A 72,089-nucleotide genomic window follows, 5' to 3' on the forward strand; every position below is an offset into this window, starting at 1 on the left:
TTCAACATGGAAGCCTCAGAAATAGTAGATTGTCACCCCACGACTGCTATAGAGACATTTAAACTTGCGATGATTCAGGGAACGAAGTTCCACACTTCCTTGGTCAAATATTCTCCTCCCGACATGCAGACTCTCAATGCCAGGGCCCAGATCTACATTTGGCTCGAGGAAAATATAACCCACCGAGCGCAGCACACCACCCTCGTGACAGTGGAGAACAAGCCTCGAGAAAGGATTCCAAATTCAAAGATTCAGAAAAGTCAACGTACCTCAACGCCGATCACACAGGCACCTGATAAAAGGCAAAGGGTAAAGGAAAGATTACACCTCTCCGAACTACCTTGGCTCGGCTCTTCCAAGAGAATAAGATAAAGTTCACAACCCCGCAGCCAATAAAGCAACCTCTGGAGCAAAAGGACAAAAGCAAGCATTGTGCATATCATCGCGATTATGGGCATTCAACCAATGATTGCAGATCCTTTAGGCGACAGGTGGAAAATATGATCGCCAGAGGTAAGTTAGCGGACTACCTCATGACAAAGGAGTATGCAAAACCCCGCGAGGTCTATCCTCGCAAGGTGGAAGGTACGCAAGTAAAAGTCATTCATGCAATACATGGCAGGTCTGAAGATGATCAAGAGTCCGAGGTGGTATACAGATCCACATTGAGGGCAGCCCACAAGCTCAGGAAGATATCCTCAATCAATGCTTTCGCTTCGGGTAGCATCAGTATTGGATTCGGAGATGGCGACCTATCTAGAGTTCAACTCCCCCACGAGGATCCATTGGTCATAAGTCTTTTAGTGGCCAATTGTATGATCAAGAAAGCTTTGATAGATCCAGGAAGTAGGGCCAATATCATTACAAAGACGGTCTTTAAACAGCTAGAGATCCCGTCGTCATCTATTCGACCTACCTCCAACCCATTGATGGGATTCTATGGTACAAGAGTAGATCCCCTTGGAGTAATAGACTTGTCCGTAACTACAGCGAAGAGGACTCTAAAGGAGAACTTTGTTTTAACGGAGATCCATCCTTCTTATAATCTCATCATGGAAAGAGGTTGGATACACCGGATGAGAGGAGTTTCGTCCACCCTTCACCACATGATGCGGTGCTTATCTCCGAACGGAAAAGAAATGATTAATCTATGGGGCGATCAAGTTGCTGTGAAGGAATGCTATATGTTGACACTGGCTGAAGCAAAGAAGATGTCTACTCAGCAGCAACCAGGTGTGACTTCCAAAAATATACCCAAATAACAATTACAGAGCCATCTGCCCAAGTTTCTTAAGGTAGAGGAGGAAGATGCAATTGCGAAGCCTGCCGAGGAGACCCTTGAAGCCGTGGAAGTTATCCTCGGTGACCCTCAAAAGGTCACTTATTTAGGCTCTTCCTCCACGTCCGAAGAAAATGAGGCGTTAATTGATGTTATTCGGAGCAATGCAGATGCTTTTGCATTGGATCACTTGGACATGGTAGGAATCGATCCTTTAGTTTCCTGTCATAGCCTGAGGGTGGATCCGGGGTTCAAACCGGTTAAGCAGAAACACCGAAGGTTTGCCCCCGAACGCAATCGCATTATAATTGAAGAAGTAAACAAGTTGTTGCAAGTAGGTTTCATTCGAGAAGTACAATATCTACAATGGCTGTCAAATGTGGTGGTCGTACAAAAGAAGAATAAAAAGTGGAGGGTTTGTGTATATTATACCAACCTTAACAAAGCATACCCTAAAGATAGCTTCCCTCTGCCCAAGATAGATCAGATGGTTGATGCTACCACCGGCTACGAGTGGCTAACATTCCTTGATGCATACTCGGGATACAATCAAATTCCTATGAACCCTAAAGATGAAGAAAAAATGGCTTTCATTACAGAAAAAGGGACTTATTGTTACAGGGTCATGCCCTTCGGACTAAAGAACGCTGGGGCTACTTATCAACGTCTTGTCAATAAGATCTTTAACAATTTGTTGGGAAAGACAGTTAAAGCATATATAGATGACATGGTGGTCAAAAGTGTGAAGAAAGAAGACCATCCGAAGCACCTCCAGGAAGTTTTCAATACCTTGAAGAAGTACAACATGAAGCTAAATCCATCCAAGTGCTCATTTGCGGTATCATCAGGTCAATTCCTCGGCCACATAATGAATAAAAGAGGGATAGAGGTAAGTCCGGCTCAAGCTAAAGCCCTCATCCAGAATCAGGAACCAAAAAATCGTAGGAAGGTACAAGTTCTTACCGGTCGGATCGCAGCTCTCAGCCGGTTTATATCCCGATTGTCAGATAAGTGCAAACCATTCTTCGAACCTATAAAATCTAAGAATAAAGATATATGGGGACCTCAGCAGCAGGAGGCCCTCAATCAATTGAAAGGTTACATAGCCGAACCACCAATTCTATTCGCTCCAAAACCCGGGGAGGTTCTTATTATGTATTTGGCAATTTTTAGTATAGCGACAAGTGCAGCATTGATTAGAACGGAAGAAAATAGGCAATATCCTGTCTTCTACACTAGTAAGACAATGACAGATGCGGAGACATGGTATAGCAAAGCAGAGAAAATCATCTTAGCCATGGTCTATGCCAAGAGGAAGCTTCGGCATTATTTTGAATCTCACAGCACTCACCAACTATCTTATACGGGGTATACTCTCTAAGCCCAATCTATCTGGGAGAATTACCAAATGGCTATCGAGCTCAGTTCCTTCGACATAACTTATGAGCCGAAGGTATCGCACAAGGGACAAACCGTAGCAGACTTTCTTCTAGAATATGAAGACACTTCCGAAGAGCCGGAACCCCCTGAACCACAGTGGAAGCTTCGGATCGATGGCTCCTCGAATCAAGCAAGTGCAGGGGTAAAGGTTGTTATGTCAACACCCGAAGGCACCAAATTGCAGTAGTCTATTTGCTTGAAATTCCCTGCTACGAACAATGAGGCCGAATCAGGTACGTTGTTTAAAGGTTTTTAGTGACTCACAGCTTGTTATAAATTAAGTGATAGGTCAGTACCATCCCAAAGAGGAAAGAATAAAGCCATATAAAGAAGCTGTGGAAAATGTTACACGGGGATTCAATCAAATCGAATTCTGTCAGGTACCTCGTGTTGAGAACGCTGAAGCAGATCAATTGGCCACAGCAGCGTCATCCTCAAAAGAAGATCTGACTCGGATTGTACCGATTGACGTTTTGGACGAACCCAGCATTAACCCTCGGTAAGAAGTAATGGTGATTCCAGTTATTCCTCGAGAACCATACTGGATTGATCCATTGGAAGCCTACCTCAAGCATGGAATTCTTCCAAACCAGAAGCCTGAAGTACGGAAGCTCCGACTCACCGCAGCTAAATGTTCCATCATTAACAACCAATTGTACTGGAAATCATTTTCAGGTCCTTACCTGAAATGTTTAAGCCCTACTGAGGCTCTTGTGGTGTTGAAACAAATCCATGATGGAGATTGCGGCAACCATTCTGGGGGTAGATCCCTTGCACATAAAGTTCTAACTTAAGGCTACTTCTGGCCGTACTTGGCCCGGAATGCAGAAGAGTATACTCGGAGATGTGACAAATGTCAATGCCATGGTCCAATGAAGCATTAACCTGCCGAAGATTTGCATGCAATGGCAAATCCATGGCCATTCGCACAATGAGGGATTGATATGGTAGGCCCTTTACCCAAGACCATGGAGCAAAAGGAGTACGTGCTACTAGCTACAAATTACTTTACTAAATGGGTAGAAGCCGAGGCTTACTCAAGTGTGACCCATGAGCACGTAAAAAGTTTCTTTTGGAACAACATCATTTGCCGGTTTGGGGTTCCAAAAGTCATCATGATGGACAATGGTAAGAACCTCGACAATAAAAGTACAAGAAAATTCTTCGCTGAGCATGGAATTGTACAAAAGCTAGCTGCAGTCAGTCATCCACAAGGGAATGGACAGGCTAAAATAACTAACCGAACCATTTTCAGTTGTTTAAAGAAAAAGCTGGAGAAACTCAAAACAAAATGGTACGAGAATCTCCCTCAGGTGCGTTGGGCGTACCGAACCACTCCACGTCGGCCCAAGGGGGAAAGTCCCTTTGCCATGGCTTATGGATCCGAAGCTGTGATCCCAACCGAAGCGGCAGTTCCAACCCTTCGGACATTCTTATTGCTTGAGGGAAACAATAGTCAGCAGCTCGAACATAGTCTCGATCTCCTGGATGAAAAAAAGGGATGCTGCAGCAATTAGGCTTGCTTCATATCAGCAACATCTGCGCAACAGTTATAACAAACGCGTCCGATTCAGGAGCTTTGTGGTAGGCGATTGGGTTCTGAAGCAACAAACAGCTTATGTAAAGAAACTGGAACCTAATTGGACCGGACCTTACAGGGTTACTGAAGTAGTGGGGAAAGGAGCATATCGTTTAGCCGAAGCTGACAGACGTCCCATTGCTCATCCTTGGAATGCAATACACCTTAAAAGGTATTTCCATTAGATAAGTTTGTCAATTTTGTTAAAAATTCTTCACAAATAAGGCTGCGTAGGCTCACAGTCAGCCAAGCTTTTCTTTATTTTGCTTCTATCATATTCAGTACAATTTTACTCCATTTGTTTCTTCCATAAAAATGGGGGCCATACCACTCTATGATTATGCAACTTTGCGTCGCATTATGCAATTTTTATGCAATTTTTAGGCATGCCAAGTCGCACACTATGCAATTTTTATGCAAAGAAATTTTTATAAAAAAAAAAAAACATGAGTTATGGCCTATGGTTAAAACTCTCTGTCCCACATCGACAAAAAAGAATGAGTTACATTTTGTTATTTATGGGAATATTCAAATAGTTGATTGCGGTGTAAGGAGGGCCTACTGGTATTAAAGACTGTCAAGCTCAATACCAGATGCATTCCTTACACCGACATTTTTGACAAAATTTAGTTTATGTCCCACATCGGATAAAAATAGAAAAGAAATATGGTTAATATATGCATAGTCCATTACATTTAGTTGCCAAGAAGGGAGTATCAATTAGGGTTGCAACTCGGGCGGGTTGGACACTTAACTCGGGCTCAGCCCAACGTATAAACCTTCAGCCCAAGCCCAGCCCAAGCCCATGTATAATTTCGCCTAGTGAGCCAAAGCCCAGCCCATACTTAATTTTTAAAATGCGGGCTAAACTCGGGTTCTTTATTCGGGCTATATTTTTGGGTTTTCTTGGGCTTTTAAATCAGGCTCTCAATTTTATTAGTGTTTGAAGTTGGATCACAGCCCTATTATTGCTCCCTGTGTAATGATAGACACAAGCCACAATTACCAACATCAGTCACAACATTTTAGTTCACAGATTCAGTAACATATAAACCTTTTCTTTTAGACCATACAAAAATTATCAAATATTTATTCATAAAGCAGCAAGTGTGGACCATCTATAAGAGAATAACATCTTCGATAATCATCAGTCTTAGAAGATCTAATTCATCTCCATGCACCTTCTTCTTCTGCCAACATTTAAGTCCACTTTTACAAGGAATTACATATGAGATTAACTTCCCCTGGCTTCTAAAACACCTAATTTTCTAGGCAAAAGTCAGTATAATTTTAAATACAAGGTTTATAAAATAACAAGCCACATTCCATGCGTTCATGATGCATCCATTACAAAATAATAAAACATACAAGTCCAACATTAATAATAAATAAGTACAAAGTTAACAAAATAACAAGCCACATTCCAACAAAATATAAAATTCATAACCAACATTAATAATAACATTCATCCTCCAAAACAACAGAAAAAATTGTTGGTCATTCATCCTCCAATCTCCATGCTCCTAATTCCTACAAAAGGAATATGACAATTTCAAATTATAAATAACTTGTAATAAAAAAACATGAAATATATAAATCATTTGTCAAAACTATCTCATATACACATAATTGATAATATTACCTCTTGAATTTTGCTAGATGATGCTGAAGTGGTGCAAGCCCCAGGTTCTCCAACTTTGATCTCCAAACCTATATGCAAATGAGAATATTAATTATTTGTCAACTATAGAGATCACAAAAACAATTTTATATACATATAAAATTAATAAAGAAAGTGAAGAAAAGTAATACATTTTTCTAAAGCTTCTAGTTCCTCTATTTTTTCTTCCATATCAATAGATATTGATGAACTCCTCAGCCAATCTTGGGCACAAATCAAGCACTCAACAATATAAGGAGTTAAGGAACTTCGAAATGAGTCAAGTACTCGTCGCCCCGCGCTGAAAGCTAACTCAGAAGCCACAGTTAAAACTGGAATGGCCAAAATGTCTCTAGCCATTTCTGAAAGGGCAGGATATGTAGGGGCTTTTACTTTCCACCACGCCAAAATATCAAATTCTGGTGATTCCCCTTCAACAGCATCATACAAGTAACGTTCTAAGTCTGACTTAAGCACCTCCCTTTGCTCATTTTTCAAGTGATTACGCCAATTCCTCCTATGTTCATCAAGTACATTATCCACCCCCTCAACATCATTCATTTCAACATCAGCATTTGTTTTAGTTGACTCAACATTTTTTGCCAACTCAATTGATGAATAATATTTATATAGTGCAGCTATGGTATCTCTTATCTTCCCCATCAACTCTTCAACCTTGGTATTCGAACAAAATTTTGCAACACAAAATTTTACAAATCCTAACTTGTAACGAGGATCTAAAACCACTGCTATGATCAACAAAATATTAATTTTGTCAATATTGCAATACTTTTCAAACTTTAGGATCATTTTTTTTCCCCATATTACTAAAGAAAACATTTTCATTTCTTGACTACTTTTGTAGCAAAGTTTGAATTCCAGTCACTTCTTGAAAATAGGTGTTAGAGGTGACATACTTGGACCCCGATACATGATTTGTGATAATGTAAAAGTGCTCCAAGAACTTGTGTAAGTTCTTTCCCTTCAACCAATCCTCTTCAAATGGAGCACCCTTTGAAAAAGTTAAATCTTGCTCCTCTAACCGCTCAAAAGCTTTTTGATACTCAAGTGCTGCACCAAGCATTAAATATGTTGAATTCCATCGTGTTGGAACATCCAAACACACTGTTCTTTTAGACGTGATCTTCTCCACCTCAGCACACTTCTTGAAATATTGATAACGAGAAGGAGAACTCCTAACATACTTCACTGCTTCACGAATCTTAATGATGCAACTACTCACCTCATCAATTCCATCCTTCACTATCAAATTCAAGATGTGTGTAAAACACCTTACATGAAACATCTTACCCTCCAATAACAGCCCATTGCGCTTATTGAACTTTCTCTTCAAAGTTGAAACTGCCGTATCATTACAACTTGCATTATCAACAGTTAACGTGCAAAGTTGATCAATTCCCTACTCCAACAAACAACCTTCAACAGCTTGTGCAATGATGTCACCATTATGTGGAGTTGGAACCACACGACAATTAATAATTTTTTTTTGTAACCTCTAATCTTTATCAATATAATGTGTCGTAAGACACATATAGCCAAGATTTTGGATAGAAGTCCACAAATCAGTGGTAAAACAAATTCTTGAAGCCGATGACTCAAAAATCCATCTAAGTTTGCATTTCTCAGCTTCATATAAATTAATGCAATCTTTTGTCATAGTAGTTTGAGAAAACAACTTACATTTTGGCTGTAACACACTTAAAAACCTTTTAAAATAAGTTTTCTCCACAAAAATAAAAAGGAAGTTCTTCAGCAATAATCATTCTTGCAAGCTCTTTGCGACAGTCTTCTTGGTCAAACTTCCAATTACTAACACCAGAACCATCACCTCCAAAACTTAAGATTTTTTTAGTAGGGTCTTTATTACCATCATACTTAGAACAGACTCCTAAGTGTCGAATTAGAGTGCTAGTTCCATTCTTAGTAGGACAGCTATATAAGCCCCCACAATAATTGCAATTAGCCTTATCAGAAGCCCCCCCCCCCCCCCCTTCTTTCTTCTGTTTTGTGAAATGATTCCACGCCTCAGATTTTGGTAGATAACTCTTTTTCTGCAAAGTTGGCATGGTTTTTATTGTGGCTTCATTTGTTGCCTTCGTCTCTCTCTTTTTCACCATCCCAAATTTTTAATACTTCTAAAACGTATGTGTAAAGAAAAAAAAAATAAAAAATGCTCAGTAAATCAATAATAGCAAATTGTGTGTGTATATATAAATTTCTACTTCAATATGCAAGACAAACAACAATAACAAGAATAGGGGTTGGATTTTTGAACAATCTGAAATTAAAAAAAAAAATAAAAATTCCAAAATAAGAATTACAGTCTTATATGGGTTTTCATTTTTTGAACAATCTGAAATTAAAAAATAAAAAATAAAAATTACAAAACAAGAATTACAGTCTTACAGCCTTGATTAGTTGATTTAGAAAAAGAAAAAAAAAATTAAAAAATTAAAACAAAACCTATACTTACAAGTTAGCGTTGCAGAGAGAGAGGGGGGCAAGCTTGAGAGTTGAGAGTAAATCAATAATAGCACATTGTGTTTTTTATATAAATTTATACTTCAATATGCAAGACAAACAACAATAACAAGAAATTGTAATGGATTCAACTCATTAAAACAATAAATAAATAAATAATCTGTAGTACCTACAGATATGACAGCAGACGATGACGAAGGACAGAGGACGGTGGCGAATAGGGGTCTGAGATCTGGATCTTGAAAGTGAAAGATATGGGTTTTAATTTTAAAAATAATAATAATAATAATAATTGCAAACAAGAATTACAGTCTTACAGCCTTGATTAGTTGATTTAGGAAAGAAAAAAAAAATCTAAACAAAACCCATACCTACAAGTTAGCAGTTGCAGAGAGAGAGGGGGAGGCGAACGGTGAATCTGATCTAGAACAACAAGCGATGGCAACTGAGAAAAGGGGATCCGATCTAGAACAACAAGCATGGAAAATGGAAACTGAGAAGAGGGGAGGCAGAGTGTTTTTTTTTTTTTTTGGAAAGGACTTAGGTGAGGCGGCCTTTGAAGTAAGGTAAGGTCTATAAGGATATAAGGAACGTATGGTTTCTAACTTTCTACATACGAAAAACAGTCTTTTTTTTTTTTAGTGTTCGACTAATTCTTTCCTTAATAATACAATAATAAATTTTTATTTTTATTGTGTATATATATATAATTATATATATAGCCAATGTTTCAGTTTTGATTATTTTTTGTTGATATATGTTTTCATTGTGACATGCCATGCTTATTAGGAGATACCATATATATATATATATATATATATATGATTATATGAGTCTTACTATTTATTCTGGTAAATAAAAATTTACTACTTTACATAAATATAATAATAATAGGACTTATTTAAAAATATAATAGAACCTATTTAAAAATAGAAGGTAATTAACTATTTAGAAAGTTGTAAATAGAAGGTAAAAATTTACTACTTCACGTAAATATAATAATAATATGACCTATTTAAAAATATAATAGGACCTATTTAAAAATAGAAGGTAATTAACTATTTAAAAAGTTGTAAATAGAAGGTAATTAACTATTTAGAAAGTTGTAATCTCCTTTCCAGATTGCATACTTGTAAGGACTTTTTATATATAATGAGATTGTGTATTCCTTTCATTTATACTTTATATGTAAAAGATTGTGTCTTTGATCATTAATATATATTAGGACTCTTTATATATAATTAGATTGTGTATCCCTTTCGTTTATACTTTATATATAAAAGATTGTTTCTTTAATTATTATTCATTAATATACATCTATTACTTTGACAGGCATTAGTGATTAAAGCTAATGATCTATCTGACTATTTAAACAAAAAAACAAAAAGAGAAATACAAAAAAAAATGCAAAGTATTGAAAAATTATAAAATATTGCAGTTTTTGTAGAGGAATTTCTCTAATAATGAGTCAGATATTAAAATCGTCAATAATATCACTTTCAGTAAAGGAATTCTTCTAATAATAATTATGAGTCAATAATTCCTATTTTGAAAAAAAAAATTTGAAATAATTTATTCAATAAAAATAACCTTTTTATTTTTTGGATCTTATCAAAAGAGATAATTTATTCAATACAGATTTTTTTTTTTTTGAATCATCTTTTTTCATATATATGTGTTTTTTGAATCTTGACAAAAGATATAAATATTAGATATAAGGAGAGGAAATTTGAAAGGGTTATTGTGTCATTTAAAAAGTAATAATCATTTAGTTGTAAAGTTAAGGTTATAATTGACATTTCATTTAAGATTGTAGTGTAAGTGTAGAAAAACGGATGCAAATATGGCCTTCCTTATAATTTTATATTAGGTATATATTATTAGTATTTATATATTTTACTAAGCGAAATATTTCACAAGGACTGTTGGAGCAGAAATGGTAATGCCTAGTTCTTTCCTCTAATAGGTCCAGTGTTCAAATCTCTTACGTCCTCATATTTTTATGTCTACTACCATTACTAGAAATAGTCTGAATGTGACAGGTTGGGCGGGCTTCATTTTCGGGTTGGGCGGGCTTATGAGATCGGGCTTGATGTTCGGGTTCTTTCAGCGGGTTGGGCGGGCTTTAGCATTTCGGGCGGGTTCGGGTTGGGGTTCGGGCTTCATAACATATCTATCCGAGCCTGGCCCGAATTTAATTCGGGCTCAAAAAACTCAGCCCAAGCCCAAGCCCAGAACAAAAAATCATTGTCCAAGCCCATAAAAATGCGGGCTGGGCTCGGGTAAATTCGAGTTGGTCCCGCCCGAGTTGCAGCCCTAGTATCAATGGAGGAAAGTCTTCAAAGTAAACAAATAGGAAACTTCCCAGTCACTGTTACTCGCTTTCTTAGCCTACTATCACTCTTGAGTCCTCGGTCTCATGATAAGTTGTTTGAAAAAGAAAAAAGAATATGTAGGTATATGCAAACTTCTCCTCAGGCTCAACGCCGAGGAGGAACCTACTCGCCTCGGACCCTAAGTGTCCGGCTCAGCAAACCTCCCCTCAGGCTCAGCGCCGGGGAGTAATTCATTCACCTCGGACCATGTGTGTCCGGCTCGGCAAACCTCCCTTCAGGCTCAGGGCCGGGGAGTAATTTATTAGCCTCGGACCCTGAGTGTCCGGCTCGGCAAACCTCCCCTCAGGCTCAGCGCCGGGAAGTAATTCATTCGCCTCGAACCCTGAGTGTCCGGCTCGGCAAACCTCCCCTCAGGCTCAGCGCCAGGGAGTAATTCATTCGCCTAGGACCCTAAGTGTCTGGCTCAGCAAACCTCCCCTCAGGCTCAACGCAGGGGAGTAATTCATTAGCCTCGGACCCTGAGTGTCCAGCTAGGCAAACCTCCCCTCAGGCTCAGCGCCGGGGAGTAATTCATTCACCTCGGACCCTAAGTGTCCGGCTCAGCAAACCTCCCCTCAGACTCAGCGCCGGGGAGTAATTCATTCGCCTCGGACCCTAAGTGTCCGGCTCAACAAACCTTACTCTCACACTCATATTCGCTGATTCTAAGTTCGGTAATATAAGCCATGAGATTGTCCCACATCGAAAAATTACAAGAAGAAATAAGTATAAATATACTTGCGTCACACGAATCCATTTCAAGAAAGGTTCCCTTGACGGTTAAATCACCAAAGGAAAAAAACAACCCTCTATTATCAGATAAACCGTTAGAAGAGATCTCTTCTTCACATTTTATTTATTTTGCTTCGGACTAGAACAAATAAGGAACCCTCAGGCAGGGTACTTTCCTTAAAATAAAAATAAAAAAAGTCTCATCCAACAAAGTGTGTACAATATCAAAAGCATACATGCATACTCAGTCGAAGCAGAATAAAAGTGACACAGCTTAAGAAACAGGGTTTTATCATTCATGCTTATTATTCCCAATGTTGTTCCATTACAAAAGAAAAAAGAAAAAAAGTTACTCGATCCTACTTCCTCTTCGGATCAAACGGGGCAGATTCAAAAGCATTTACCACAGCTGGACTTGCAGGTGGAGGATTTAATGGGCCAGTTGCAGGAGTGGAGACACTTGGAGCTGGAGGGACCTCAGGATGAGCTTTCACCATCTCGGCAAAAAGAACTTCAGATTCCTGAGCCTTCGGACCCTCATCATAAGGGAAAGACACTCCCATATGAGCATCAAAAGCCTCGGGATCTGTTGTTTTTTCCCTGAGCCTTGGTTGAAGCCGGACCTGAAGGCCTTGGCGCTAGATAAGCGCACCAAACTGAAGTAACGACCTTGCATCTGCCTCCCTGCAATGATGTAGGTGCTAAGAGCATCATTCAAACGCTAGACTTCAGCCTCCATCGATTCCACTTTTGCATTAGAAGCAGCCAGACGGTTCTTATAAACATCCCTAGCCTTATATACAATTTGTGCATTTGCAATGGCATGGGATGCCTTCTTCTCAGAATTGCTGAGGTCTTTCTCTAGCCTCTGAATGAAGAGAGATTGAGCCTCGGCAGTGGCACAAAGAGCCATAGTGTGATACACGCCCTGCGTTATCGAGATAGAGACAGTAACAATGTAAGAAAATTTGTGAGATAATTATAACAATGGAAAAGAAGGAAGGAGCAAACCTCTATGGCTCGAACAGGGGCGGATGAGAGTAGTTGTTCCAATCCCATTCTGCTGATAATTTATTCATCCTTGGGGAGCCACATTCCCCGAGCAACAACCAGCACTGCAGATGGGTCAGTGATCATAGAATCACCAACATGAAGGATGGACTTGTCAGCCCTCGAGAAAGAAGGAGTCCAAGGTACCCCAGCCTCAGCGAGGACGTAAGCGCTGACCTCATCTTCAAGGTTAATCTCTTCGGCTTTTTTTGCTTTGCTTTTTAGGTAGGAAGCACTCTTGGGTTTCGTGGTTGAAGAAGAGTTCAGCCTCGCCTTTCTGTTCAAGGGGACTTCGTCAATCTCCTTCTCCTGTTCGTTTGAGCGCAATAGAGTTAGTGGGGCACTCTCTGCAGCCTTCCTCTTCAAGGCTTCAGCCCTTTGTTTTTCTTCCTCAGTCATGGGGAAGCTGTCAAATGATGGAAGTGAGAGGTCCATGAGATCAGCGACTATAGCTCTGGAAGCAACTGCCTTGAGATTTGCAGAGGTAAGCAAGTTCTCAACAGAATGAGGGTCTTTCCAAACCTGCCCTTCAAGGAAGGAAAACCTCTTCTTGGCAGCCGAAGAAGGAAATGTCACTGAAAAAACACCAAGAAACTCATAAATATATCGAAAGAATAAGACTCGACATAGGAAACAGGTAGAACAATCTTCATGAAGAAAGGGGGGATGTTCTATACCTAACTTCCCTAACTTGTGGGGGATTGGGAGTATACTCGATTGGGGTACGGCCCATCTCCCTTTAACAATTATCATCCTTTCTTTCCACTTATTCTCAGAAGTAGGGAGGTCTGTACATATCCTTTGGTACAAGGGGGGGTGAAAAAGAAACAACCAGGTTCGATCCCGTGCTTAGAAATGGAATAAGTAATCAGCAAGTCAGCCAGAGTCAGGTCAAGACTTTCCAGCCATCGGCGAATGAGGAGTGCCGAGATTACTCGAAGGAAGTTAGGGTTTACTTGCAGGGGTGCAATCCCCAATTTGTTGAAGACTAAGTGATATAAAGGATGAAGGGGGAACCTAAGAGCGTTGAGATGCCCAACAGAGAGGAGCAACTCGCCTTCTCCGACGCCCTCGCCGGCGCAAAAATCAGCGCCTTTGGGGTATTCTGCAATTTCTACCCCCTCGAGAATCTTGAATTCTTCCATTACGGATTCAATGGAGAACGGGATACGACAAATAGATAACATTGCATTCCTTTCTTCCTTAGTGAAGATATTGTCTGACCCAGAGGTGGATGTTTCAGCCTGGATTGGGGAAGTATCCGGCTGATTAACCGAGTCATTTGCAGGCTTAGGAAAGTTCGAAACCCTAGGAGGGGGAACCCTAATGAGATTAGGGGAAGACGAGGGCGTGGACTCAGAATCTACGATCTCTATACGCTTAGGAGTGGTCGAAGTACTCATAATGTAAGATTGGAAGAAGGGAAAGAAGAACTAACCTGGAGATATGAGAGAATGAAGAATGCAGTAGACAGAACAAGCACACTGAGAACAAAAGCGAATCTTGAAGAAGCCCTTGAGTCAGAATAACAATAGACGCAAGTGGAAACGCCTTGTGCGAAAATGGCAACTACACGACTTCAATTCCCCTTTAATTAGGAGCCGTAACCCAATTAAAGTGGAATTGGGGGCAAAATGTGGAGGGAAAAATTTCCCTCCAATAAGAATGAAACACGTCACCATTATACATATCTGCATTTAAGAAATCTCAGAAGCCCATCCGGATTAAGCCCAAGTTACGTTGTGCTTTAACCCATTATCATTTATGTTGGGCCTCCAAAGCCAGGCAAGAGTATCGATCGGCCCAACATCACCGCTATTGAAGTTTTGGTCCATTAGTCAAGTCACTTACACCAAACCACATCCGGCCCAAGTATAATTAAATATAGCTCAGTCCTATTAAGCAAATGAGTCAACCCAGAAGGAAAGTCTTTATACAAAGCAAGTCCTACATAGGAAATATCATACAATGGAAAGAATTCTGTTTGTAAAGAAACTCATGTAAGGGAAGAATTGGAGGACAAGCAACGTGAGTCCTACCATAATTTTACCAACTTTTGTGTATAAATAGAGGCCTAGACTTCCAATAAAGGGGCAAGTAATTCAATTCTTCTATAGACACTGTTCTTGTTTATTTTTATTATTAGTTGAGTGTGTTGTATTATTTTTTCTCAATCGTAATTGGTTGAGCAGAATTTTGCACCTATAAATATGAATTGAGATATTCAGTCTAAGAATTTATTAGTGATCCGAATTTAATAATCTGTTTATTTAATAAATAAAATGATCCGATCCAAATTTAATACGTAACATTCGAAAGGACGGATGGCCCGCAACATTGTAACACTCGTGACAGGGATTGTTTAAGATTTTTATTTTAATGAATTAGAAAGTCCATATCCTGTGATATGGATCATAGAGAAAAATCTAATGAGGATTTCACAAGAAACCACGGACAAGTCATATTGAGAACCAATTGTTGAATTTTTTGACTTTTTCGTATTGACTGGAATCATTATGATGGTGATGGATCTTTGTTAAAAGTAAAGTGAGCAACTCACTCACATTACTTTTAAATGTGAGCATTTTGCCCTCACTTTCCGGTCCTGATTGTGTAATTACGTAAATACTCTGTATGTATAACATTTTAAATAAAATTTAAAAAAAAAAAAAAATGATATTACAAATTTCCCTAAATACCCTGAAGAGTTAAACTAATGGTTTCAAATTTTGGCCAGAGTTAAACTATTGTCTCTCTCGGTCAATATCCAGTGGTTGAGATTGAATTGATAAATAAAACCCATAATAATGCAATCTCAACCACTAGATACTGTGTTGGACCTCTGGACAAGGATGCTCTCCAACACAAGAAAGGTCCAGCACAATATCCAGTGGTTGAAATTGAATTGATAAATAAGACCCACTAGTGATGATGCAATCTCAATCACTTAATACTGTGCTGAACCTGTCCCAGCACAGTATCCAATAGTTAAGATTGAATTGATAAATGAGACCCATTAGTGATGATAGGTAAGAGTGACAAAGTTTGACAAGACCCACTAACACGACTCGAACATGACGAGAGTTAAACGGGTTCGAATTGACCTTAAACGGTTCAAATTTTAAACAAATCGACACGATTAATACGTTTAGTTAACCATCTCTTATTTGGATTAAATGATTCAATCTGTCTATCATATATGATATTATTGGTAACTTTTATTATTATTAATTTATTAGTAGTAATAGTTAACTCGTAGAATATCATTGAACTGGACTTATTTTTGGTCAAAATAAAATAAAATAAGTTATAGCAATAGCTAATAAGTAGCCTCATTTGTTGAATTTTTCCTAACGGCTAGAATCAGCACGATGGTGATGGAACTTTTGAATTTCTTTCTAGTGCTTTTATAATATATGTATAAATTGTATTTTACTCTACTCGGACATTGTAAGGACAAATTCTTGCTTTTCAAAACCATTATTTATTCTGGGTTTTGAGTCATGCAATCATTTAAATTTTAATTTTTGAAAATTGATGCACAAAATTTGAATTGTTTTTTCAGTAAATAAGTGAGAATAGTATTTTGAATTGTAATGTTAATAACACAATGTCTAAAAGTTAGAAAATAGAACACATAATTCCTTGCTAAAAAAAGAGATCCAACATGTTATTCCATGAAGAACTTGATTGAATCTTACAACAAATATAACTCTTTATATGTTATTTGAAATTGTATTTGGTAGGCATTTAAGAAGGATGACTCTGAAGTGGAATATTAATTTGAAATCTACACTAATTAATTTTTAATTGTAACATGTTAATATGTATTTTATATATTCAAATACAATTATAAAATATATACACATTTGTATATATGTTTTCAGAAGATAAGAGGTAATAATCTTTAGCATCGTCAAAAAGTTAAAATATAGAGTGATTTCCGATTAAAGCGGAGCGTAGAGAGGTTTAAAGAATAGGAGTGTTACAAAATAAAATTAAAAAATTAAAACTTAATAAGGAAATAAGTGCTTTGTTACTCAATAAGTGCTTTGTTACTCAAGAAGGCCGAACTTTTTACCATTCCCTCAAAAGAGAGGTATAGCTGGAATATGACGTTTATATGATGTATGTAATTCTTATTAGTCAAAATACTTCTTCATACCTCCACGTGTGACCACCAAGAAATGATTTCTTACTATTTAGAATTAAAACTTGGTAATTTATGAGTGGGAGTACTTAATTTGACGGTGATGGCTCAGACTGAAAGAGAGAGGGTTGATCACAACAACTAATATGCATTGCATATATATATATTGCAGTTAAAATTGGAGTTTTGAGTTGTTGATGCACCAAATCAAGCACGTTTCAAACTAAGTTGGAGTTGAGAATTTTGTTTATTCTTTTTGCCTAAACCCAATCTAATTGTAGCTTGAATTTGTTCTTCTAAGTTACCCTTGTATACACAACACTGATGATAGGGATTGTTTAAGAAATTTATTTTAACATATGAGAAAGTCCATATCCCGTGATATGGATTGTAGAGAAAAAGTATAATGAGGGATTTCACAACACAACGTCATATTGAGAACCAAATTGTTGAATTTTTCCTACCGACTGGAATCAATATGATGGCGATGGCGATGGATGGATATTTTGCATGTCTTGTGCTTTTATAATTTGGGCTCAGCCTCTAAGTGATTTAGGTCCAAGTTTCCATTAAACAAATGCAGAAGAATAATTTGGGCCTAGCTGAGCCCATGATGAATTCATGGTATTAAGTTTTCTGGGTGTGAAATTGGCCCTAAAAAGTGATCCTGGGCAAAGTCTCTTTGCATAATGCAGTGCCCATGTAGAAGAATCCAATGGTATAATCTCTCTAATCGGGAGGAGTTCAAAACTTTGATAGTCCTTTCCCAGAAGTGCTGCTTCAATGTAGATATATATTATCTCAAAAAGACATATATTTCTCAGAAGTGTTCGTACCATGGTTTAGTTTATGAAGAAGATCTCCTCTTTTTGCCTTGGGAATTTCTTCAAAAATTGGCGTACAATGTGTGTGAGAGTACTCACCTTAAAACCAAATAAAAAATAAAAAATCATTTTAATTAATTATTTTATCATGTCAAAATATCGGCCCCAACATAGAAAATCTGTGTTTGGGGAGCAGGAGATGAATGGTTGATATTTACCCAAAAAAAAAAACATTGACAACCCACCCGTCACCTTCATGAATCATGACCATAACTTTATAGAAAAGTCGTGGTCATGAAGCTGGGCGCAAATTTAAGTGTACTCGTGGAACCTTGTGGACCAAATTTCACAATGAGTTATGCATGGCCTGGCAATACTTACTCACTCCTCCATCCGGAATCAATCCAACGGCTAGGATTCACATAAAAACTCTAGTTATATGAACTTCTTTGGGCATCTTATTTACTTTCCAAATTGTAGAATGATGGAAGATACAAAGTCGCTACTCACGCGCATCTCTGATTCCCAAAAACCCTTATTAGCTCAACATCCTAAATTAGAAAATTATTGGGATTACTTGGATCTCTTCCAATGGGAAGGTTTCTGGTTTGCACCAACTCACTTAGTAGCTGCAAAAGCCTTTCATGAACACTTCCAAGGACGCGATGACGACGTTATATTAGCTTCTCCAATGAAGACGGGCACAACATGGCTCAAAGCTCTTTGTTTCTGCATTACGTCGCGATGTGACGAAGAAGAAGAAGACCCTCTTGTGAAAAACCATCCTGCATTCTATGTGCAAACCATAGAATCCCAAACTTACACCACAAATCCACTACCCGATCTCTCATGTTTGCCATCTCCTAGACTGTTTCACACCCACTTGCCTACAGTGTCTTACCAGATTCAATCAAGTAGTCGAAGTGTAAGATTGTTTTCATTGCAAGGAATCCAATGGACACTTTGGTGTCGATGTGGCACTTTTTCAACACTCTCAAAAAAGAGCCATATCCATTTGATAAGGCGTTTGAGGACTTCTGTAATGGCCTTCATCCCGCTGGCCCATTCTTTGATCTCGTGTTGCAGTATTGGAAACAGAGCTTGAAAATGCCTGATAAGGTTTTGTTCTTGAGGTATGAAGATCTTAAAAGAGAGCCAAAAGTGCAGCTCAGGAAACTTGCCGCTTTTATTGGAAGGCCATTTGTGAAGGAGGAAGAGATTGATTAGGTGTTGTGGAGGTGCAGCTTGGAGAGGCTTAAGAACTTGGAGGTGAACAAGACTGGAGTGGACCCTTGGGTTGGCATGCCAAACAAAGCCTTTTTCAGGCTTGGTGCTGTTGGGGATTGGAAGAACTACTTCACACCAGAGATGAAACAGAGACTGGATCAAATTGCTGCTGTCAAATTACAAGGCTCTGGCCTTCAACTTGACATTTAAATCTTATGTGGTGTTTGGAGCATCAAATCGGTCTTGGATTTGGCTTTATTTTCCATCCAAGGATATTTAGGTAAATAAAGTTTATTGTAGCCCTTAATTTCGAGTGTAGGTGTGTTTGAATAAAAGCAATGGCCGGGTCAATGTCCTTGCAGTGTCTGGCAATGGAGTTACCCACGCCCTGTTCGTGTTTTTCTGCTTTGTTGTTTCTTCCTGTTCTTGTTGCTTTGTTTAAAATAAATAAATAAATAAAAAGTACTTGCTTTGTAATTTGAGAGAGAGTATTCCTCTGTTCCAAAATAGATGTCTTCTTGTGTCTTTGATGCCACTCATACAGGCCCTTCTTTGTGTGTGGTTAAAAGCCGTACTTAAATATGAAGGTCTTGAGGTAGTAATTATTTGTGCTTATTTCATTGAGGTTGTGTAATTCTGATTACCAATTTAAGTACAAATTTCATTTTCAAAAAAAAATATTTATTTTGGGACAGAGAAAGTAATTATTTGTACTTATTTCATTAAGGCTGTGTAATTCTGATTACCAATTCAAGTGCAAATTTAGATTTCTTTCCCATAAACCTGTTTTTCTGCCTTCTTTATTTCGCATGAATTAGCTTGAATTGCACTTGCAGGACCTGGTGATAGTCCTTTTAGTCAAATTAATACTTTTAATTAGTTTCATGCATTAATTTGTCACAAGAGGATAAAAGGAAGTACGACATTATAAGGGGCAAAATCACAATATTCAGATGGTACAACATTTTCATATATATAGTTGCAAAACCCACAGATTATTGTTTCTGTAATGATTCCACAAGTCCATATTTTCTTGTTCTTGGCTTTCGAGAGAAAAATCCAATCAACCTTTTCAAAATAATGATCAAAGGGCAGTCGTATGCACAAAGCTAATTTACGAAAATATTAAATTACATTTGTCCTCCTCTAAAATTCAAATAAATTACACATTGATAAATCATTCAGCATTTATTATTCTGAATGGCTTATTATGCAGACTTACCTCCCATGTCCATAACCATAATGGTACATGGTTTGTTGTATTTTTTATTTTTCCTTTCTTCCTTCCAGACTAGTGGACTAGTGTGGTACGAAGGAATGAAATAAGGTAGGAATTAAATGAACCAGAGAATAAATGACCATTCTCATTCTCTCGTTTAGTTATGCATGACTTGAAAAGGAAAATTAATCTATATATTTGGAAACCAAATAAATAAATATATGTATATATATGCGTAAATATATATTTTTGATGTATATTTAAAAATTGAGGAGGGAATATTAAAAAAAAATTGACTTTTTTTTAATCTAGTTGTTTGAGAAAAGTGTATTAGCAATTACATCCTTCAAGTAAAATGATTTTTAATTTTATTTTTACTCCGTATTTTTTTAAGTGGAAAATGGAATGCCCATTCCTCTATTTGGAAAGTGAAATTATTTTGATAGAATGGCTATTTTCCGTGAAAGGTTAAGAATGGACATTTCATCTTTAAAATTACTTTTCAAAAAAAAGAATGGGATTAAAAGTATTTTATTTTACTTTATTTTATTCCATCCCCACCTACCAAACTAGCCTTTAATGTTTTAAAGATCAAGTTAGATGTATCCACAAGTAGGGATGGCAAATTCTCCATCCCCGCCAGAGCCCCGCCCAGCCCCGCTCCTTTTATAGCGGGGATGGGGATCCTTTTAGCTAAACGAGAATGGGGATGGGGGTAATTTATCAATCCCCACCGGGGGCGGGGGTAAACCCTCCCCGCCACGCCCCAATTAGATGTGAAGTTACTAATATACCCTTATATATAATAATTTATTACTAAATTAGATTTATTATATATATGAAAATAAGAAAAAAAAAATATGTTTTTTTCAATTAAAAAAAATTATGAGGCCGGGGGCGGGGCGGGGACAGGGATAAGGTGTCGGGGGCGGGGGCGGGTATGGGGATTGTGGCAAAATTTTAAGCGGGGATGGGGAATGAAAAATGTATCGGGATGGAAATGGGGAATGGAATCCCGCCCCACCCCCTCCGGTTGCCATCCCTATCCACAAGGATACATGGTGCTGTAGCATAACATGTTATCACTAAGAATGGCCCAGCGTTTCTGAAGCCATTAAACAACAACGAAACATAAATTGGGCTTTAATAAGCTGACCCCAAACTTTATTTTTTGCGCAGGGTTGTTGTGAGGAAGGCGATATAGGCCTGGGCCAAATTTAACCCAAAATCAACTAGGCCCTAACCATCAAATGGGTAATTTAAGAAACGCATGTGCAAGGCAAAATTGGCCGGGCTAAATGGGCCGTACAAACTGAGGGCTAGGTTATGAGTTCCACCAACAGAACCAGGCTGGGATTTGTAACTTTATTTTGTCAATCAACCAAGATTTAAGACTCCCTTTGTTTGGATGTAAAATATTTTTTTTTATGGTATTTAGTTGTAGTAAAATATTTACGAAGAAAAAAAATATTAAAATTTAACAAAAATAACTTATTCATCAATTTTCGACAAGTTATTTTACATGCTCCGTCCCACGGACTCGACTTTAATCTCAACGTAGATTTTTGCCAACCCGACAAAGTAAAAATAAAATAATATTTTACCTAAAAAAAATATATATTTTCTAAAAAGAATATCAAAACAAACGGAGGAGAGAAAAGTTGTACCGATAAATTATTAAAATAAGTAAAATACATACATATATATATATATATATATATATATATATATATATATATATATATATATATACTATCACAAGGACAGTATCCAACTGAAATAGAGAAAGCCAAATCGTCCAAGAGAGAGTAGGAGATTTTGTTTGGTTCATTTCCTTGCAATAGTTTTAGTAAAGGCCAAAAACATTCCTAAATTTTTATTATGAAATTCAATCTTTGTTCTATCTCTATTTTCATAATCACTAAAATTGGCATGTCCTCCACCTCTTCAAATTAGAGCATGAGGGTTGTGTGTGATTTAAATTTACCCAAAAGCAAAGTTAAAAAATAGTTATAAACTTATATAATAGTTTTTTAAAAAAATAATAATAATAACAAATAGAAAGCCCTTGTTCAAACAAATGCACCGACCATGTGTTTTGCCTAAACCCAAAATCTCTTCTTCTTATATGTGCTCTTTGTTTGCCAGCATACTGATGATACAGGGGCAACCCATGCTCTATTGTCCCCCATCATAAGAAATTGAACTTATTGTGTTATAACATATAACTTATAATAGTTGGTTCTGCTTTTTAGAAATAAAAAAATTCGTTTTTGGGTTCTCTTGAAGTAAGAATTAATTGTTATTGCGAATGACAATAAATAAATAAATAAAAAGAATAAGAATTAATTGTTGTGTGAATGTTTTTAATAAGAGAAGGGGAAAAATAAAAAAAAAATAAAAAAAAAGAACAAAACAAAACAAAAATGTTGTATGGGCTTATTGTCCTAGTATGCAGCTGTATAAAATATTAGTTGATGGGTCGTATCATGTAGGGTTGGCACCAAATATAGTAAACCGGACCCACTTGTCTACAATACACATGTGACATGTGGTCCAGGTTTTTGATTAATGAGGTTTATTAACTGATTTAATGGAAGACAGCTTTTGATTAACGAGGTTTATTAACGGATTAAACTGGCAATATATGGAAGACAGCCTCAAGTCTCAACCCCAAAATTGAGGTCATATATATATATATATGGTGATGAAAAGGTGTATCTCTGCATGGATTTGTAATGGGAGACAGATGGTCAAAAAATTTCCATAGAAACTGCTTAAACTCTTTTGCACGCAATAAGACCGACCCACTTACTGCGTCTTATTTTTAGGTGGACAACAACATCAACCCACATAACCTCCTCCGCTAATCAAGCCAACATGTCCCCTACTTATTCTCTCACTTTCCATTCCTCTATCTACTTTGTTCCATTACAATACCTTTTAAAACCCTAGTTTTGACTCTTGTCTCATAATTATCACTAATCATATGCTTAATTTTGCTCAACTTGAGAATGCAAATTAAATTCAAAAAATGGAAATTGATAAACGGATTTCATGTGAATCTACTTGATGTCATTTATTAACGAAAAATTCAAGAATTTGTAATTCTTAACTAATCGGCGGCTCACATAAATAACGAGACTCCACATATTATATAAGATATTTTTCAAATTTTTAGATACCTCAAGTGTGTCTTATAGATAGTGGAAGCTCCACTGTTATGTGAGATACGATTCAATATTTGTGATAATTAATTATTCGGTGTCGCATATGGATAGTTGGGACTCCACCTGCTATGTGAAATATCGCAATATGTTGATTTTTTATATTTTGAATTGATTGAGAAACCAATACGATTAATGTTATTGCGAATATCCTTGTCAAGTGTCAACCCAACAATTAAGGTTGAATTTGTGCAAATATCTCATTACTTACCCCCAATGTAGGGGCATTAAAGGGAAAGGGCAGTGGGTGGGATTTGAGAAGATGAAAATGATAATGAGACAATCTCTACCCCCACATTGTTTCAGGTACTAAATTAAGGATAAGAAATAGATGGAAGATGTAGATCTATCTACCACGTACATGAGTGGATGGACCAATTGACCCCCATGTGCCTATCATCCCGCTATGTTCATTATTACACGCCACAAATCAAGACACACATACACACACTCACCATTACGTGCGATAAATATTATACACAAAATGTGGCAGTTGCAACACCTACTCTGATGGGATCCTAAATTATACATACGTGGGATCGACTATACATGTCAACCATATTATTCATAGTCTTATATATATATATATATATTTCTTTTTTGGGATGAGTGTTCGTTAATAGGTTGACACGTGAAGGAGGTCCCTACAAGTGTTGTTTTTGATTCATATTCTGATCAAATCAAACAGTTGGGTCGAACCCATTAGCTGGTTGCTGGTGGCTGCACCGATTATGTGGGACATGGTCACATAAGCAAAATTATGTGACCTGGTAAGTAGAGAGTATATATAAAATATCTGTATAGACAGGTCCTACAAAAGAACCCTAAGAAACTTAGAACATCTTTGTAGGGCATGGAAGCTACCCAACTTTTTCAAGGCCAGCATTGAAAAGTAAAGAAAAAGGATAAATAAATTAGAGAAAAGGAGGGAAGATGATGGGGTATAATGCCAGTAAGCTTAATGGTCACTCAAAAACCCTAAAATAATTAGGGCAACATGCCACTTTGGGATTCTCTCCTTTTTCTGTTATCATTTAAAAACCTTGGACCCACTTCCACCTGGACTTCACTTACGTGTACTATCCACCACTGACCACCCGGATCCAGGCTTCGATTATTAAGCATAAATATGTTTGCCAAATTATTACCGTGGTCACGTTAGGAACGCTGATCTCTTATTTTTGTGTTCTTTTTTTTTTTTTTACACAAACAAACATAATGCCACCACCAAACACCACTTTAAGATTAAGTGAACACCCTTTTTTGCCACATGACATGATTTTTATAATCACATTGGACTTGGGACCAATTCTCAGTTCTCATATTGTATGAGAATGCTTCATCTTATCATAACCTCAACGGCACACATTGTGACCATCGTCGATCCGATGAGATCGGTCCTTATAATTGATAGTGTTCTTTTGAACCATAGACCAAATCAAAATTTGGAATCTCTGAGCCACGTAAGATGTGAGTTAACATGTATTTTATGATTAAAGTGTCTCCGTCATAGGAAATTTCACAAGAATTGGATAGTGCGACTTCATAATTTTAACAATAAATAAGATTGCAATTTATTGAAGTATTTGGCTTTGAAACTCAAGCTGGTAATTCATCTAGTCAACCTCATACTTGGGTTCAAACTTCTCCTAATCAATCTTAATATTATTTTTTAAAAAATATTTTTGAAAGGTATTCTTTATATCATTTGTAACTAAAAAATCTCAAAAAAAAAAAAAAAAAAACAGATCTACAAACCCTAATGTGCAGGGAAAAATCTCCCCTCCAATAAGAATCTCATTAAAGTAAGTCAGAATCTCAATTGACCTCCAAAACCCCATCAAAGCCCGATCTTGGTAAAGTCCAAATAAAATTACCATCGACCTAAGGTTATTAACATTAACCTCTTGCCCTGTAATAAATTCGTAAGCATGCCCATTTACATCCTAATCCAAGTCCAGTTCAAATTAATCAAAGTCCTTGGATTCTTTATATAAGGAAGTTTTGCATGGGAAAAGTCTTGCATGGAAGGAATTACAAAGGAAAGAACTTTGTAGGTAAAGAATTATATATGGAATGAATTAAATGACAAACAGGGCGAATCCTACCATAATTCTACCATCTTTTTATATATAAATAGAGGTATAGAACTCTAATAAAGATCATTGAACATTACAAGCTTTTCTCTAAATTAATCTTATTAATTGTTCTTTTAGTTTAAGTGATTTATATTTATTTTTTTAATTTTTTTTAAGTTAAACGAATTATTTACACCTACGCCTAGGTATTCCAACAAGCCAAGGGCTAGAGATGAACCTGTCCAATCACTTGACAGAAGAAGTGAATTCTCTTATCAATAAGGAAAATGTCAACTGTAATTTATAGAATTAAGGCAATTAAATTCATAATGATATCCTTGTGACACTAGGCTCTTTTAATTAAAATCAGATAGCGACTCATGAGCAGCTTGCTCTTAATATAGTACGTAGTATATTATTACACAAAACTGAAAACTCTGCTTCATCACTCTCTTTTAAGTCTCATAAACAAAGATGATTCTAGTTGATACACTGATTAACTTAATGAAGTCCTATATATATAAATATATAGGAACTCATATATAAATAGAATTCAGTGCAATCAAGTAGCTCATTTGATGAGCAAGTGTCTATTCCTTATCCTGGAGGTACGTCTTTGGCCTGACTTATTGAGCCTGCTCATAAGGACCGTGGTCCTTTTGTGCTTAATTAGTTTTTCTTTCTTTTTTTCTCTCTTTTTTTTTGGGTAGGAATAGATATCAATATATATATATATGTATGTGTGTGTATCTATTTTGTAAAAATTTGGCATATATAAAACAAAATTTGTTTGACAAACATGAAAAGAGAAGTTAAATTAATATAAACAATCAACAATATCATGAATCCAATCTGTATTCAATTTTTCTCTTCAAATGTCTTTCTTCTGTATTTGTTGTGATGTATCAATTGACATCCATTAGCTATTTGATTTTATAATTACTCCATTAATTACTCCTAATTATAAAAAATAAATAAATAAGCATTACTTCCATTTGTTCTTCACTGCAAATTACTCCAGTAAAGACAGAGCAGTGGCCGGATCTGCAAATGGGTCCCATTGGCAAGTGGGGGGACGACCTGAGAAACTCTGACCGTTAAGTTCAAATCAGATTTGGAAAAAAGAGAGAAGTGGACAAGCAAAGAGCGAAGAGCCTAAAGAATGAAAATGACCCTTGTGTTTGTGTACGTGTCTTTCGGCAAAAAATTTGAACATATCTTTACGGAAACAAGAAGGAAGCATGCATGGGTTTGATACTTTTGCAGATGGGAACAGAAAATACTTTCTCTCACTTTCTTTTTTGTTTTCTCAGTGGAATGGGAACATGGAAAAAGTTCATGCCCAGCTTGCCTAGCCACTTTTAGAATTCAGAAGATACATCAGACTCACCAGCCACTTTACTCACTGCGTAATACAATTTATTATTGTTAACATAAACCATCTTTTAACCTAGCTTTACAGCAAAGCTTTCACATGTATTATGTACTATATTGCATTATACTCCCTCTCAATTTCAAAATAGATGTCTAATTTGAGAATCTCTATTTTGGGATGGATGAAGTATTCACAATTTTGCTGTTCTTGTTGGTTACAAAAATACTTTATCTATTATTAGAGATTTTACTACCATTTTTTTTTCTTTTTTTTTCTTGTTTGGGTGTGTGGAGGGAAAAAAACTCCCTCCAATAAAAAACGCACACGTCATCACTACACATATCTACATTCCAAGGACATATAAGGCCCATCATGCTCAAGCCCAAATTGAGGGTATTTATAACCCAAGACCATTGTTATTTGTCCTCCAACCTCCATCAAGGCCGAATCAAGAGGTCATCAGCCCAACTTGTTAATATTTAACATCCGGTCTGTTACTCAAGCTCAGCCGGATCAAAGTATGTTCAGCCCAGTTATTCAAGAATGCACACGTCCTACCAGTTGAAGGATTTACCGTAGAAGGAAAATTCAGAGATAGGAAGTTCTGTACAAGGCAAGTTCTATGTATGGAAAATTAGACAATGGAAAGAACTCTATTAGTAAAGAATGTTTATATAGAAAGAATTGGAGGGCAAGCAACACGAGTCTACCATAATTTTACAATCTTTTATATATAAATAGAGGCTTAGACCTCCAATAAAGGGATCAAGCAATTATACGTTTCTCTATACATTGTTCTTATTTATTCTTATTGTTTTTTGAGTGAGTTGTTTTATTTTTCTCAATTATTATTGGTTGAGCGAAATTTTGCACCTACACTTTGGCGCCGTCTGTGGGAATCGTATAAAAATATACTCCCACTTGTTCTTCAAATCAAATCCTTAGTCGTATCTGGAATGTCAAACGGAGAGTCAGCAATGAACCAACAGATAGAATTGATGCAAAAGATGCGAGAGGAGTTCTTGCACCAATTTGAGACACTCCGGCAAGCAAACGATACGAGTGTCGCCCAGATAGCTGCGCTTCAGCAGCAGACTCATACGCTGCACACCGCAATGGCCAGGCTAACGCCACAACCACCACCAGGCGATGCTGCAGCACCACCCCCCACCCAGAATTTACCTCCAGTTCACGAGCCTTCGGCCAACGAGACTCCACCCAACGGGGCTCGACCTAATGAGGTTCAGCAAAAGCAAGGGACGAGGTCCGAGGCGGTTGCTTCGGATAATCTCCCGTGCCGCACACAAGACGAACAGGCCGAGTCCAGCCATAGGCTTATGGTATGGTCCAATGGCGTTCCAGATGGCGCACGCGTACAAGATGCCTTCGACGAAAAGAAGCTATTAAGAGTTCAGACACCAGCCGAGATGGCTAGAGAGCACAAGAACTCCTTGGTCAAAACCCCCTTTACTGACGATGTGTACCTTGTGGAGAGACCAAAGAAGTTCACAATGCCATCCTTCACCCAGTTCGATGGAGCAGGAGACCCCTCTCGGCATCTCGATCATTATGCGCAAAAGATGGCACTGGACGATCATAACGATCCGTGGATGTGTAAGGTTTTTCCTACCAGTTTAACCGGAGCAGTGTTAGAATGGTTCAGGAATAGGCCACACAAGTCTATCCCTGATTATGAGACCTTGTGCACTATGTTCTTAGCCCAGTATTGCGGAAATAAGAAGCAGAAGAAAAGTATCACCAGCCTTTTCACCATAAGGCAAAGGAAATGAAAAACTCTGCAAGATTTCTTATCCAGGTTTAACATGGAAACCTCGGAGATAGCAGATTGCCACCCTACCACGGCAATCGAAACATTTAAGTTGGCAATGATCCAGGGAAACAAGTTTCACACATCCTTGATCAAATATTCCCCCCCGGATATGCAGACTTTGAACGCTAGGGCACAAATCTACATTCGGTTGGAGGAAAACGTAGCCCACCGTGCATAGCACGCTACCCTCGTCACAGTGGAAAACAAGTCTCGAGAAAAAGCTGCAAGCACAAGGATGCAGAAGGTTCCTTATACCGCCACACAAGTCACCCAAGCGCCTGAGAAAAGGCGAAGGACAAAGGACAAGCTTACCCCTCTACGTACTACCTTAGCGCGCCTATTCCAAGAGAATAAGACGAGGTTCGCAACTCCTCAGCCCATGAAACAACCCTTGGAGCAGAGGGACAAAAGCAAACATTGTGCCTACCATAGAGACTATGGGCATACCACCAATGACTGCAGGTCCCTTCAGCGATAGGTAGAAAGCATGATAGCGAGAGGAGAGTTGGGGGAGTATCTCGCCACGAAGGAGTACGTAAAACCTCGGGAGGTTAACCCTCGACGGGTGGAGGGCGGTCAGGTAAAGGTTATCCATGCCATACACGGAAGGTCAGAGGATGACGAAGAGTCTAAAGAATTGTACAGATCCAGGCTGAGAGAGGCTCATAAGATACGAAGATTGTCTTCAGTAAACACGGTTGCACCAGGCAGCATCAACATTGGATTCGGTAACAATGATCTGTCTAGAGTCCAGCGCCCGCATGAGGACCCCTTGGTCATTAGCCTCCTAGTAGCGAATTATATGATCAGGAGGGTGCTGATAGATCCGGGAAGTAGCGCCAACATCATTACAAAAGCAGCTTTTGATCAGTTGGGGGTTTCACCATCGTCCATCAGGCCAACTTCCAGCCCCTTAATGGGATTTGATGGTACTAAGGTGAATCCGCTTGGGGTGATCGATCTATCCGTTACTGCAGCAAAGAGGACTCTGAAGGAGAACTTTGTCGTGACGGAGATTCATCCATCTTATAACCTCATTATGGGGAGAGGTTGGATCTATCGTATGAACGGAGTCCCCTCTACCATTCATCAAGTAATGAGGTGTTTATCCCCAGATGGCAGGGAGGTCATCGACCTCTGGGGAGACTAGGTTGCTGCAAAAGAATGTTACATGCTAACGCTACTTGAAGCAAAGAAGGCGTCGAAATCACCTCAGTTAGAGGCGAATCCCAAAGACGCAATCAAATAGCAGTTACAGTATTCTCTGCCCAAGTATCTCAAGGCAGAGGAAGAAGCCGAGGCTGAAGCACCTACCAAGGAGTCCCTCGAAGCTATAGAGGTAGTCCTCGGAGACCCTCAGAAGGTCACCTACATTGGCTCATCTTGCACAGCCGAAGAGAAGGAAGCATTGATCAGGGTCATTCGGTGCAATTCGGATGTCTTTGCCTGGGATCACTCAGACATGGTGGGGATCGATCCTACGATCTCATGCCATAGTTTGAGGGTTAACCCAGAATTCAGGCCAGTCAAGCAGAGGCACCGACGGTTCGCACCTGAACGGAATCGCATAATAGCCGAGGAAGTAAATAAACTATTACAAGCAGGATTCATTCGAGAGGTACAATACCCACAATGGCTCTCAAATGTAGTAGTCGTTCAAAAGAAGAATGGGAAATGGAGGGTATGCATAGATTATACCAACCTTAACAAAGCTTGCCCAAAAGATAGCTTCCCTCTGCCCAAGATTGATTAAATGGTGGATGCTACGACAGGTTATGAGAGGCTCACATTCCTCGATGCATACTCCGGCTATAATCAGATTCCCATAAATCCTGAAGATGAGGAGAAAACCGTTTTCATCACAGAGACGGGCACTTACTGCTACAGAGTGATGCCCTTCGGTCTAAAGAATGCCGGAGCCACCTACTAGCAACTTGTCAATAAAATTTTCAATAATCTACTGGGGAAAGAGGACCACCCGAAGCACCTCCGGGAGGTCTTTGATACTCTCAAGAGGTACAATATAAAGCTGAACCCCACCAAGTGCTCCTTCGCCGTCTCGTTAGGACAGTTCCTTGGGCACGTCGTAAATAAAAGAGGAATAGAAGTAAGCCCAGCTCAGGCAAAGGCACTCATACAGAACCAGGAGCCGAAAACCGGCAGGGAAGTGCAAGTTCTAACCGGCCGAATTGCGGCTCTCAGCCGGTTCATATCCCGCTTATCTGATAAGTATAAACCTTTCTTTGATGCTATTCGATCCAAAAACAAAGATATGTAGGGACCTCAGCAGCAGGAAGCTCTCAATCAATTGAAAAGCTACATGACAAAACCCCCAATCCTTTCTGCTCCAACGCCCGGAGACACTCTCATCCTGTACTTGGCGGTATCAGCTGTAGCAACAAGCGCAGTGTTGATTAAAGAAGGAGGCAAGGTTCAGCACCCAATCTTTTACACAAGCAAAATGATGACGGATGCCGAGACACGGTACAGCAAGACGGAAAAGGTAATCCTGGCGTTAATTTATGCTAAGAGGAAACTTCGACATTACTTCGAATCTCACAGCATAGTGGTACTTACAAATCACCCTATACAGGCTATCCTAGCTAAACCAGACTTGTCTGGTCGAATTACAAAATGGGCTATTGAACTTAGCTCTTTTGATATCACCTATGCACCGAAGGTATCTCACAAGGGGCAGTCAGTAGCGGAATTCCTACTAGAGTATGAAGATCAATCTAAGGAACCGACACTTCAAGAGCCGTACTGGGAATTACGGGTTGATGGCTCTTCCAACCAGAAAAGGGCAGGGGCCGGGATTGACATCACAACACCCGAGGGTACCAAGCTGCAGCAGTCAATTTTGCTAAATTTCCCAGCTACTAATAACGAGGCCGAGTATGAGGCGTTGCTTGCCGGACTTCGGCTAGCTAAACAGCTACAGGTACGGTGTTTAAAAGTTTTTAGTGACTCACAGCTTGTGATCAATCAAGTGACAGGGCACTATTATCCCAATGAGGAACGTATGAAGTCATACAAAGATGTTGTAGAGAGTGCTATCCGGGAGTTCAATCAAATCGAATTCCATCAGGTACCACGAGATGAAAATGCCGAAGCAGATCGATTGGCCGCAGCCGCATCATTTTCAGATGAAGAGTTGATTCGGCTTGTTCTAATCAATGTTCTCGAAGAACCCAGCATTAATCCCCGGCAAGAGGTGATGGTTATCCCGAAAGTTCCACGCGAGCTGTGATACCCCCTAATTTTGGAACACTTTCCATAAATCGCGGGGTATCACAGTTGGTATCAGAGCACTCCAGGTTCAAGTGTCCCTAGGGTGTCTTTCGTTATGTGAATTCCGCTTTGTGTACTCGTTTCTTTAGAGCTTAAGTTTAGGATACATTGTATTCCTTTACGGTCCGTTAAAAATCGTACTGATGTCTGTCGTTCTATGTTAACAGCATGGTTAACACTGGAAGAGGACAGAATCTGAACCGTCGACAGAGGAGAGCTGCACGTAGGCAGCAAGAACACCTGCAACGTCAGCAAATGGAGGAAGAGCAGCAACGACTTGGGTTTCAGGATGAGGGTCAGCTTCAGGAGGAGCAAGAGGAAGTTCAGGCTCCGGCTCAGGGCAGGGATCCAGAGTATCCTCCTCACATCAATGACCTCATTGCTCGGGCTATAGAAGCTGGGGTAGCAGCTGTACTTCGGAATCAGCCTCAGGTACAGCCGGCACCGTTACCAGCACCGGTTGTTCAGACTGATACTTGGGAGAAGGCCAGGAGTTCTTTCACAAAAGGGAGTCCACCTGAGTTCACGGGCTCCACGGATGCGAGAGCAGCTCACCAGTGGAAACAGGACATTGAGCGACATCTTCGCTTGGTTCAGTGCACGGAGGTTCAGAAGCAGATGCTTGCTACCTTCAAGCTAGTTGGGGATTCACTGCAGTGGTGGGAGTCAGTTACCACCATAAAGGAGAGGATGGCATTGACTTATGATGAGTTCAGTGCACGCTTTGAAGAAAAGTATTTCCCTTATGCAGTTAGGGCAGCCATGAAGACTGAATTTCTTAATCTGCAGTAAGGGAACATGACAATGGCGAAGTATGAACAGCAGTTCACACGCTTATCTCTCTTTGCACCGGAGGAGGTGGATACAGAGGAGAAGAAGCGCAACAGTTTTGTCAAGGGACTGATGTGGTCTATCAAGAGAGCTATTACTGGTAGTCCAGCCTACACTACTTATGCTCAAGTGGTGGACGCAGCATTGCAGCTTTATCAGCTGAATGAGGATTTCAGACAGACTAGGGCTGAGAAGCGGGGTGGCAAAGATTTTGCTAACCAGCCAGCTGCGAAAGTGAATGATAATGGGAACCGACAGAATGACAAGGGCAGATTCCAGGGCCAGCAGCCTTGGAAGAAGCACAAGGGTAATTCAGAAGTTCAGAGAGAGGGAGTTTCCACTCAGCAGACTGGAGCACCTCAGACTGGACTGGGACAGCTACAGGGTAATCACCAGGAGGGGCAGTCAAGTATATTTAGGGGTCATTGCTATAAGTGTGGAGATTATGGGCATTCAGCCAAACGGTGTCCTGGGTTGGCTCAGAAACAGCATGGGCAACAGGGACAGTGGCAACCATTACCTACTCCACAGATTCCACGTGTGCAGGCTCAGACATTTTCGGCCTTACCAGCACCACCGCCACCACAGGGACAGCCTATACAGCAGTTGCATCAGGGTATGGTGTACAATGCCACACCTTGCAATGCATGGGTACCTCAGAAGAATTGAGGTATGTTTTTTTTTTTATTTCAAGGTAGATGTAGAAATGACTTAGTAGATATAAGTGCATCATGTTCATTAGTATCTGGATGGTTTTGGCTTATGATGGTGATATATATTTATACATATATATACAAATCATTGACTGTTAGTATATTACACCACTAAGTGTTTAAGTAATTTACACAATTGTGAGCATTTTATTATAGATATTTACATATTAAATATCTTACATGGCAAACAGTGGAATAAGAGAAAATGAAAGTCTGGGACAAATAATCAAAATTTCATTTCATGGATTCGTGAATTCCGAGGACGAAATTCCTTTTATTAGGGGGGAAGAATGTAATACCCCGATATTGTAAAAAGGATTTCTTAATTAAACTAATTTATATTATATTATTATTATTATTTTTAAGTGATTGGTTTTATTTAATTAGGTGCTTGATAGTTGTGATTTGTTTTATTTAATTAAGTGCGTAGGTAAATTGTATTATTTTAATTAAATTATATATTTTGTAATTTTATTTGTTAAATTTATACGGTGTTTGATTTGTGGAATGCTAGTTAGTGAAGTGTTTATTTGATTTGCGTGATTTTATGTTGGTGTACCTTTATTGTTAATTATTGGTAGCTATTAAATGTAATTTCATTATTTTAGGTATTTAAGTTATTTGTATTGGGATTAAAGGAAGTTGGACCAACGGATGTGGTATTGGGCTTGAAGGAAGCCTTGTTGGGTTAATTGGTAAAGGCCCGTGGTTGTGAGGATATTTAATAATTATCTTTGCATAATTATACCTATATAATTACATGTGTATATTAATTCATTATTAAATCATGTGGAGGGGTATATATGTCAATATAATTATATATTGATATATATAGGTATATATAATTTATTTAACTAATGGTTATATATGGAAGGTAATATATATATGTTTATAGTAAAATATATGTATGTATATATATTATTTAAAAGATAAATATTATTTATTTTATATGATAATCCTAATGGGAAAAGGATTTAGTTTTTGTATGTATATAAATAGACACATAAGACTCTAGGGTTAGGAGTTTTTCCACGTTAGAAAAATAAGAGAATTAGAGAGAGAAGAAGAAGGGCTAACGAAGAGGAGGCCGGATCAAAGAACGTAAGAGGAGACCGGATTTGGAAAAGAAAAGGCGAGTTCCTCTCTACTTCTCCTCTTAGAACTCATAAACTTATCACCTTGATTATCGAAATTATAATTTTATTTTATTAAATTAAATTATTATTCAGATTGGAGGAGCATATTTATTCTTTACAAAATTATAGAATTAAACATGTGAATATATGTATGCATTGTTCTGATAATTTAGATCTTGTAGGTGAGGTTAGGTTAATTAAATTTTATTTTTCTAAAATTTTTATATTTTGCGTTAACCTTGTGTAGCACGATTAATTAAATTAAATGGATTTTAATTTAATTGTATATGTTCATTTATGCCCAAAATAATAAATAGAGCTTTTGGGATTTTTCTGAGATTTTCTGAACAATTTCTGAAATTAATTTATATTTTTAATGTTAATTTAGAAATTGTTATATATATATATATATATATATATATATATATATATATGTTAAATTGTTTAACAAACACACTGGAGGCGGCTAGTATTTGCGCATCAATAGGATTTTTATCCAGTGTGGTCTCGTACGTAGGAAAAGGGTGCACTCGTTGATCTAGGCCATAGGATTAATTTTATTTAGTTGGATTGATCTGGTGTGATGCGGTCCATTGTAAGTTGATACACATGCGGCATCAATGGTTAGATGTAGTTGATTAAGGGAGAGGATCCAGTGCATCGCGGCTTACCAAGAGCACCAAACAACAACCAATTAGGAGCTGCCAACACGCGCCGAGAGTGGCTCAGGCGCGTGAGGGCGCGTGCAGGCGCGTGGACGCGCCTGCCGGTAAGGGGAAGCGCGTGGAGGCGCGTGGGAGTAGTCTAGGGCTATGTGGCGGCACGTGAAGGCGCGTGGGGATGCGTGTGAGGTCCTGGAAAGTTGCTTGAGACTCCGGTGAAGTTCCAGTATTTATCTTAAGCTTGTTAGGGTTAAAATTAATCATTAGAGGGTGTGTTCTTGATATTTTGAGAGCCTCAGAGTGTTACTAAGATACCTAGTAGCATTTAGTGGTATAAATATAATTAATTAAATATTTTTGCAATGAAAGGAGGTGTATATATGTGTATATATATGTAGATATGATTTTAAATAGTCAACGATTGGTATGGAATGTATGATACACACATATATATATATTACAAAATATATGTGTATATATATATTATTTAAGATTATTAAATATTATAAATCTTGTTTGGTATGACTTGATTCGTGTATGGTATGGTTGATTTAAAATCGTAATAGATACACGGTTATTAAATTAAGGACATGCTTATTATATGCATGTGAAGTCTATGTATAATTATACCTAGAGTTAAGTTTAAAATTAATACATGGTTGAATTGTAGGCATGGATGAGTTGCCAAAGGCTTTGATATACTGCCTTATTGGTTATGAATAAATTTCATATATGGGAAGCATGGTTGAATTGCTAATTAATTGTAAAAGTAAATATATTGAAGGAAGCATGGTTGAATTGCTAGTATATAAATAAATATATTTATAAATGGTATGGTTGATTTGCCGGTGCATATTTAAATTGCTATATGTGTAGATGACTAAATTACTGTTTAGGATGGAGTTAAGGTGAGTGGGGTTTACTTTATGAGAAAATTATAAATGGGGGGGCTTGGTCTAGGTATGACAAATAATTAATTATTGGTGAGTGGTTTTGACAATTTAATGCCCTATTAACTGGTAGGATTCTTGCACTATATATATAAGTATTTATATATATTTGTAGCATCGTATATTAAAGTTAAAGCTTAATTAGGGATGGTTTTGGTAAAGATGATCTGTTTATTGGTTTTCAGAGGCTTGGTAGAGAGAACTTGCTCGTAGGGTTTAACCCGCGATTTATTTTTCAGGTTGTAAAAGGTCAAGTCTCAAGGTTGAGGATCCGCAGCTGGAGGACTTATCCATTCCTTCTATTTACTTAAAAGTAGGATATTAGTTTTGTTTCAGTTGATATTAGTACTTAATTGGTTGAAATTCTAAATAGTAACTTTTGGTTAAGGGGTCCTTGAGTTACGGGATTCCCGAGTTGTAACCATTTGGAAGTTATTAATGGATTTACTATTAATTGGATTTCTTCAGCGTTTTATTTTATTCTTTATTTCATTTTGTAATCCGTGCTTGTTTAAATACTTTAATTGGTTTGATATCCCCTGATTTTGTGCGCGGACTTGATCAACCCATGTTCCGAAATTAGGGGGTATCACACGAGCCATGCTGGATTGATCCAATCGAGGCCTACCTCAAGGAGGGAGTTCTCCCAAGTCAAAAAGCTGAGGTAAGGAAGCTTAGGCTTACCGCGGCTAAGTACTCAATCATCAATAACCAGTTGTACCGAAGGTCATTCTCCAGTCCTTATCTCAAGTGTTTAACCCCTACTGAGGCTCTCACAATTCTAAAACAAATTCATGAAGGAGATTGTGGAAATCACTCGGGAGGAAGATCCCTTGCACACAAAATTCTAACCCAAGGTTATTTTTGGCCATACTTGGCTCGGAATGCCGAAGAATACTTAAGAAGATGTGACAAGTGTCAGCGCCATGGTCCAATAAAGCATCAACCTTCCGAAGGTTTGCACGCCATGGCTAATCCATGGCCGTTCGCCCAATGGGGAATTGATGTAGTAGGACCGTTACCCAAAATCATGGAAAAAAAGAAGCATGTGCTTCTGGCTACAGATTACTTCACCAAGTGGGTGGAAGCTGAAGCTTTCTCTAGCGTCACCCACGAAGAAGTAAAGCATTTCATTTGGAGCAACATTATTTGCCGGTTTGGGGTACTAAAAGTCATCGTAATGGACAATGGTAAGAACCTCGATAACAGAAGTACAAGAAAGTTCTTTAGCGAACATGGAATCCTGCAAAAATTGGCTGCAGTTAGTCATCCACAAGGCAATGGGCAAGCTGAAATAACTAATTGCACGATATTTGGGTGCTTAAAGAAAAAATTGGAGAAATTAAAGACAAAATGGTACGAGAATCTCCCTCAAGTGCTCTGGGCCTATCGAACCACTCCAAGACGACCCACGGGAGAAAGCCCATTTGTTATGGCATATGGATCCGAAGCTGTCATTCTTACCGAGTCCATAATCCTAACCCTTCGGACATCCTTGGTACTGGAAAGGAACAATGAGCAACAACTCGAACATAGCCTTGATTTTGTGGACGAAAGGAGAGATGCAGCAGCAATTCGGCTCACGGCATACCAACAGCAGGTGTGTAACAGTTATAACAAACGCGTCAGATTCAGGAGCTTTGCGGTAGGCGATTGGGTTTTAAAGCAGGAGACAGCTCATGTAAAGAAACTGGAACCTAATTGGACCGGACCCTACAGGGTTACCGAAGTAATGGAGAAAGGAGCATATCGTTTGGCCGAAGCTGGCGGACGTCCCATTGCGCGTCCTTGGAACGCAATACACCTTAAAAGGTATTTTCATTAGTTAAGTTTGTCAATTTTGCTACAAATTCTTCACAAATAAGGCTAAGTATGTCCACAGTCAGCCAAACTTTTCTTTATTTTGCTTCCATATTCAGTACAACTTTACTCTATTTTTTTCTTTCTATAAAAATGGGGGCCATACTACTCTATGATTATGCAACTTTTATGCATGCGTCGCATTAGGCAATTTTTATGCATGCCAAGTCACACTATACAATTTTTATGCAATTAGAAGCAAGCTGCTAAAAAGCATTCGTCACAATGATTTTTAAGAAAAAAAAAAAAAATAAAAAACATGAGTTATGGCCTATGTTTAAAACTTTCTATCCCACATCGACAAAAAAGTATGTGCTACATTCTGTTATATATGGGAATATTCAAATAGTTAATTACGGTGTAAGGAGGGCCCACTGGTGCTGTCAAGCTCGATACCAGAGGCATTCCTTACACCGACCTTTTTGACAAAATTCAGTCTATATCCCACATCGGATAAAAATAGAAAAGAAATGCGGTTCATATATACGTGGTCCACAACATTTGATTGCCAAGAAGGGAGTATCAGTGGAGGAGGAAAATCTCCAAAGTCAACAAATAGGAAACTTCACAGCCACTGTTACTCGCTTTCTTGGCCTCTTATCATTTTTGAATCCTCGGCCTCATGATAAGTTGTTTGAGAAAAAATATAAACAAACTTCCCCTCAGGCTCAGCGCCGTGGAGTAGTTCATTCGCCTCGGACCCGTGTCCGGTTCGGCAAAACCTCCCCTCTGGCTCAGCGCCTAGGAGTAATTCATTTAAACCTCCCCTCAGGCTCAGCGCCAGGGAGTAGGTCATTTGCCTCAGACCCTAAGTGTTCGGCTCGGCAAAAATCTCGCCTCGGACCCTAAGTGTTCGGCTCGGCAAAACCTCCCCTCCGGCTCCGCGCCTGGGAGTGTTTAATTCGCCTCGGATCCTAAGTGTCCGAGACAGCGCCTCGGACCTTAAGTATTCGGCTCGACAAAAATCTCGCCTCGGACCCTAAGTGTCCGGCTAGGCAAAACCTCCCCTCCGGCTCCGCGCCAGGGAGTGTTTAATTCGCCTCGGATCCTAAGTGTCCGAGACAGCTTCGGACCCTAAGTGTCCTATTCGGCAATATTCTTCCACACTCAGTGCCGAGGAATAATTCGCTTCAGACCTCTAGTGCCCGGATCAGAACTCTTTCCTCCGGACTCCAAGTGTTTAATACCCTGTGGATGTGGATATATCATAAGTTCATCATGATCCACCCCACATCAGGAACACACAAGAAGGAAAGAGTATGTACACGTCTACTGCAGGCGAGTTAAAGGCAAGGAGAGTTCACTTAACAGTTAAATCATTGTCCATATGAATCATCCTGAGATATCAACTAAACTGTTAAAAGGATCTCCTTCTTCCCACCATCCTTGCTTTTTCTCGGATAGCATAAATCCGAAGCATAAAAATAATGTGTTTTGTTTGTCATAAAAACATTACCAGTCAGAAAAATATGAACAGTATCAAAAGCATACAGCAAAAACAAATCAGGTATTGAAAGCCTAAAACAAAAAATTATATTCATTATCCCAAACATACTATCAATAAAAACAAAATACATGGTTCTACTTCCTCTTCGGATCGAAGGGAGTAGATTCAAAAGCATCCACTACAGTAGGACTTGGGGTAGGAGGAATTGAAGCCGCAGGGGCAGAAGAGCTAGGAGTACCCTTCAGGTGCGCCTTCACCATCTCGACAAAGCGGATTTCAGCTTCCAAAGCCTCTGGCCCTTCATCATATGGGAAGGGCACCCCCACCTGTTTGTCAAAAGCGTCCGGATCCATCGTCCTAGGGCCTGAGCCCTGATTATAGCCAGACCGGAACGCTTTAGCACTAGCCAGGTGTGCCACGCAGGAGTAGCGCCCCTGCATTTGCTTCCCCGCCTTGAAGCAAGTAGTAAGAGCCTCGGTCAGGCGTTGAACTTCGGCCTGAAAAGAATCCACCTTAGCCTCAGAGGCAGCCAACTGCCTCTTATACGCATCCTTGGCTTCAGAAGCTATCTTCAGATTGCTAGAGGCAGTGGTGGCTCTCTTCTCTGCATTGTCAAGATCCTTTTCCAGCTTCTTGATGGAGAGGGATTGGGCTTCAGCAGTGGCGCAGAGGGCCATGGTGTGGGTATAGACTCTGTATAACAGAGGAACAAATATGAGCATAAATGGAAACATAAGCAAGCAAGAGTAACATAATTCTAAATGAGCAATGCGAACCTCTATGGCCCGGACCGGGGCAGAGAGGAGTAGTTGTTCCAACCCCATTTGGCTGATGGCTTCCTTATCCTTTGGGAGCCACATCCCTCGAGCCACCGCCTGTGCAGCTGAAGGGTCTGTGATCACAGAATCCCCTGAGTGCAGGACTGACTTGTCAGCCCTGGTGAAGGAAGGAGTCCAAGGAGCCCCAGTCTCAGCCAGAACAAAGGCCCTGACTTCATCTTCAGGTTCGGCCTCTCCAGCCTTTTTCCCTCTGCTTTTAGAAGGGACCTTGCCCTTGCCAGAGGATGGGGGGTTGAGGCGAGATTTCTTCATTGGTGGTTCCTCAGCCTCCACCTCACCCTCGGTAGATCTAATAACGACCAAGGGTTGGGCATCTACGGCTTTCTTTTTAAAAGCCTCAGCCCTCCGTATCTCCTCCTCAGTCATGGGGAAACTGTCAAAGGATGGTAGAGACAGATCCATGAGGTCTGCAGCAACAGCACTGGAGGCAATATCCTTGAGGTTTGAAGAAGTTAGCAAGTCCTCGATAGGCGAGGGGTCACTCCAAACTCGTTCCTCAAGAAAAGAAAGTCTGTTCCTTGCTGCGGAGGATAGGAATGTAGCTGAAAAAACACCAAGAAACTCATAAGTACGGCGAACCATTAAGACTTGGCAAGGAAAACAGCCAGAACACTTGGTATGAAGGGAGGTTAAGTATTCTATACCTAATTTCCCGAACTTGCGCAGGATGGGGAGCGTAATTGATTGGGGCACGAACCATTTTCCTTTAACTATAACCATCCTTTCTTTCCACTTCTTCTCGGATGAAGGAAGGTTCGTGCATATCCTCTGATGAAGGGGAGAGGTAAAAAAGAAGCGACCAGGCTCGGTCCCATGCTTAGATATATTGTAAGTAAGCAGAAGGTCGGCAAAGGTCAAGTCCATAGCCTCTAATTTCCGGCGCACCAACAGTGCCGAAAGGATGCGAAAGAAATTAGGATTTACCTGAAGGGGGGCAAGACCTAACTTGTTGAAAACTAAATGATAGAAGGGATGAAGAGAGAACCGGAGGGCGTTAAGATGCCCTACCGAAAGAAGCAATTCACTCTCTTCAATTCCCTCGCCGGAGGTAAAATCGGCACCCTCGGGATATTCTGTAATTTCTACTCCCTCAGGAATATCAAATTCTTCCATTACCGAAGCAATAGAGAACTTGATGCGGCGAATAGAGATGATTGCTTTCCTCTCTTCATGAGTGAGAACATAATCAGAGCCTGAGGTGGATGTCTCAGCTGGAAGGGGGGAAGTACCTAATTGATTCAACGAAAGACGATCTGTAGAAACCCTAGGAGGGGGAGCCCTAATGCAAACGGGGGAAGATGAAGGTGTGGATTCAGAATCCCCAATGTCTATACGTTCGGGAGTAGATGAAGTACTCATAATGAAAGATTGAAGAGAAAGATGCGAAAAAAAAAAACTAACCTGACAAAGCGATGGAATGAAGAACGCAGAAGTACAGCAAGGGCGAATGTAACTCTTGCAAAATCTTGTATGACAGAGTAATAATGAAAGATCTCGAACCGTTTCTGAAGCAAAGTAAAAAACCGGTTTCAATTCCCTCTTTAATAGGAGCCGTCACTCAATTAAAAATGAAATTTGGGGCAAAGTGTGGAGGGAAAAAAACTCCCTCCAATAAAAAACGCACACGTCATCACTACACATATCTACATTCCAAGGACATATAAGGCCCATCATGCTCAAGCCCAAATTAAGGGTATTTATAACCCAAGACCATTGTTATTTGTCCTCCAACCTCCATCAAGGCCGAATCAAGAGGTCATCAGCCCAACTTGTTAATATTTAACATCCGGTCCGTTACTCAAGCTCAGCCGGATCAAAGTATGTTCAGCCCAGTTATTCAAGAATGCACACGTCCTACCAGTTGAAGGATTTACCGTAGAAGGAAAATTCTGAGATAGGAAGTTCTGTACAAGGTAAGTTCTATGTATGAAAAATTAGACAATGGAAAGAACTCTATTAGTAAATAATGTTTATATAGAAAGAATTGGAGGGCAAGCAACGCGAGTCCTACCATAATTTTACAATCTTTTGTATATAAATAGAGGCTTAGACCTCCAATAAAGAGATCAAGCAATTCTACGCTTCTCTATACATTGTTCTTATTTATTCTTATTGTTTTTTGAGTGAGTTATTTTATTTTTCTCAATTATTATTGGTTGAGCGAAATTTTGCACCTACAGGGTGGAAAGGGCAAAAAAAAAAAAAAAAAAAAAAAAAATTTGGAATTGGTTTAACCGATAAGAAAATAGGTAATGATTATTTTTAAAAATTTTAAAATTTTAAATATGTGTCTAGATTATATTGAGTCACATCAATTAGGAGGATGAACATCCTATTTATGTGGAAGGAAAGATTAATCCTATAGACTATGGTTGATTCTTTATAGCCAAAATGTTCACCATAAAATAGAAAATAAAAAATGAAACTTATCCAATTAATGATTTGATATAACTAGAACCCTAAATTGAAGGTATGATAGACACGTTTAGATTAATATAATTAGGGAGTGTGAATCAGGTCTATACATAATTGAAACTATGCTAAGTGCTTAAATGTTGCACATTTCAGCACCTAAGCTAAGGTATTTTAGTCTTTGCATCTATCTTAATTTTATGTTTTAGTCATAATTTATGTTTATGTGTGTTTCAGGGTAATAAAGTTAAAATGAGCTAAGAACGGTCCAATTAAGCCTTTTTGGAGTTAAGCAAAGATTTTCAGACAATAGCACAAAGCGGTCAATTTCGGGCCTTTGATGATGTTCCCAAAGATGGAGAAGCAAACCAAATAGCTCGGGGCAAAAATGGAGCTGAATAAGGCTTAAAGGAATTTGTCAACTCTGGGGCGATCGATCCCCCCTGGGGATCGATCGCCCAGGACTTAGCAACATTACAGTTTTTATTTAATTTTTGGGCTCATTTTGGGAACTGTTGGGCTTTAATGAGATTGTTACTTAAAGCCCAGTGAGCCATTAGATTAGGGTTAGTTTTAGTTTTTATTTAGGTAAAGATTATTAGAAAAAAAAAAAAAGTTTTTTTTTATTATTATTTTTCTGTATCGTAGTATCGTATTTTCTCTTTGGAAAAACACGCGAAGAAAGGGAAAAAGCAAGAACAGGCTAGCGTTTGGAAGAAAAGTTCAGAGAAGATGAAGCAGATGATGGGGATTGTCCTGTCTTCGACTCCATCAACCATGAGTGGCTGATTCTTCTACTTAGGGTTGGATAAACCCTAAGCATGTAACCTATTCTCTCTCTCTTTTCATACTTTTTGGGGATTAATTTATGTAATTAGTGTATAGTCTTGAATATTATGAATTAAATTCTTCCAATCGATTATCTGTATTAATCTCATATTGTCTTATGTGTGGTTGTTTGATAAACAAATTTTACACATGAATTCTTTGTTAATTGATTCTTGTGATGGCTATGCATGGTATTGCTTAGTTGTAATTGTGTTTCAAATTGATGAAAAATGCTTCCATTTGATGGATGGTACTACATGTTTAGGTTAAATTGTTGTCTAATTAGTTTTAAATTCATGTTTAATTAGTTTAATTTAAGTTTAATTAATTTAATTGCAATTCAATTATTAGGTAAGTAGACCATCCATACTTATGTTTGAATTCCATACTTTTTGTCACAATTACATTATCTTCTAGATTAATGTGTGTTAAATTTGTAACTTGGATTGATAAATCATGCTTTGAATGGGTGAATTGCACTACACTTAGTTTAATTGTCATTAGGTAGTTGATTCATGCTTGAAATTGATGGTTTACACTTTTCATTGCACTTGTTAGCCACATATAGATTACATAGTATTATTTCCCCAATTAGTTGAAAGTGAGTAAGTTAGGGAATGTGCTTCGTGGTGAATCCTACACCCTAAGTCTCTTTCCAATCTCTTAAACTCTATTTCTTTATTGCAATCATTTAGTTTAAAATTAGTTTTAATCACAAACAAAACCCTTTTGGCAATCACATAAGCATTAAAGTAGAATTCAATTATGGAAAACCTATAATTGTTTAGATCTCTTGGGACGATCCCTGCTCACTTCATACTCCATAGTATAAGTGTTTAGTAGTTTTATAAATTTTAAAATATGGTGCCCACTTGACATTATTTCTAAACCTAAAGTGTTGTGCATTATTTTGTGCACACGCTCGGTCGCACCATAGTTTTGGCGCCGTTGCCGGGGATCTAACGGTTTTGAAGAATTGAATTAAACATTAGTTCTTTGTTGATTGTCTACTTTTAAGTCATTTTAATTTTTAATTTTTTTTTTTATTTGATTTGTCAATTAGGTACTTGAAGCAAAGTGGAGCAAACGCTGGACTTAGAAGCAATTAAAAAAAAAATTGAAGTTGCTTAAGGACCATCTGTAAGTTCTCTTTAATTTTAGTACTTTAATTGTATACCAATTTGCATGCTTTGGACAGCCCAAGTGGAGGCTTAAATTGAATTGTTTTATTTTTAAGTCCAAGCATACCTTCTTGTAGAAGGCATCGGCCCGTGTGGAGGCATTTATTTGTTTTAAGTGCATTGATATTATTGAGGAGTTTGGGAACATCGTATGTGGAGGTTGAAATTTTGAAATGTTGGTGTGTTGACTTGTTCTAGTGCATGCATGGTCGTAGATCACTTAATCGTCCTCTTGCTCCTGTAAATCAAAATCTCGAAATTTTTCTTCGGCGTTTAAGAAGTAGTACTAGGGATAGTCATCTTAATCTTTTAAATTTTGATCTTCCATCACCTTTAATGGAAGATCCAATTGAAGATCCCATTGTAGATCTTGGTCATGTGGATCATAATGGTGTACACCACCCACCACAAGTTCATATTGTGGATCCTCAAGGTGTGCATCCACCCTTGGGAATGCCACAACCAGTTAATCATGCGGTGCAACAACCTAATCTAGGGATGCCAAGACCAAATGTTGTTCCCCCAATTGGTGAGCAACAACAACAATATGTTCAAATAGCATACCCTCAACAAGGTCAAATGGCATATCATCAACAAGGTCAAATGCCATATCCTCCTCTCAATCCTCTCAATCCTCTAATGGTCCTTAGGGATCGTTACACTCCAAATCAATATAATGCACCTACTTGCATTCAATTGCCAAATTTTCATGCTCATCATTATGAGATTAAGGCTTCCACCATTAACATGTGCCCCCTTTTCTATGGGTTGAGCAATGAAGAGCCTTATAAACATTTAGATGAGTTCTTGGAAGTTTGTTCCACCGTGAAAATCACGAATGTTCCGGAAGAAGTCCTAAAAATGAAGTTTTTCCCTTTCACTCTTCGGTATAAAGCTAAATATTGGTTCAACAACTTGCGGCCAAATACAATCACCTCTTGGGCACAATTGCAACAAGAGTTCTTAAAAAAATATTACCCCGCAAGTCGAACTGATGCCATGAGAACTTCCATTCGTGAATTTAAACAACAAGAAGGAGAACCCCTTCATGAAGCATGGGAACGTTTGAATGACTTGCTACGGAAGTGTCCACATCATGACATTCCTAAGTGGCAATTAGTTCAATGTTTCTTTTAAAGTTTATCCGATGCCAATAAGGGCATTGTTGATGCTTTTTGTGGCGGAAGCTACATTGAAAGAAATGAAGATGAAATTTGGCAACTTTTCAAAAAAATGAGTGAAAACTCAATGTATAGATCTTCATCTTCTAGGGGTAGTCACCTAGCACATATGGGAGGAAAGAAAGCTATAAATCAAATAGACTCTTCTATGAAAATTGCCGCTGAGGTCAAAAATCTTACTCAAAGGTTTGATATATTCCTTTTGAATCAAGGTCCGGCAACTCAATCATATCCTCACCATTCCAATGAAATGTGCATGACTTGTTCTAGTTACACTCACCACACTTCAAATTGCCCTCTTGGACAAATTATACCAAGTGAGTCTCAAGAACAAGCAAATGCTGCTTTCATTCATCAAAGGAACAACCTTTATTCCAATACTTACAATCCGGGGTGGAAAAATCATCCAAACTTTGCATGGAGAAATCAAGGAGACGGTGCAAACCCTCCTCAAAATCAAGGTTACCAAGCAAAGTATGTTCCCCCACATCTCCAAAATCAAAATCAGAATTCTCAAGGTTACCGTCCTTCATTCTATCCTCAGAATGTGAATCAATACTCTCAACCTCAAGCATCAAATCCTCAGTCCTACTCTCATCCTCAAGCATCAAATTCTTAATCTTACTCTAATCCAAATCAAGCGCCTCCTAAAAGTTCAGCTTTTGAGGACAAAGTCTTACAGGCTTTAGGTAATCTTCAAAAAGATAATCAACTGTTTCATTCTCACTCTCAATCAATTACAAAGCTTGAAGCTCAAATTGGGCAATTAGCTAATTCTTTAAATGTGAGAGAGAAAGGTAAGTTGCCTAGTCAAACTGAGACCAATCCTAAAGGGCAATTTATGGCGCAAGCAAGTCCTTCATCAGGATTTTCTAGGAATGAGCAAGTTCAAGCAATTACTACCTTGAGGAGTGGTAGGAAAGTGGATAATAAGGTAGAGGTACCTAAGGAGGATAATGAATTGGCACAACCAAGTGGTTGCATCCATCCCATTCCAAATTCTATTCCAATTTCCTTTGATGCTAGTGGTTCCAAAAAGGACATTCCATTATCTTCATCATCATCTCCCCAATTAGAGAAGCCTTATGAGCCAAAAGCTCCATTTCCTCAAGCTTTGAGAGAGACTTCATCATTTGGGAGACAAGAAGGAAAAATTCATGATATGATGGAAGTGTTTAAACAAGTGAAAATCAATCTTCCTCTTCTAGATGCAATTAGGCAAATTCCACCATATGCAAAGTTCTTGAAAGACTTGTGCACACAAAAGAGGAAGAGCAAGGGAAGGGACCTTAAGAAAGTGCTTTTAACAGAACAAGTGAGTTCCATCATTCTTTCTAACACTTCTCCTAAGTTCAAGGATCCGGGTGCTCCGACTATTTCTTATGTTATTGGAAACCAAGAGGTTCGTAGAGCTTTCCTTGATTTAGGTGCAAGTATCAATCTCATTCCATACTCTGTTTACTTGCAGTTAGGGTTAGGGGACTTGAAGCCAACATCGGTAGTAATCCAACTAGCCGATAGATCAATTAAGAAACCAAGGGGAATTGTTGAGGATATTCTAATTAAGGTTGATAAATTTTATTTCCCGGTTGATTTTGTGGTACTAGATACTGAGCCAGTCCCTAATCTCACCAATCATATTCCAGTCATCCTAGGAAGGCCATTCCTTGCCACTGCCAATGCCACCATTAATTGTAGATTTGGCATTATGGATATCTCATTTGGCAACATGATGGTTAAGCTTAATGTATTCAATGCGAGTCAACATTCCACAGATGAAGACGAGTGTTTCCTAGTGGATGTCTTGGATGAAACCATAGAGGAGACTTTTCCCTCTATTCTATCTAAGGACCCTCTTGAGGCGTGCCTTTGTGAAATGTTTGAAAGTTGTGGTTTTGACACAGAAAGATCCATAAGTGAGGTGAATGCTTTGATGGACTCTGTGGCCACTTTGGATTACCCACATTGGAAAAGCAAGAAAGAACCTCTTCCTTCACTCTCTAGTACTCCACCAGTTCCATCTCTCATCTCTCCTCCTATTCTTGAGCTTAAGCCTCTTCCATCAAATCTAAAATACGCCTTCTTAGGCCCAAAAGAGACTCTTCCGGTTATCATTGCTTCCAATCTTGAAAATGACCAAGAGAATGATCTTTTGTAAAGCTAACAAAGAAGCCATTGGATGGAGTGTGGCTGACCTAAAAGGCATTGACCCTTCTATTTGTATGCATCGCATACACATGGAAGAGGATGAAAGGCCATTTAGGGATGCTCAAAGGAGATTGAACCCAAATATGAAGGAAGTTGTCATGAAGGAGGTTGTGAAACTTCTAGATGCAGGAATCATTTATCTTATCTCTGATTCCAAATGGGTTAGTCCAACTCAAGTGGTTCCTAAAAAGTCAGGAATCACAGTTGTTGAAAATGCTAAGGGTGATCTCATCTCGAAACGCACCGCCACTTCATGGCGTATTTGCATAGATCACCGAAAGCTGAATTCTGCCACTAGGAAGGACCATTTTCCATTGCCTTTCATTGACCAAATCTTGGAAAGATTGGCTGGGCAACAATACTATTGCTTCCTAGATGGTTACTCGGGGTACAATCAAGTGGCCCTAGATACATTGGATCAAGAAAAGACCACATTCACATGTCCTTTCGGTACATTTGCTTATCGACGGATGCCTTTCGGATTGTGCAATGCTCCTGCCACTTTCCAAAGGTGTATGATGTCAATTTTTTCGGACATGGTAGAGAAGTATTTAGAAGTCTTCATGGATGACTTCTCGATTTTTGGGTCCTCATTTGATTCGTGTCTCCAAAATCTTAAAAAAGTGCTTCAAAGATGTCGTGAGACTAATCTTGTGTTAAGTTGGGAAAAGAGCCATTTTATGGTTCAAGAAGGAATCGTGCTTGGACATGTCATCTCTAAAAGAGGAATAGAAGTAGATAGAGCGAAAGTTGAGCTAATTTCTGAATTGTCTCCACCTACTACGGTGAGAGAAATCCGCTCCTTTCTAGGACATGCCGGTTTTTATCGCCGGTTCATCAAAGACTTTAGCAAAATTGCTAGACCCTTGTGCAACCTTCTTGCCAAGGAGACTTCATTTGTCTTTGATGAAGCATGCCTAAATGCTTTTCATCAACTTCATACTCTTCTATCATCCGCTCCCATCATGCAACCTCTAAATTGGTCCTTACCATTTAAGATTATGTGTGATGCTTCCGACTTCGCAATGGGTGCTGTTTTGGGGCAAAGGGTAGGTAAACTACCATATGCTATATACTATACGAATAAGACTTTCTCAGGTGCCCAATTGAACTATTCTACCACCGAGAAAGAGTTACTTGCCGTAGTATATGCCCTTGATAAATTTCGATCATATCTCTTAGGATCCAAGGTAATTGTGTTTTCCGATCATGCCGCTCTTAGGCATCTTTTAATGAAAAAGGAAACCAAACCTCGCTTGATAAGATGGATTCTACTTCTTCAAGAAGTTGACTTTGAAATCAAGGATAAAAAGGGCTCCGACAATGTCGTTGCCGATCATCTGTCTAGATTAATGGTTGAATCTTCTCCAAATCTTGAAATTCATGAATCATTTCCGGATGAACAACTCTTTCAAATCTCAAATGGGACGTTGCCTTGGTTCGCCGACATTGTTAACTATCTTGCAACCAGCAAACTTCCCATTAATTGGTCAAAACAAGAAAAGGACCGATTCTTTGCTAACATCCGGAAATACTATTGGGAAGATCCCATTCTGTTTCGTTATTGCCCGGATCAAATCATCAGGAGATGTGTGCCGGAAAGTGAAGTTCCGAACGTCCTTGCGTTTTGTCACACACTTGCTTGTGGTGGGCATTTTAGTGGAAAAAAGACCGCTTTGAAGGTTCTTCAAAGTGGGCTCTTCTGGCCCACTATCCACCGAGATGCCTATAACTTTTGTAAGGTGTGTGTTCGGTGTCAAAAGTTGGGATCAATGTCAAAGAGAGACATGATGCCCTTAACTTCAATCTTTGTAGTTGAAATCTTCAATGTATGGGGCATAGACTTTATGGGACCATTCCTAATGTCTTATGGCTTTCAATATATCCTCGTTGCCATTGATTATGTTTCAAAGTGGGTTGAGACTTGTGCTACCAAAACGAATGACCACTCCGTGGTAATTGCATTCGTTAAATCAAATATCTTTACTCGTTTTGGTATGCCAAGGGCTATGATAAGTGATGGAGGAAAACATTTCTGTAATCAATTCTTGAAACAACTTTTCTTGAAATACTCCGTCACACATAAAGTGGCCACTCCCTACCATCCCCAAACAAGTGGGCAAGTCGAGGTGTCAAATAGGGAAATCAAGCATATTCTTGAGAAAACTGTCAATCCGACCCGAAAAGATTGGTCAAGAAAATTGAACGATGCTTTGTGGGCTTACCGGACAGCTTACAAGACTCCAATAAGCATGTCTCCATATAGAATTGTTTATGGGAAGCCTTGTCATCTTCCGGTTGAGTTAGAACACAAAGCACTTTGGGCAATAAAAAGGCTCAACTTTGATCTTGATAAGGCTGGAAAGGACCGTTTACTCCAACTCAATGAGCTAGAGGAATTGAGAAATGATGCCTATGATAGTTCAAAAATTTACAAAGCAAGGACAAAAGCATTTCATGATAAACATATTGTGAAAAAGTCCTTTGAAGCTGGTCAAAAGGCTTGGTTATTCAACTCCATGCTCAAATTTTTCCCTGGAAAGCTTCGAACCAAATGGGAAGGCCCTTATCAAATTATCTCCGTCTCACCTCATGGGGCGGTTGAACTTAAAAATCTAAAAGATAAAGGGACCTTCAAAGTTAATGGTCAAAGGCTTAAACCATACATTGATGGACAAAATTTTCAAAACAATGTGGAATCTGCCCTCTTGGTAGATCCCATTTACTTTGAAGATCGAGAACATCTCACGTCTTTCTAGCGACGTTAAACACTAGTTGTATCGAGTTTCTCCTTCGTTGCATTTTAATTTCCATTTTATTATTATTTTATTTTTATTTTTCCTTTTGTACATTTATGCATTTTTAAATTTAAAAAAATAAAAATAAAAAATTGTAAATGAGTAATGTAGGTTGGTGTTTGATTTTATTTCTATTTTATTATTATTATTTTTATTATTTTTGTATATATTTCATGTTAGTTTTGATTTATTCAAAAATATAAAAAAAAAAAAAAAAAAATTTTTAAAAGTATTAATTAGTATAGGTTGATAAGTGATTTTATTTCAATTTTATTTATTATTATTTTTATTTTATTTTTTATCTATTTTTCATTTTAGTGTATATATTCTTTTTAGCTTTATTTTGTTTTATTTTTTTTGTTTATTTTATTTATTTATTTATTTTTATTTTTTTTCAAAAAAAAAAAATAAATTGAAAAAATTGAAAAAAAAAAGAAAAAAGAAAGATCAATCCTAAAATGGGTAGGAGATCGATCCCATTTTCTTGGCAGAGAGCAACAAAAAAATGGGCCAAGTGGATTGATCCCCCGTCCAAAGGGATCGATCCCATTTTACTTATGTTTCTCCCTTCTCATTAAACATATGTTTCTCCCTTCTCATTAAACAGTGAAGGGGACATTTTTTTGCCTAAAATTGTCGATCCCCCGTCAAACCAGATCGATCGCCCCTTAGCTTTGTTGTGCCCTACCTTCAATCTCCAAAATACATTCCTCTCTGTTCTCCCAGTTTCGAGTCGTCACTCTAAATTTCCTCCTGGCGTTCACGGTGTACAGGAACCCACAATCTTCCGCTGATCTCTTCTCCTCTTCCACGGTGTCGCGGTTGTTAAAAACGGCGCCATGGTTCTGAGTTCTTCTCCGCCGACGGTTTGAGTTCGCCGTTGGTTTCGCCTTTTATTCGCCGTCGCAGCTGGGTTCTTCCGGCGAGCTTCCCAGCGATTCACGGCTGTTCGCGAATCGGCTGTTCCTTCCGGCGATTCAGATCGCGGCTGCGTCTTCTAACAGCGATCACGGCCGGTTCGTCCTCCGGCGTCGCGGTTGGGTCATTCTCCAGCGATCTCGGATAAGACGCTGTTCTGCGTTGCCTCTTTCATTGTTCTTCAAGCACTGCGCCTGGGTCATATTCCGGCGTTGAGTTTGGGTCGCCGTTCTCCAGCGATAGCATCAAGGTCGCTGTTTTTCTCCGGCGATTTCGACTGGGTTTTCCTTCGGCCGCCGGTTTGAGACTCGTCCTTTATTCTCCAGTAATCGTGGCTGGTTTTTCCGGCGAGTGGCTGGGTTCGTCATCGATTACAGCTTCGCAGTTCTTCTCCGATCGCTGCTGGGTCGCTGTTCTCCGGCGAATTTCGGTTGCGTCTCGCCGGCGGCTTTTGATTAGGCTTTCTCCGGCGAGCTTGTGTTATTAAAAAAAAAAATGGTGTCTGAGCCATTTTTCCAGCGTCGCAACTGGGTTCATTTTTCCGGCGTCGCGGGTTCGTTTCTCGCCAGCGAACAAGGCTGGTTCTTCTCCGGCCACGATTTCCGGCGGTTGGTTCTTCCAACAGCGGTCGCGGCTGTTCATCTTCTCTGGCGAGCTTTTGGTTTCGCCGTTCCAATTGATACATACAAAAAAAAAAAAAAAAAAATTTAAAAAATTAAAAAAAATTAAAAAAAATAAATAAATAAATAAATAAAAATAAAAAATAAAAACATAACATAAAAATTTTAATAATTAAAAAGTATATATATATATATATATTTTTGAATTGATTTATTAAAAAAAAAAGGTATATAAAAAAATAAAAAATATAAAAAAAAAGAGTAGCATTGATGTTTAAAAAAAAGAAAAAGAAAAAAAGCTAAGTAGAATTTGTAGTAGTGTTTTTAGTTATTTCTTTCTTTATTTATTTTTGATAAAAGTAAAAAAAAAAAAATTAAAATAAAATAAAATTTCAGTAACATTCTGTCTTGCTAGAGACGTTAAATTTAGCCCATTTTTCTTATTTTATTTTGTTGGTTGTATATACATGTTCTTTTCCTTTGTAAAAAAAAAAAAAAATTGAATTGATTTATTTTAGTATATATTTATTTCTTTTTAGTTTAGTATATATATATATATATATTTTCTTCTTTTTAGTTTAGAATATTTTTCTTTGTGTTAAAAAAAAAAAAAAAAAAAAAAAAAAAAAAAAAAAACTGGAAGATCTATCCCATTTTGAAATTAAAAAAAAAAAAAAACATATTACAAAAATTTCAAAAATATGTGTCCCCGTTATGCCCTTCTGTTTAGTTATGCATGTTTTCATCTTTTACAAAGGGCTTGATATCATATCTCTTTACATCTTATTCTATATTGTTTTGGAATGTATGCTTTACTTATTCCATTTGATATTTGCTGTGAGTTGCTAGTGTGGCTTTTCTAGTTGGTTTTTGCATCCAAGTTTGGGGGAGACCTCTTTCGTCATGGATCATTGCCAGGCGTCATTAACTTTTGCCATCACGGTATATTCTTTCCATTTCTTTCATTGTTCTCATTGCACATTGAGGACAATGTGCAGTTTAAGTTTGGGGGTAACGTAGATTTGTTACATTCTACTTTAAGTTGAGCTTTAAATGCATGATTGAGATTTGAGATATATTTGGCAATGATTTTGAACTTTTAAAGCATAGTACCTTTAAAAAACAAGTTGTTAGAGTCTAATACTTCTTATATACTCTAGGATGCCATTTAGGGGTAAATTTTAATTTTTGACATCATGTTTGCTTTTGTGGTACACATCATCTTGTTGGTTGAAAATGTTTTGAGAGTTGATTCTAGAATTCTACATTTGCACTTGCGCACACTAGCATTCAATTTATGGGGTACATGCTTAGTTGATTATTGTCTTGGTTTGTTCCAATTGAGCTAGTATTCTTTGAAAACTTTCATTCTTGATAAAATGACCTTGCAAAGAAAAGAAAGAAATAAAATAAATAAAAAAAAAAAATTGCATTCTTTCAACATGTCTACTGATTAAAAAGGAAGACAAGGGAAGAATGTAAGATGTATGATTAGTTTGAGTTCGTAGCCTAGCCATTCCGAGTCATTACGCCCTTAGGAGTGTCTTTACACTTAACGCCCTAAGACCATCTGGTTTAGGAATCGTTGGCTCAACGCTTGTTACATGGGGTGATTAGAGAGCTTAAGGAACTTGGACATTGCACATGGTCATACATAAAAATAAAAAATAAATAAATAATGAAATCAATAAAAAAAAAAAAAAAAAAAAGAATGTTTGATTAAATAACAAGGTTCATTCAATGTCTTGATGTCTGGTACTATATCTGCATGCTAGTTTGAGGGTAAGGCTATGCCATTACTTTGATTTGCTAGGATAGCAACACATTTTGATGCCGGTTCACTTAAAAGGATGATAGAATTGATTCAATTTGCATGATTAATTGATTGATGTGTGGAGGACCCTTTTTGCTTACATGATGTTGAAACGTTGATAATAGCTTAGAAATGGCAGAAATTTGCATACTTGAGGTAGTCTACTTTCAACACTTGTTTAATATGTGTCGTTACTTCTCAAGTAAGAAAGAGCTGTTGATGTTTGTGGGTACCATTTCTGTAAACCCTCACGAGACTTCACTCGTCCACTAGGGGTAACCTAAGGGTTTAAAAGGCTTGTTGCATATGCTAAATGCAACTGTGATCCCTACGAAAGTGGTGTTATCTTTATTTGTTTTATTAGTTCATAGTTGTATCTATATTTATTTCATTTCCATACTGTAGTTCATTGCTAGGGACTAGCAATATCTAAGTTTGGGGGCGTGATAAGTGCTTAAATGTTGCACATTTCAGCACCTAAGCTAAGGTATTTTAGTCTTTGCATCTATCTTAATTTTATGTTTTAGTCATAATTTATGTTTATGTATATTTCAGGGTAATAAAGTTAAAATGAGCTAAGAACGGTCCAATTAAGCCTTTTTGGAGTTAAGCAAAGATTTTTAGACAATGGCACAAAGCGGTCAATTTCGGGCCTTTGATGATGTTCCCAAAGATGGAGAAGCAAACCAAATAGCCCGGGGCAAAAATGGAGCTGAATAAGGCTTAAAGGAATTTATCAACTCTGGGGGGATCGATCCCCAGGGTGGGGGGATCGATCCCCCAGGACTTAGCAACATTACAGTTTTTATTTAATTTTTGGGCTCATTTTGGGAACTGTTGGGCTTTAATGAGATTGTTACTTAAAGCCCAGTGAGCCATTAGATTAGGGTTAGTTTTAGTTTTTATTTAGGTAAAGATTATTAGAAAAAAAAAAAGTTTTTTTTTATTATTATTTTTCTGTATCGTAGTATCGTATTTTCTCTCTGGAAAAACACGCGAAGAAAGGGAAAAAGCAAGAACAGGCTAGTGTTTAGAAGAAAAGTTCAGAGAAGATGAAGCAGATGATGGGGATTGTCCTGTCTTCGACTCCATCAACCATGAGTGGCTGATTCTTCTACTTAGGGTTGGATAAACCCTAAGCATGTAACCTATTCTCTCTCTCTTTTCATACTTTTTGGGGATTAATTTATGTAATTAGTGTATAGTCTTGAATATTATGAATTAAATTCTTCCAATTGATTATCTGTATTAATCTCATATTGTCTTATGTGTGGTTGTTTGATAAACAAATTTTACACATGAATTCTTTGTTAATTGATTCTTGTGATGGCTATGCATGGTATTGCTTAGTTGTAATTGTGTTTCAAATTGATGAAAAATGCTTCCATTTGATGGATGATACTACATGTTTAGGTTAAATTGTTGTCTAATTAGTTTTAAATTCATGTTTAATTAGTTTAATTTAAGTTTAATTAATTTAATTGCAATTCAATTATTAGGTAAGTAGACCATCCATACTTATGTTTGAATTCCATACTTTTTGTCACAATTGCATTATCTTCTAGATTAATGTGTGTTAAATTTGTAACTTGGATTGATAAATCATGCTTTGAATGGGTGAATTGCACTACACTTAGTTTAATTGTCATTAGGTAGTTGATTCATGCTTGAAATTGATGGTTTACACTTTTCATTGCACTTGTTAGCCACATATAGATTACATAGTATTATTTCCCCAATTAGTTGAAAGTGAGTAAGTTAGGGAATGTGCTTCGTGGTAAATCCTACACCCTAAGTCTCTTTCCAATCTCTTAAACTCTATTTCTTTATTGCAATCATTTAGTTTAAAATTAGTTTTAATCACAAACAAAACCCTTTTGGCAATCACATAAGCATTAAAGTAGAATTCAATTATGGAAAACCTATAATTGTTTAGATCTCTTGGGACGATCCCTGCTCACTTCATACTCCATAGTATAAGTGTTTAGTGGTTTAATAAATTTTAAAATATGGTGCCCACTTGACATTATTTCTAAACCTAAAGTGTTGTGCATTATTTTGTGCACACGCTCGGTCGCACCAAACTACAAGAGAGAGAACTTTTTATTTACTTTTCACAAATCTCAAATTAACCATATATCATTGCATCTGCTACATTCTTGTCGGTCCTAATCTTTATCATTACTTGAGAATGTTTCATGCGGGATGACACATCCATACTTCATCCATATGTTATAAATACAATGATCTAGCTATAGGCAGGTGAAATATATATTTTTTAATCATCCTAAGAAAAATGAGAGAATAATACCAACTTCATTATATATATGTGTGGAGCAAATATGTATTATATACTATAGTATAATTTATTTAAATATTATTTGTAAATATAATATTTATTATAATAATCTATATATATTTATATAGTTTAATATCAAGAAAATAAAACTATAAAATAAAAGAACCTGTTAAAATCGAGGCTAGAATTTAATTCTATAGCCTTAAGACAGATACGCCCCGCTACGGTGCTAACGGACTCTTCGGCGTCTATCTCCCAGGATACAACGACTTTTTAGTGAGTGACTAAGGTTCGAACCCAATTAGTTAGGGTTGAACCCAAACAGAATCCCTAAGGTTTGAACCCAATTGGTTAGGGTCGAACCCAAACAGATTATAAAAGAAAAAGAGGGAGAAGTAAATTCAGAAGAGAGAAGATTTTGTTCTGAATTTGGTATATTGAAATGAATCCAAGGAGGGCTATTTATAGGCTTAATGGTGCCTATTCCAAATGGGTGCACCCATGTTCCGAATGGATGCAACCATTGTGGACCAATGAGACATTAGAAAGCCAAAACTGATTTAGGTTCAAAAGGTGCAACCCTTGGTTCAAACAAAAACTGTTTTATGGTTTTTAATTTGAATTTAAATTAATTCAGCCCAGCCCAGCGTGCTCCACCCGCAAGGCCACTTAAATAAGTCCAGTAGACAAATAAAATAAATTTCAACCACATGGGTCGTTACAAATGGTATCAGAGCCTGACCCAGCCGGAAGTGTGCCGACGGGTACGTCAGGCCTCCAAGGGAAGTGGATTATGATGACCTTGTGGGTGGGTGCAAGAGACACTGTCAGGCTACCACACTGTCGAGCTACGGGTGCACAAGTCCCACATCGCCTGGGTAGAGGAAAGGTGAAGTGCTTATATGTAAGTGCATCATCTCCAATTGGTATGAGGCCTTTTGGGGTGAAACCCAAGAACAAAACCATGCAGGCTCAGGCCCAAAGCAGACAATATCATACCATGTGGTGGAGTGGGTCGTTACAAGTCCAACTTTGTGTAAAAAGGTTAGACCCATTATACAATTAAACCCCGCCTCGCGCAAGCCCGGACCAGACCGGGTCGGGTCGGGCGGGTGGCGCGCGCGCGTGTGGTAGTTGGTTCGGATCCAAGCTAGCCTAGGTCCTCCCCCTCTCAAAAACTTGGGTGCCTTTGGGCCCAAACCCAAATCCCATACTAGACATATATACTCAAGGTTGCTTTGCTACTTTTTCGATGTGGGACAAGCATTTCCCACTTTATTCACACCCATTTAGGCTTTATAAATCACTTACTTTGGAGCCAATTTCTCATTCACCCGGAAACGGATTTGAGAAAATAAATATACCACGTTCATCTCCTCGCAGAGAGGAACGCGCTCGTCAATAGATTCGCAAAAGATTCTTAGCGGAATCTTTTAAAAATCCTTCCAAAGTTTGCGTTTTCTAATGCCGTTTCCAACAATCCCCCACATGAATGAAAATTTGCGCAGATTACAAAAGGAGAAGATACAGACACTATAGAGAGTACTATTGGAAAGTTACTGCATCGGGATAGGTAGCTTTTGGCCTTGAACCTTCCCTAGTGTATTACTGTCGGATTTACTGGCTAACCAGTGAACATGATGTCTTGAACTGTTCAGCCGTTTATGTAAACCAAGACAATAGTAAACACACAGTTCCTTCCCGCACAGAGTCGGTTCTCATGGTTTTGTTCATATGGCCCTGAACAGCGCCTGGTATTTCATGAGCGCTCCAGAAAACTTAGCCTTAGAAGTTCTCATAGAAACGGCCCCACTTCACACTCATATAGGTGACTTCTTATTAAGAGTATCCTACCATACCCCACTTGAATTTTCAAGGTATAAAAGTCATTAAAAGCATAGCTTATCCTACTCATCGTTATAGGTAACACTGTCTCATCATAGAAATGGGTAGAAGATTAAATCTTCCCAGTGCTTCTGGTGAGCCATTCAGAATTTATGTTGTCCCTTTGAACCTAGATCTTGGGATCTCCAGTCAACTAGGTTGGGTTTCCATTAAGATGACTCGTTAGCTTTCGGCTTTAATCCCATTCCCCTCGATGAACTATACACTTGCTCTCTTGTCAAACCTTTTGTAAACGGATCCGCTAAATTATCTTCTGACCTGATATAATCTATTAAGATTATCCCACTTGAGAGCAATTGTCTAACGGTATTATGTCGTCGACGTATATGTCGAGACTTACCGTTGTACATATTACTTTGTGCCCTTCCAATTGCTGATTGACTATCACAATGTATACATATAGCGGGCACCGGTTTAGGCCAATTTGGAATATCTTCTAAGAAATTACGAAGCCACTCAGCTTCTTCACCAGCTTTATCCAAAGCAATAAATTCAGATTCCATAGTGGATCTGGCAATACAAGTTTGTTTTGAAGATTTCCAAGATATGGCACCTCCTCCAACAGTAAAGACATAGCCACTTGTGGATTTAGAATCATTTGTATCTGATATCCAATTAGCATCACTGTATCCTTCAAGTACTGCTGGATATCTAGAATAATGTAATCAATAACTTATAGTATATTTTAAATACCTTAGAACCCTGATTATTGCAGTCCAATGGTTCTTTCCTGGATTTCTAGTATATCTACTCAATTTATTAACTGAGTATGCTATGTCTGGTCGTGTGCAATTCGTCAAATACATTAAGCTTCTTATAATGCAAGAATACTCAAGTTGTGATATGCTAGGACCAGTATTTTTTGATAAATGAAGATTTACATCAACATGAGTTTTTACAAGACTATTATCCTCTTTATTAAACTTTTCTAATATTTTCTCAATATAGTGAGATTGAGATAATACTAAACCATCTGATGTTCTATAAATCTTAATTCCTAGTATGACATCAGCTATGCCTAAATCTTTCATATCAAAATTTTTGGTCAACATCTTTTTAGTAAGTTTGATTATAACATCATTACTACCCATTATTAGCATATCATCCACATATAGGCACACAATGACATATCCATTTTGAGTGTTTTTCACATACACACATTTATCACACTCATTAATTTTAAAACCATTTGACAACATCACTTTGTCAAATTTTTCATGCCATTGTTTAGGTGCTTGTTTTAATCCATATAAAGATTTTACAAGTTTGCACACCTTCTTTTCTTTTCCTGGAACTATAAACCCTTCAGGTTGTTCCATATAGATTTCCTCCTCTAATTCACCATTTAAGAAGGCAGTCTTAACATCCATTTGATGTATTTCTAAGTTTTGCAGTGCTGCAATAGCTAGTAACAATCTAATGGATGTTATTCTTATGACTGGTGAATATGTATCAAAATAATCCAAGCCTTCTTTTTGCCTGTATCCCTTAGCAACAAGTTGGGCTTTATATTTTTCAATTGAACCATCAGGCTTCATCTTCCTCTTGAAAATCCACTTATACCCTAAAGGTTTAGTACCAGGAGGAAGATCCACCAGCTCCCAAGTATGATTTTGCATGATGGATTCAATTCCACTATTTATGGCTTCTTTCCATAAATTAGCTTCAGGAGAAGACATAGCTTCCTTGTAGCTTTGTGGCTCATTCTCCAATATATATGTCAGAAAGTCAGGACCGAATGACTTAGACGTTCTAGCTCTTTTGCTACGTCTAGGTTCTTCCTCATTTTCATCATCTATAGACTCTTGGTCTATATTCTCTTGTATATTGCTATTAGCAGTATCATAATTTCTTTTAAGAGGATTTTTGCATGGAAATATATCCTCAAAGAAATAAGCATTCCTTGACTCAATAATTGTATTGACATGGATATCAGGAATGTCTGATTTATGCACAAGAAAACGATATGCACTACTATTCTGTGCATAGCCTATGAAAATACCATCAAAGGTTTTTGGTCCTATCTTAACTTTCTTAGGAGTAGGAACCGCAACCTTAGCTAAACACCCCCACACTTTTAAGAATTTATAGGAAGGTTTTTGACCTTTCCATAATTCATAAGGTGTCACATTTGATTTCTTTTGAGGTACCTTGTTGAGAACAGAATTAGCAGAGAGCAAAGCTTCCCCCCACAAATTCTGGGTTAAACCAGAACTTATCAACATAGTATTCATCATTTCTTTTAAGGTACGATTTTTGCGTTCAGCAACACCGTTCTGTTGAGGTGAATAAGGAGCAGTAGTTTGGTGAATAATACCATGTTCTGAGCAAATGTTAGCGAATGGTACTTCGTATTCACCACCTCTATCACTTCTAAACATCTTTATCTTTTTTCCAATTTGATTCTCAACCTCATTCTTGTAATGTTTAAACATTTCCAAGACTTCATCTTTACTTCTTAAAAAGTATACATAACAATATCTTGTGCAGTCATCAATAAAAGTAACGAAATACTTTTTCCCACCTCTAGTTGGCACAGATTTAAAGTCACAGATATCACTGTGAATTAATGCTAGAGGTTCAGTACTTCGCTCTATGGAGTGAAATGAGGTTCTAGTCAATTTTGCTTCTACACATGTTTGGCATTTTTGATTTAAATCAATATTAAATTTAGGTATAGATTCCATGTTAATTAATCTACGAATAGTATCATAATTAACATGTCCTAACCTACCATGCCATACATCAGATGAGTCAATAATATAAGCAGAAGAAGCACCAGCTTTATTATTATCATTAATAGCTTTGGGTACAACAGTCATTACATTAAACTTAAATAGTCCATTACTTAGATACCCTTTGCCCACATACATCCCATTCTTAGTCAGCACAAACTTATCAGATACAAAGACCAGCTTGAACCCATTCTTGCTTAGTAGTGACCCAGAGACTAAGTTCTTCCTGATGTCTGGTACATGCAGCACATTATTAAGAGTGAGTTCTTTCCCTGAGGTCATTAGTAGCTTGATCTTTCCTTGTCCTTCAACCTTTGCAGTAGAAGAATTCCCCATGTAGAGTTGTTCTTCATTATCTATAGTTTCATAGGTAGTGAACATCCTCTTTTCAGAGCCAACATGACGAATAGCTCCTGTGTCCACCCACCATTCTCTGTTGTTGCTTACCAGGTTGATTTCAGAAACCACAGCTGAAAGATTTAACTCTGATACATCAGCTGTCAACTTATCTTCTTCAGCTATGTGCACCTCAGTGGTCTTCTTCTTGGGGTTATGATGTGTTTTGCTGCTACGACAATCTTTAGCTTGGTGTCCTAGCTTGCCGCATATGAAACACTTCCCAGTGAACTTCTTGTAGTTTCCTTGGCTAGGACCTTCTCCAGAGTGCTTCCTCTTCTTATTTTTCTGTTCAGCTTCCACTACATTTGCCTTTGATACCATTGAAGAATTTCCGGCTCTTTTTCCAGATGTACGGTTATCTTCTTCAATTCTCAGCCTGACAATTAAGTCTTCGAGCTCCATTTCCTTGTGCTTATGCTTCAAGTAATTTTTGAAATCTTTCGAAGTAGGTGGCAGCTTTTCAATGATTGAAGCTACTTGAAAGGATTCACTCAATGTCATCTTCTCAACATGTATCTCATGTAGGATCAGCTGGAGCTTCTGCACTTGGCTCACGACTGTCTTGGAGTCTATCATTTTGAAGTCCAGAAATCGTCCAACCACGAATTTCTTCAAGCCAGCATCCTCTGTTTTATACTTTTTGTCTAACGACTCCTAAAGCTCTTTAGCAGTATTTACTGGACTGTACATATTATATAAGGTGTTGTCCAATCCATTGAGGATGTAGTTCTTGCATAGGAAGTCTCCATGCTTCCATGTATCAACAGCTCCAAGCTTGGTAATGTCTGTATCACCCTCGTCTAACACTGGAGCAGTCTCAGTCAGATACTTGCTTAGATTCAGAGTTGTAAGGTAGAACATCATTTTCTGTTACCACCTTTTAAACTCCGTCCCGTTGAATTTTTCGGGCTTCTCCCCATGACTGACGGGAACATTAGGCACGGTAATACTCGTACTTGCCATTTGTCTGTTATATATTGATATTCAGACCACGAGTCAAATTATAATAACAATAATAATTAAATAATTATTACTATAGTATAAAGTTATCTGTCTTAAGATTGTGGAGCAAATATGTATCATATACTATAGTATAATTTATTTAAATATTATTTGTAAATATAATATTTATTATAATAATCTATATATATTTATATAGTTTAATATCAAGAAAATAAAACTATAAAATAAAAGAACCTGTTAAAGTCGAGGCTAGAATTTAATTCTATAGCCTTAAGACAGATACGCCCCGCTACGGTGCTAACGGACTCTTCGGCGTCTATCTCCCAGGATACAACAACTTTTCTTCCTTTGGTAGTAGCACTTCAAACCAATGGAATAGGCGAACCGACTCGGTGAAGTACTCTCAGACTCGGATTCGGACTCGAAGTGAGTGACTATGGTTCGAACCCAATTAGTTAGGGTTGAACCCAAACAGAATCCCTAAGGTTTGAACCCAATTGGTTAGGGTCGAACCCAAACAGATTATAAAAGAAAAAGAGGGAGAAGTAAATTCAGAAGAGAAAAGATTTTGTTCTGAATTTGGTATATTGAAATGAATCCAAGGAGGGCTGTTTATAGGCTTAATGGTGCCTATTCCAAATGGGTGCACCCATATTCCGAATGGATGCAACCATTATGGACCAATGAGACATTAGAAAGCCAAAACTGATTTAGGTTCAAAAGGTGCAACCCTTGGTTCAAACAAAAACTGTTTTATGGTTTTTAATTTGAATTTAAACCCAAAACAGATTAATCCGATCCAGCCCAGCAAGCAAACTTCGGCCATTAATTCAGCCCAGCCCAGCGTGCTTCACCCGCAAGCCCACTTAAATAAGTCCAGTAGACAAATAAAATAAATTTCAACCACACAGGCCCAGTCCAACTCTGTGTAAAAAGGTTAGACCCATTTTACAATTAAGCCCCGCCCCGCCCAAGCCCGAACCGGACCGGCGGCGTGCGTGTGGTAGTTGGTTCGGATCCAGGCTAGCCTAGGTCCTCCCCCTCTCAAAAACTTGGGTGCCCTTGGGCCCAAACCCAAATCCCATACTAGACATATATATACTCAAGGTTGATTTGCTACTTTTTTGATGTGGGGCAAGCATTTCCCACTTTATTCACACCCATTTAGGCTTTATAAATCACTTACTTTGGAGCCAATTTCTCATTCACCCGGAAACGGATTTGAGAAAATAAATATACCACGTTCATCTCCTCGCAGAGAGGAACGCGCTCGTCAATAGATTCGCAAAAAATTCTTAGCGGAATCTTTTAAAAGTCCTTCCAAAGTTTGCGTTTTCTAATGCCGTTTCCAACAATATGGCCAACAGGGTTTTAGTTAAAGTGGTAATTGAAGGCACTATTGTGACAAATATGCGTATATCCATCCATGGCAAAAAAACAAAATAAAAATGTAAAAGGCAATCAATATATATATATATATACAAAAATAAATTTTTTATCGATTTTTCAATAGATTTTTCAATTTGATGTGAATAATGTGAGTGAATGGAATTCACATTTTAGTTTATTTACTACATTCTAGGGATAAAAATCATCACAAATAAATTTAAATAATATTTTTATTTTTTTCGTGTGTATATGAAATTAATCAAATGGTTGTACTTCCTTTGTCCACAGCCAATATGCAGTGATATCTATATGAGTAATGCTATTACGATTAATGATATCTATATGAGTAACGCTATTATGAGGTCTTTTTTATGAGAATTCTCATAAGTTCTTTTTTTTTTTTTTTAGGTCATCATTATGTATAAATTTTGAGGTACGAACACAACTACTTAAAAGATGATAGGCTCCGTTTGTTTGTCATAAAATATTTACGAAGTAAAAAAATATTAAAATTTAACAAAAATAACTTATCCATCAATTTTCAGCAAGTTATTTTACATGCCCCGCCCGATAAACTCGACTTCAACCTTAACGTAAACTTTTGACAAACACCGAAAAAGTAAAAATAAAAGAATATTTTACTTAAAAAAGTAAAAGTAAAAATAAAAGTAAAAAATTACATCGAAACAAACGGAGCCTAAATGAGGATTATATAGCTAAAATTTTGTTAAAAAATTCATTAACAGTATATCACACGAGTCGGTCAAAATTTTATACTTTTTTTCTTGTCTAAATTACATTATTAACTTTGACCAACTCGTGTGATACTGTTAATGAATTTTTGAACGAAATTTTAACTATACGATCATCGTTTAATCCTCTTCCAAGTATAATCCTCTTCAAATAGTTGCATTCGTGCCTCAAAATTTGCACACAACCATGTCAAAAAGTGGAAGAGCTCATTAAAAATCTAATGAGAACCTCGTAGTAGCATTACTTTATCTATATATATATATATATATGGTTAAAATCATAAAACTTCCCTCTACTTTCAAAATCATGTATAAAACTCTCAATAAAAGTAAAAAATTTCCTCAATTATTAAAACTTATCAGGTTACTTCCAAACCCGGGATGGACCTGTTAAATGGGCTGTGAAATGTCAAATTTGACCCCGTTATTTAATGTTAAATTAAAAGAGATCATTATTATTTTAAAATTGCAAAAATACCCCAAAGTGTTTATAAAAATATTAATTAAAAACTATTAAATCAATTTTGACTTACAAAGTGTTTGGGAAAAAGTGAGGGGTATTTTTGTAATTTTAAAATAAAATTTATAACCTTTAATTTAATATGAAATAATATGGTCAAATTTAATATTTCACAACTTATGTAATGAATAGGTCACAAGTTTAGAGGAACTTAATAAATTTGTTAGTTCGTAAATTTTTAAATTGTATTGAGGGTTTATATATGCAGCGCGGCAGGCGCAAGCAATTTTAGTAAGTGAAATAAATAAGTAGGACGGTCTTTAGACGATCTGTAGTCGCTTTGTGCTGTCCCTTTCCGCAGGTAAGCACGTCCCTACCACCTCCTCTACTTTTTTTTCACTAATAATAATTTTATTTATCCTCGTAACTTTGTTTATAAAATTTCTTTAATGGAGAGCATTCAGGTCCGCAATTAGAGATGAGCAAGCCGCCGTATAACGCCGGCTACGATTTGAAATGGACAGACAAGCCGTGATTTTGATGTTGCCAGAAAACGACAGCCGTAAAAACAGACGGAGGAGAACGAGATCAAGAAGGTTTGACCAGCGTGTATGGAAAGTTAATCTGCCGAATCTCCAGTTTCCAAATTCATGTCATGTCACACACTATCCAGATTCTATGCTCACTTGCAGAAGCAATACATTATTATATTAGCAAAACCCTATATTTAAATATACTCCGATATAGATTCCTCTGTGATGCATTAGATAATCTTGAATTTTTAAATAACATTACCATGTTATATATATATATATATATATATATATATATATATTTATTTGGGTGTGTTTGGATTTCAAATTTACTCTTACACTCTACTTATTTATTTTAATAAATGTAACTACCAAACTACCCTATTAATATTTAAAGTCAATTATAAAAGTTTTATCTCTTTTTTTCTTGTGTTGTGATTTGTTTACTCTTTTTTCTTCGTTTTTTTTATTGAAAACTTTCTTTAAACCTTAACTACATCTTAATGTTAAAAAGTATTCTCTTCAAATAGAAAAGAAAATGAGTTGCAAGCTTACTGCCAAAGAAGAATAAATTTAAAATAAAAAATAAATAAAAATTAATTTGGAAATGGCCATTTATTTTCTAATAATAATTTCTTTCTATGTTGTGTCGGTGATTTTGAAAAGTTTAGAATTGCATCCAAATTCAATACCCACAAGATTTTCAATACAAAAAAAGAAGATTGAAGAAACAACAATGGTGGGGACACTACCACTTGGAGTAGCCAAAGGCCCTTTTTTTTCTTCCGGCAAAGCAACTCCTCCAACTCTATTTCTGCGTCCACTTGGTGTTATCTCTCTCTTATGTTCTTTTTATGAAATTTTTATTTGGTCTTCTAAAATTATGCTCATTTATATTAAAGGATTTGTACTTTTTTTTGGGTGTATCTCTGATTTATTTTTGTACTTCACATACATAGCAACCAAATTACACCTGAAATATAGAATCTTTTTAGTCTAATTTTTTTGCAAATCATATATTCTATTTTTTTCTGATTGTTCTATAGCAGCAAACCAGCAACTCAATTTCTTTTTTATTTGATTCGAAAAAAGAAAAAAACATAGACAAAAAGTGAAAAAATTACTACGCAAACAAAACAAAGATATAAAACTTTCATATTTAACATAGAATGTTAAGAGGCTACTTTGGTCATGGTATTTATTAAAATAAGTACCGGAGTGTCGGAATATATTTGTAGAGCGCCAATATTAACTCCCTTTTTGAATAGCATTACTATCTTACATTTTTATCAGTGCAAAACATCCTCACACACAATCTCCAATTTCATTATTGTCTTGAAATTAATTTAAAAAATGATAATAATGTATAATTTAAATTTTTTTTTTTTTTTCAATTTCAATTTCAGGCAACTAAAAGTAGTGCACACACTCAACTTATCATAGTATTAGACTGGAGGTATAAGTTAATAATTTAACTTTAAAAGGCCAAATCTAGTTTTTTCTCTTTTATATATATATATATATATATATATATATATATATATATATATATATATATTTCCCATCTCCTTCAAACAATTTTTTTTTAAATAATAATATTTTGATATTCTCAAGCATCTAATATCAAATTGGAGTAATTTTATTACCATAAGGCAATTAATCAAAATACTCTATATTATATATGCATTTTTACGTTGTTGGAGGATAATTAACTTCCTCCAACTCACTCAATGGTAAATTGTTATTGAGAGTTAAATTCTTCTTTCATCACATATGCTGAAAGTATCATCACACGACATTACATTAATACAAGCATGTATGGATATAACAATCTTACACATCCATGTATAACACAATATTTTACACGATTCACCTAATTTTGGGGTTACATCGAACACAGCTAGTTTAATAATCGTGTCAGGAACCCTCAACACTAATCTGATCTATTTATTAAACAGATTACACATGTAACTCATTTAATGACCTATTTAATTAAATAAAATATTATATTATTTAAATTATTAATATTACTCAATTAAACAATAAATACTAAAAATAAATAAGTTTCAATCAAACAAAATTACTAAATAATCTTTAATCTATAAAAGAATAAATTATAAATTATAAGATACAAGTTTAGATAGTTATTTTAGAACTTAAATCGGAATTTGTTTATGACATGTATAATTAAATTGATTACACGGGTTGTGTGATACCCTCGAATCTGGAACACGGGTTGATCAGGTACACGCACAAATCAAGGAATATCAACACAATTAATAATAGACAAGCACGTAATACAAAATGATAAATAAGAAATAAATGAATAAAACATAAAGGAAAACTAAATATTAATTAAATAATTTAAATCCTCCAACAATAAAATCCAATAAATAATAATTATCTCTGATATCAATAATCCTCTATAATACAACTTGTAAATTGATACTGTGTGGATCCCTAATTAAATCCCAACTGACAATAAATAATAAGAATAACTGTCTAAACTGAATACTAAAACATAAAGTAGAATTCTACGAGATAATTAGAAACAGTAATGATGACTGGTCTCTGTTCGGCACGAACGAGATATACACCTATTATTGACGATGACCTGAAAAATAAATGGTGGGTTAGACTCACAAACAAGTTATTTCTATTACATTTCACAGAGACATAAAGAACGAATATATCATAGTCAATTCATGCAATAGCTACGTAGTTGTGTTTGTATGTGTGTGTGTATATATATATATATACACACTAAATGACTTTCATTGGACGGTAGGACAGAACACGCAATCCCCCATATCTAGTTATGCATCTCTAAGACAATATACGCTCCCTGATTACTGATCCTAAAATATTAAGTTCATATCGTGGCACATATCCATATATATATAAATTCATATCCTATCCAAAACATATAATAAACTATCCCCATAGTCTTTCAATAGCATGTCATTCACATATGAATTCGTGGCTGGACACAAAAAATGAGATTAAACTTATTAGTCAGCTCATTTATAATATGTCTACATATCCTGAATGTACATGAAATAATCTAGAAATAAACATGATAATAATCATACAAATATCCATTACATTTAGTAACATGTAATTAACTTACATCGTAATTAATATAAATTATCATCAAGTTATCCTTTTATGATTAATAAGCCGATTAATCTCGTGAATTATAAATACAACTCTCATCAACTATGAAAATATATATACATACATGTGGTTTATTCGACCGAGGGTAGCTTTGTCATTTTAAGTAAACTAATATTTTAGATGAAAATAAAATATTTTATTACGACAAATATGACACATTTTATGTCACTTACAACTGTGTTTGGATCTCAATTATGAGTTAAAATGTCATTGCCCAAATAGTATTCAAATTATAATTGGGTGTCTTTAATTCAAACCTGAAGATGTGAGTGCAAATTACCTTTAATTTTTAAATTATATTTATTCAGGACACTAATGTTTTACAACATTCAGTATTTTATTCCAAAATTGAGTGTTAGGGTGTTTGTAGCACGTACATACCTTGAGAAAGAATTCGATACGCTCAATTCACCGTGCACCAATAGCCCAATTCATACTTGGGGACCCTATTTTTAATTTGCGTTAGAGCTCATGTAGTAGATTCCACACAATTCAACCCACGGAATTGAACGGTTGAAATGCAATAATGGTGCAGCACTCGTCTCCAAAAATACAGTTGAAAAATCTAAGTCGGGAGAAAGAGACAAGAATTGTGGAATACAGTAGCCATGTAATGTTAAACGGTGGAATAGGCATTTCCGTATGTGCTGCCCCACAAATCCTCTGTAGCCAGATTTTTGTCACAGGCTTTACCTGAAAATGGATCACACGTACATTACACATCCCTATTCGTCCTCCTACGCTTTAGAGTTCAGAAAATTAATGTGCCGGCTGTTTTGTAATTTCACATCTCAGTGTCAAAATTGTGGATGTATCAAAACACCAAGGGTAAGAAAGTCAAAGAACAGAAACACCTTTAAGCCCTAAAAGCCCCAATCGGCGCCATTTACTTTCATGCAAAGTATCTGCCACATGGAGCCGACGATGACACGTGTCCGCGTAGTGGACAACATGTTCAAGCGAATAATAAGAGAGGCGGAACACACAACTAGGGTTCAATTGGAGAGAGAAGATTTGTCAGTCATGCTACCTTTCCTTCCACACATGAGAGATCCAAGCCTGGACCCACCACGTTTGTACCCCACTCTCACCAACCAATTCTTTAATATTCCCTATCTTATTATACATTATCAATTTATATTATGTGATAATATATGCGGAAGAAACATTATAGCTTTCAAACTAAACTAATTTCGAGTCTAATAAAGAAATAATATAATCATCCCCTCAAAATGCTTATACATCAACTTTTAATTTAATTACAATAAAAAGTGGGAAGAAATTTAGTTGGGTCAGATTAGTTCACATCGAATGCTAGTATTTTGTTACGGTAATACATAAAAATTGGAAAATAATAATTTATATACACATCGAATGCTAGTATTTATAATAATAAAGAAATAATATAATCATCCCCTCAAAATGCTTATACATCAACTTTTAATTTAATTGCAATAAAAAGTGGGAAGAAATTTAGTTGGGTCAGATTAGTTCACATCGAATGCTAGTATTTTGTTACGGTAATACATAAAAATTGAAAAATAATAATTTATATACACATAATGGATAATAAATTCTAAATTTTTCATTTTGAAAAGTTAGAAATTAATAGATGACTATAATTCTTGTATTTTTAAATAGGTTTTATAATTTCATGGTGGGTTCCACCTAAGATATTCAGAGTCGACCAGAAGCTCATGGGCCTTTAAGCTTACCTGGCAGCAACCATATACGCACCGTTTCCAATTTCGCGTGAAGGGGCGTCATTGTTTTTTTGGCGCGTGAATTGTGTGGCCACAGCTAGGGTTCTTCCTCTCTAAAATTACAATATAAACACTCCCTCACTCACTCCCTCTTCTCTCTCTAGGAGTACAAACACTCGCAAATCTCTCCTTCCCTCTCTAACAGTTGTACTCTCTCGCTCTTCTTTTGTTTTTGGCTTTGGCTGGGCCCGGAGACTGCAGACACAGAGAGGGAGAGGGACTATAATTAAAATCTTAAAGCAGAAGCAACAACCATCACGGGGATACTGGTGAAACCCCCACCACCTGTTTGATATATTGAATCGATTATATCTATAGACGTTTCAGATGGCAGAGGACTTGGACGACGGCGAGTTCTGGCTCCCTCCTCAGATCCTCACCGACGAAGACATACTCATGGACTACAGCAATACTCACAACCTTAACAAGAGCATCAATGGAGACAAAACCGACTCAGGGTTTTGCTTTCCTCTTGATTTCTCATATGGGTTTGGCTCTTCTGCTACGCCGTACTCGGATCTGAGCTCGCCGGTTGAGTCCGTCGTGGGATCGACCGAGACAGAGAGTGACGAGGAGGACTTCATCACTGGGTTGACTCGGAAGATGGCCCACTCAACTCTTCTGGACGAGTTATGGAAAACCGACACTAGTTTGGGCTGTGAGAACCAGAAGGTAATGCTTCATTTCTCGATTTTTTTGTGCAATTTTTTCTATGTTCTTTTTGATAGCTGGTCTATGTCTGTCTGGTTATATGTATGTTCCGTTAAATATGGTACTGTTCAACTGTTTTGCCTTATATTTTGTGCAAGTTTGGTTCTGATTTTGAAGCTGTAACATGGTTTTTCCTTGTTTTCTTGTAACTTGTAGACTTGGCCTATGTCTGGTTCGCCTCAATCTACACTATGTGGAGTGATTGGTGGGTGTGGTTGCAAGAAGTGTTCAACTCGTTCAAGTCGGGGAAGCCCCAACTGTGCGTCACAATTGTCGTCGCCGCCACCGTCTTCAGCGGCGATGAGCATGAATGAGGCCGCTTACGATCTGCTGTACGCGGCTGCAGGGAAGGTTGCTAGGTTGAGGATGATTGAAGAAAGAATTGGGTGTTACGAGAACAGGGGAATTTTGGCGCCACCGCGACGAACCTGCCCTGTTTCTGCACCTTTAAAGAAAGCAAACCCAAACCCTAACCCTAATACTGGGTTTCATTCCAACTCCAACCCCTCGCTCTCTTACCAGCAATTGCAAGTGAGCCAAGTATGCCTAAATTCGGTATTTTGATTAGTAATCTATATACGCCCAATTTGTCTACACACACACACACACACACACACACACACACATATATATATATATGATTTGATTTGTTGTTTGGTCTGATACAGTTTGAGCAGCTGAGGCAGCAACAGATGATGAAGCAGCAACAGGGATCGGTGGGTTGGGGACAGTCGAAGGGGACTTGGCAGAACCAAGTGGGTGTGGTT

The 72,089-nt window shown here is 37.5% G+C and overlaps 1 protein-coding gene, 1 non-coding gene and 1 pseudogene across 3 annotated transcripts in view; 2 read left to right on the top strand and 1 right to left on the bottom strand.

Moving 5' to 3' along the window:
• The first annotated feature begins 17,988 nt into the window (after positions 1-17,988).
• Positions 17,989-19,353, top strand: LOC132313213 (cytosolic sulfotransferase 5-like; annotated as a pseudogene).
• A 26,341-nt stretch (positions 19,354-45,694) lies between these two features.
• On the bottom strand, positions 45,695-45,801 carry LOC132315249 (small nucleolar RNA R71). Its single transcript, XR_009483608.1, has one exon. It is a non-coding gene; the product is annotated as a small nucleolar RNA R71 (small nucleolar RNA).
• Positions 45,802-70,618: 24,817 nt separating this feature from the next.
• Positions 70,619-72,089, top strand: part of LOC132313214 (uncharacterized) — a 2,855-nt gene continuing 1,384 nt past the window's right edge. The window contains exons 1-3 of one of the 2 annotated variants that reach the window (XM_059811896.1): positions 70,619-71,283; positions 71,479-71,853; positions 71,991-72,089. The exon at positions 71,991-72,089 is cut by the window's right edge and continues 232 nt beyond it. In XM_059811896.1, the coding sequence (XP_059667879.1) occupies positions 70,939-71,283; positions 71,479-71,853; positions 71,991-72,089 (819 nt within the window). In that variant the 5' untranslated portion in view covers positions 70,619-70,938. Of the gene's footprint in view, positions 71,284-71,478; positions 71,863-71,990 lie in introns of both variants that reach the window. The other variant, XM_059811895.1, reaches the window with a different exon arrangement.

The sequence above is a fragment of the Cornus florida genome, unplaced genomic scaffold (genome assembly GCF_030987335.1).
Source record: "Cornus florida cultivar Cherokee Brave unplaced genomic scaffold, ASM3098733v1 CherokeeBrave_3.0.0_Hap2_Chr06, whole genome shotgun sequence".
Lineage (NCBI taxonomy): Eukaryota > Viridiplantae > Streptophyta > Magnoliopsida > Cornales > Cornaceae > Cornus > Cornus florida.